This window comes from Pseudorasbora parva, chromosome 14 (assembly GCF_024679245.1).
Source record: "Pseudorasbora parva isolate DD20220531a chromosome 14, ASM2467924v1, whole genome shotgun sequence".
Lineage (NCBI taxonomy): Eukaryota > Metazoa > Chordata > Actinopteri > Cypriniformes > Gobionidae > Pseudorasbora > Pseudorasbora parva.
The window spans coordinates 33,450,657-33,522,745 of NC_090185.1; the positions used below are offsets into that span (position 1 = coordinate 33,450,657).

At 38.8% G+C, this 72,089-nt stretch overlaps 1 protein-coding gene across 3 annotated transcripts; it reads left to right on the forward strand.

Annotated features, from left to right (window-relative positions):
* The first annotated feature begins 11,709 nt into the window (after window positions 1-11,709).
* Window positions 11,710-54,018, forward strand: dag1 (dystroglycan 1). 3 transcript variants are annotated; one of them, XM_067416301.1, is made up of 4 exons: window positions 11,726-11,864; window positions 12,025-12,190; window positions 41,208-41,738; window positions 50,495-54,018. In XM_067416301.1, exons 3-4 carry the CDS (start codon window positions 41,409-41,411, stop codon window positions 52,775-52,777), a joined length of 2,613 nt encoding a protein of 870 aa, XP_067272402.1. In that variant the 5' UTR covers window positions 11,726-11,864; window positions 12,025-12,190; window positions 41,208-41,408; the 3' UTR covers window positions 52,778-54,018. The 3 variants fall into 3 exon arrangements, with proteins under 3 accessions (XP_067272400.1, XP_067272402.1, XP_067272401.1); XM_067416299.1 differs by having other exon boundaries at window positions 11,710-12,190; XM_067416300.1 differs by lacking the exons at window positions 11,726-11,864; window positions 12,025-12,190 and adding an exon at window positions 13,867-14,022.
* Window positions 54,019-72,089: the final 18,071 nt, after the last annotated feature.

The following is a 72,089-nucleotide window of genomic DNA, read 5'->3' on the forward strand; positions in this document are numbered from 1 at the left end:
ATGATCATGCATGCAAAGTTTTGACACTGTTTTTGCACTGTGGAATGTGCAATTGTGCATACAAAATTATTGCTACAATTATGATGTTTGTCATACTTTCATATTTAAAAGCAATTGTACAGAACAATAAAATACATACATCCATGCATACATACACACGTACATACATTTATACATACATAAATATTTTTCGATGTATTTTATGTTAGTTCCTTAACCATAAGGAAGCCCCCCCTCCCCTCCCCCAATAAAATTGAAGGATTAAGAAATCATTTGCTGACACTTTGTTTCATGTTGAAATAACGGATCTTATCAGGGTTGTCATTAATGCAGAGCGCTGCATTTTCGCAACTGCATGTCAGGACAGGCCACCCACAAAGATATGATCATTTCATTTATGAATCTGAATATGTTTTTGTTTTTTTCTGTACGATGCCGCTAAGAGGAAGGCCGCACCGCAGACTGACGCTATGGGCTTGCCACATCGCATATGTCAGCATTCATATTTTTGCAGCTGTTTTTCTTTTTCAGACACGGATGAACGGAGCCATGTCCTCGCGTGCTCCTCTGAACTCATTTAACCTAGTGATTGAGACATTTTGGCCACTTTACAAATAAATTGACCAACGAAGGCGCCTTTAAAAATAAAACAGATGCCACCCTGATGACCGTGAGGATGCACAAATGTCCCGATTGGAACAGTTGCTACAGAGCAACGATGCCAAGTTTTTGGGGCGTTCAGCTGTCTTCTTTGTCTGTCTACTAGCTCGCCTCATGCAGCATGGAGCCCATTTGTGAAGGCAATAAATTATTAATCAGAAAGACATCGTGTTCACCGAGATGTCCTAGTGTGACTGGGTTAATCGCCTCTGGAGCGGAAAACAAAGCCGGCCGTCCCAGGTAGGCATGCGCAAAACGATGGCAGACGACTTGCCCATCCGCATCTAGGTGTGTGCTCGACTGTGCAGCCCAAACTAAAGCAGACACGCGCATTACGAGTGAGCGTTCATGCGTCAAAGCGTGTAGATGTCATTTTCTAGCCAACGCACTTTAACACAACCTGAGCAGTAAACATATCCTCTGTATTAAATATTCATGGCACTCTGTATCCCAGGCAAGCAGATGCTTAATGCTGAGTGCTGGTGCGTTCTGATTTCAAGAACTGCTGTGAACAAACGAAATCCTTTGGCAGTGCAGAAACACTCAGAATCCCATACGGCCCAACAACTGAACATGTGAACAGCTGAGACCCGGTCTGATGGCTGGCTGTTATGATACGATATGATCCGCAGAACTAGTTCACAACGGGCACGTTTGTTTGTCGCAAATCTAATGTTTCGCAGAATTCGATTGTTTATGGATAGCATTATATATTTAAAGATAAATAAATATACTCCAAAAAAAAAAAAAAATGGTTCAGGCCCTTTATAGATATGAGACATTTAAATTATGTTCATTTTACTTAAACATATTTAATTTTGATACAATTTAATTTAATTGTGTTCAGTGACAGTCAACCTAATATATTTAAAACTTAATTAACTTTAATTTAATTAACTTTAATCAACTTAATTAATTAAATAAGTTTACTTAAATCATTTGAGTTAAAACTACATGAAATGTTTGTGTTGACATAACGAACTGGGCAGTGGATCTGTAGTTTCCAGCATGCTCTGCAAGGGACTAAATTATGAGAGTAAATTATAGTTTATAGAATTAAATAAGACCTAATTAATTCATTTTATTTTAAAATTACATTGTCCAAAATTGAGTTTGACCAACTCAATTACATTGTCCAAAACATTACACATCACATTTCATTGCATGAATTAGATTTTTATTAGCCTAGAAATCTAGACGCACCATAGCGGCAGCAAATCTAATCTGCCCGCGAGTGTCGTCTAGCAACTCTCAATACCCGTCTGAGTTGTAATCGCCTAACTCTTGCTGGGCCAATCACATCATGTATAGAGTCCGTGGGCGTGGCCATAATGACGACGGCCGAGTTGCGCTTGTGTGCTTCTAGTAAACACAGAAACTGGCGAACGTCTTTCCAATCAGCTTTGACTGCGACTCTGGAAGACTTGGAGTTAAGCTTTTCTCTGAGAAAAGAACAAAGAACGGCACTGAAGTCATTCTTAAGAAGGGAAGATGTGTTCGGAGTTTTGCCGACCAGATACGGCAAATGTTTAATCTATCAACAAGCTCTGTTTCACCTAACAAAAATGCTTTTAACAAAAAAAAACGCTAAAATAAATGATATATTGCTGTAACACTTTCCCCGACAGCGGGTTACACATGCAATAACGAAAAAAGATACATGGCAAACATGAGGGCTTAAACACACAAGGGCTAATGACAAGACAAGGGACACCTGTGAACAATGATCAACCCATAAACCAATGACAACAAGACACAGGAACACGAGGCAGGAACACATGAGGGCATAGAGTCACATGACAAGGGAACACATGAAAAAACCAGGAAGTGCATGACAACATGACAGTGAACATGAAAACCTAAAAACATGAAACTACACCAAAACGCCCTGTGACAATTGCCCAAAAGCATCTTTTTAGAACGATTTGTATCTTTTTGCATAGATTGAAAATAAAGCTGTCACATAATTATGTTCATAAACCATAATTATTTTGATAATTAAGCCCATTTTCTCCAACCGTTCTTATTACTGTAGTGTTTCCGGATGATTTGCTTTCGAGTTTGCTTGTAAATGTAATTATTTGCTTTGATGATTCTCATTGGATTCTCATTCCTGTAATACAGTTAATTAGTTTTTACTATTAAATTCAGCATAAATTAAAGGGAGTCAACACATACTTATATTAATACATAAATGTGATCATATTAGTACTTGTATGATCAGTACTTGTATGATCAGATACAAAAACAGACACATATCTCTGTGTGTGTGTGTGTGTGTGTGTGTGTGTGTGTGTGTGTGTGTGTGTGTGTGTGTGTGTGTATGTGTGTGTGTGTGTGTGTGTGTGTGTGTGTGTGTGTGTGTGTGTGTGTGTGCGTGTGTATGTGTGAGAGAGAGAGTGTATGTGCATGTGTGACTGTGAGAGCATGTGTGAGAGTGTGCGTCTTTTGGAGGTCTTATGTGTTATTGTGAATGTGTGAGTGTGTGAGTGTGTGTGTGAGAGAAAGTGGGTGTGTATGTGTTAGTGTAACTGTGTGAGTGTGTGTGTGTGTGAGTAATTTATTTGATTATATACAAAGATCCGGCATAACATTATGATCTAATATTCCTAATATTGTGTTGGTCCCCCTTTTGCCGCCAAAACAGCCCTGGCCTGTTGAGGCAGGACTCCACTAGACCCCTGAAGGTGTGCTGTGGTATCTGATACCAAGATGTTAGCAGCAGAACCTTTAAGTCCTGTAAGTTGCGAGGTGGGATGGATCGGACTTGTTTGTTTCCTTCAGCACATCCCACAGATGCTTGATTTGATTGAGATCTGGGGAATTGGCGGCCATTCCTGAACTATTTTTTCTTTGCATTAGAGCGCATTATCCTGCTGAAAGAGCCACAGCCGTTTCCATGAAAAGGTGTACATGGTCTGCAACAATGCTTAGGCAGGTAATATTTGTCAAAGTAACATCCACATCGATGGCAGGACCCAAAACATCACACTGCCTCCACCGACTTGCCTTCTTCCCATAGTGCATCCTGGTGCCATGTGTTCCCCAGGTAAGTGACGCACCCAGCCATCCACATGATGTAAAAGAAAATGTGATTCATCAGACCAGGCAACCTTCTTCCTTTGCTCCGTGGTCCAGTTCTTATGCTAACATGCCAAATGTTGGTGCTTTCGGCGGTGGAGAGGGGTCAGTGACTGGTCTGAGACTATATGCAGCCCCATATATGCAACAAACTGTAATGGACTGAGTATTCTGACACTTTTTTATCAGAACCAGCATTAAATTCTTGAGCAATATGAGCTACAGCCTACAGGCCAGCCTTCACTCCCCACGTGCATCAATGAGCCTTGGCCGCCCATGACCCTGTCGCCAGTTCACCGCTGTTCCATCCTTGGACCACTTTTGATAGATACTGACCACTGCAGACCGGGAACATCCCACAAGAGCTGCAGTTTTGGAGATGCTCGTCTAGCCATCACAATTTGACCCTTGTCAAACTCGCTCAAATCCTTACGCTTGCCCATTTTTCCTGCTGGTAACACATCAACTTTGAGGACCAAATGTTAACTTGCTGCCTAATATATCCCACGTACACTGCGCGAATTCAGACACTCGGGAGGTTGTGAGATATTGCAGACTCTACAAGTCATTTAATTTGATCATTGCATCAAATCAGCTGGTACATGGCACGGCTGTTTGCACCGCGAGCCGGCCACGATCACCTGAGCTTTTGTGTAACACAGACACCGGAGCTTTCAATGTTGCTGCAATAGCTTCAGATACAAAAAATAAAAATAAAAAATGTGCGCAAATGATTTGTTGAAAAGCAGAGAACAGTTGCCATTCCTTTCAACCGAAACAACCAAAGGGAGAGAGAAGGGTGCGCGTGAGAGAGAGAAAGAGAGTGTGTGTGTGTGAACACTGTATGTTTGCAGCCTCTGAGCTAATAATACTCATAGACTGAGCCTATTGGACGTGCTTGTGCATGATTTGGCAATAGCGGACAGCCATATGCTGGTAAAAATCAGGCAGACTCCCCGAACTTTTTAAACATGTTTAAAAATTATCGTAAGGTCGGGAGGTGCTCTTAACGCGCTCGGCTCGTCTCGTATTTCCTCTCACACGGTGCGAGCCGCGACCATACGAGCATCCGCGATGTCCACGCGATTTCTCCCGAGAAAAAAATCGTCTGTAAGTTCGTACAACAGCAAAAATCACACCGTGTGCGCCCGCCTTAACAGTTGCAGTGATAAAGAGATAACTGTGTTATTCACTTCACATTTCAGTGATTATAATGTTATGCCTTATTGGTGTGTGTGTGTGTGTGTGTGTGTGTGTGTGTGTGTGTGTGTGTGTGTGTGTGTGTGTGTGTGTGTGTGTGTGTGTGTGTGTGTGTGTGTGAGCCTGTTTATGTGGTTTAGGTGAGGACACAAATTTGTATAACTACATGGGTATTACACTGGTATTACACTATAAATGTGGTTTATAAGGACATATCAAATGTCCTCATAATTCAAATGGCCTTAAAAACATACTAAATTATGTTTTTTTTTGAGAAAGTAAAAATGCAGAATGTTTCCTGTGATGGGTAGGTTTAGGGGCAGGGGCAGTGGAAGGGGATAGACAAAACGGTTTGTACAGTATAAAATCAATTACGCCTATGGAGAGTCCCTGTAAACCACATAGACCAACATGTGTGTGTGTGTGTGTGTGTGCGGCATGGTAATCCCTACGTTATGGGGACAAAATGTCCCCACAAAGATGGCAATATCCGAAATCCTTGTCCTTGTGGGGACATTTTTAGGTCCCCATGAGGAAAACATCTTATAAATCACACAGAGGGAGTTTTTTTTGAGAAAGTAAAAATGCAGAACAGTTTCTTGTGATGGGTAGGTTTAGGAGCAGTGGCAGTGTAAGGGGATAGGATATTCTATATTCTGGATTTAGTACTTCTTCTAAACCCTAGTTGGCCCCACTTTATATTAGGCGGCCTTAAGTACTATGTACTTACATCAAAAAAGAAGTACAATGTACTTACTGTGTTCAAACTGTATGGCAAAGCACTTGCTGATATTGAGGTGGGATAGGGGTAGAGTTAGGGAAAGGTGTGATGGTGTGGGTCAGTTTAAGGGGAGGGTTAGGTATAAGGGAAGTGCCAGCTGTGTATTTACAAATGTAACTACAGAAATTAATTACAGATGTAATTACATGCAGGTATTTTTAAAATGTAAGTACAATGTAAAAACATGTATGTACAAATAAGTGCATTGTATCAAATTATTAATTAAAATGTTTTAGTTAAGGTCACCTGATATAAAGTGGGTCCCTCTAGTTTGTCATATTTATTGCCTGTGCTGTGACTATGTAAAATGTTCTAAATAGGTTGCTGAGACATGCATACAGTATCGCTGTAGAGTATTAGTTTTCACTACCTCAAAAAGAGCCAAGAACACTATTGTTTCTGGCTTGTCATTTCTTTTTAATACCTTAAGTGAAAAAGCAAATAGGATTTGAAGCCCTGCAACATGACTGCTCTCAGGGACATTGCTTTGTCACTTTACATTAGACACACTCAAATGGATTTCCTCTGACTAACCTATAACTGTGTCCCACTGTAGTTTGTGTACCACTATTTTGCATTTCTAATATATAATTTTTTTAATGAATCTATTAGCATTATAATAAGCATGAAGGAAACAGCTGACAGTGGTATTAAATGAGATTGCCACATTTATTTCCTGAATAGACTTGTCATATTCTTAAGAAGATTAACGTAAAACGGAGACCCTCAAACTGACGGTGTGCATCTGCAAGGTTCACCTTCATGTCATTCCAAACCTGTAATGGGCCATTCAGACATAACATGCTTTAGCATTTCAAAATTATGAGACTAAATGTTCATTTGTTTTTGTTTATGTGTCCTTAGTTACTAAGTCCCCCTTGTTTGTTACTGAATTATCCCAACTGTGTCTAGTTAAGTTCTGTAATTTACACAAAAAGGATGTGCTAAAAACACTAACGATTTTTTGTTGCGTTTTTAATGAAACTTACCCAATTCTGTTGATAAAAAAGAATGCCTAGAATAAAACATTGTTGTTGTTGTTTTTGTTATTTTTTATTATTAGTTATAACAACTTAAAAAAGTATGTGTTTGTTCGTCACTTAAAATTTTAAGTTTGGTAAACTTTTGGTAAACCAACAAATTTTAAGTTAAAACAACACGTTTTTTCTTATTCCACTGTGGAAATTTAAGTTGTGATAAATAATCACAGCAATATTTTTTTACAGTGCAGAGGCTCTGTTCTTTCTTTTGATGCGTGTTGAAACAATATTCATGCCACAAAATATTCTAGGGGCCATGGAAGTTTTGTGAAAATGATCAAAAATGCTGGCTGCCGATTTTTTTTAAAACACTGGCAGGGAAAGAGTTAACAAACGCCCGTTTGGGGAACCCAAAACTGTTGTCTTATTTTAAAAAATGAGATAAAAAACTTAAAAATAATCTAAAAGTAATCAAATAGGAGTAAGATTATATTACAAAAATGTCTAATCTTACATTAATGATGTTATATCATGCATTTTGTGTTTAGGGAACTACAATTTCTAAGTAATCTACTCAGCAATGGGAATATCCAAGCTGCCCTTGTACCACTAATGAGCAATTCTAGTCAATTTTAGTCAAATTCAGATTTTGTTGCAAACGAAAGCTTGAATTTAGATTAAGTAGGCCAACTATATGTTTTTATAGTTTTCAGGCACAGATATCCAGCTACTATGAACTTTGCAGTAAGGTTGCTCGCTGGCCAGCTTTATATTTCTAATCAACCTTTCAGGATGCTTCCAGGCGTTACCCCATCAATCAAACGTCTGGATGCTTTTGGACTATTTCCTTTAAATGTGATCTCAGATACTGCTGGGGACATTCGCCCTTATTAAAGATGGCCTTTATTGATCTGTGATAGCCACCCCAGGTTGTCTCTGAGATGGCCTCCTTTATATCCAGAAATTGCTGGATATTGATTGCAGAATAAGAAACTGTGGAGATGTTGATAATCGTATCCTCTGAGAAAAAAAAACAAAAAAAACAGAGAAACACCAGGGACCAAAGGTCTCCATGTTTCTCTTCAAATCTGGGTATTCACCATCCAATTCAAATGCTGGCTGATACACTAAAAATGTCTCTAGCGCCGAAGTGTGCTGCTGATGGTATCTTACCTGGTGTAGAGACAAACAGCTGTGCACGACTGTACATCTCTGTGTCTAAGGGGATTATGTGACCTGTTTGAGACGTACAGGGGCCCGTAGACCTCATGAGGCATGAGAAACCTTATCTTACTCCATCCTGCTAAGACAAAGTCAAGGGGAAAGTAGGTTCAGCCTTAACATGCATGGGGTAAGAAAGTGTGAAAACAATATAGAAACACAATATCAATATCTATTTACATCTGTTCATAATCATTTTATTTATATAATGTGTTAAAAGGTTTATTAATGTATATAAATATATGAAAAAATTAGTCACGACAACATCAAACTATAGTGAACATGAACGAAGAAGCTGACGAGACCGCTTTGCTTGGTCCCGTGGATGGGAAATTTTGTTTTAAAAAAATGAAAGGATGGAAGCGTTTTGCTACACTTAGTGGCAAACATTGCACTGGTCTGCTGGACTGAAATAAATAAACAATATTTTGTTGATTAAGCTTATGTATTCAGTCATTTCATAAGCTTCAGTGTATTCAGTCAATGGTATACTAAAAAACCATGTGAAAAATGACTATTCACTGTTCTCAGGTCAAATTAAAATGTGATTAATTCCAATTAATTAATTAAAAAGCCTCTAATTAATTAGATTAATTTTTTTTAATCGAGTCCCGGCCCTAGAAAAAATAACATTTGTATATACATGCTGAAAGCATTCTTTAGAAATGTTGGCCCATATTGATAGGATAGCATCTTGCAGTTGATGGAGATTTGTTGGGATGCACATCCAGGGCACGAAGGTCCCGTTCCACCACATCCCAAAGATGCTCTATTGGGTTGAGATCTGGTGACTGGGACTATTTTAGTTCAGTCAACTCATTGTCATGTTCAAGAAACCAATTTTAAATGATTCAAGCTTTGTGACATGGTGCATTATCCTGCTGGAAGTAGCCATCAGATGATGGGTACATGGTGGTCATAAAGAAATGGACATGGTCAGAAATAATGCTCAGGCTGTGGCATTTAAACGATGCCCAATTGGCACTAAGGGGCTTAAAGTGTGCGAAGAAAACATCCCCCACACCATTACACCACCACCACCAGCCTGCACAGTGGTAACAAGGCATGATGGATCCATGTTCTCATTCTGTTTATGCCAAATTCTGACTCTACCATCTGAATGTCTCAACAGAAATCGAGACTCATCAGACCAGGCTACATTTTTCCAGTCTTCAACTGTCCAAATTTGGTGAGCTTGTGCAAACTGTAGCCTCTTTTTCCTATTTGTAGTGAAGATGAGTGGTACCCGGTGGGGTCTTCTGCTGTTGTAGCCCATCCGCCTCAAGGTTGTGCGTGTTGTGGCTTCACAAATGCTTTGCTGTATACCTCGGTTGTAACGAGTGGTTATTTCGGTCAAAGTTGCTCTTCTATCGGCTTGAATTAGTCGGCCCATTTTCCTCTGACCTCTAGCATCAACAAGGCATTTTCGCCCACAGGACTGCCGCATACTGGATGTTTTTTTCCCTTTTCACACCATTCTTTGTAAACTCTAGAAATGGTTGTGTGTGAAAATCCCAGGAACTGAGCAGTTTGTGAAATACTCAATACGCCTGTCTTGCGCCAACAACCATGCCATGCTCAAAATCACTTAAATAACCTTTCTTTCCCATTCTGACATTCAGTTTGGAGTCCAGGAGATTATCTTGACGAGGACCACACCCCTAAATGCATTGAAGCAACTGCCATGTGATTGGCTGATAATTGGCTAGATAATTATTGCATTAATGAGAAATTGAACAGGTGTTCCTCCTTCTAAGCTTAAAAATAATTTTTATATTTGCTAAAATTAAATCAATACTATTACAATATTGTTTCATATATATATATATATATATATATATATATATATATATATATATATATATATATATATATCAATAATATCAGTAACATTTCCATGTAACGTGCTAATGTTATTAATCAAAGTTGTATACATGCAGATTTGTTATATAATATCAAAAAATTGCCATCATCATGTTTAAAGCCCCACTTGGCTACTTTTGCTCTCGGGGTCCCCCTACAGTTTGGAAAAAATAATGTCCTCAACTACTGTCGTAAGATCTGTAATCCTACAACAGGGGATGCCATCGCGCATGCATTTGTTGACATGACAACCCTGATAGCCCTGAACTAGTGATGCGTCGGTCGTCTCATAACCCGCGGACCCCGTATGTCTATTTAATGGTCGCGGGTGCGCGGCGGGTTGTAAAAATATATACAGTGGTGCGGTGCGGGCCAAATAACTTCATAAAAGTGGCGCCGCGGGTCAGTGCAGCGCTAACAGGTCGCCTGAACACTGCAAGAGGAGTTCAGAGTTCTTCTGGCGGCGCGTGTGAAATGTCTTCATCCCAGGTAACGTTACAGTCAGTGGCATGTTTCAGCATGTCATATATAATTTCATGGGTTTTATTTTTTTCAAACGCCAAATAATCACGATGCTTACGTTTACAAGCCAGCGTCATTATAGTAGTCTATTGGTTAGCGTTTTCCAGAATCTATATGATACTTCAGTTCAATGTTTGAGTGGTAGCTCACCGTAACAAGCATGACAGCATCGGTCGGGCACGCCTCCTCCAGCTCACGCCGACGAGCAAACGCTGGTCACATGCTGATCCTCGTCCTGCCTTTAATCCCATCACTTTTTTGTTTCCTCTTATTGCTTTCCTCCAACAAAACCTATTCTTTCTTATTTGTCTCTGCTGCTTCGGACATGACTATATTATCCGACGAACAAAGTTGGGCTCGCACGTCCGAATTTAAGGAAGTGTGGGTGTTGGTGGAAGTGACGTATATGCCGTAAAGCAGTCGAATTTTGTAGTTCTTTTTGTTCTCGGGTTACTACCCGAAACCCGAAGTTTAAAAGTACGATTAAAAACGATACAGACCCCATCAGGCTATGGCAGACGTGTCATTCAACCTATTGTAAGTCGATTTATCATCACAAGAGTCTTAAAAAATATATTTTGAAGGTTGAAAAGTTACCTAGTGCTGCTTTAATAAATACTAAAATGTTATACATTAGTATATATTTGCTGTTACATAAATATTGAATTAATACTAGTAATAATAAGCAATTTATAATAATAAATAAAGTTATAATAAAGTATTTGCTGTTTTTAAATATCCAAAAAAATTATGATGCAATCATCATCATCATCGTCATCATTATTATCATGATGAATACATATTAAAAGGTTATATTGTACATTTGCTGTTACACAAATATTGCAATAATAATAAGCATGATAAAAATGCTGATTCTTAATATCAATATAACTTCTTTATAGCCTAACATATAGTAATGGTATTTTTTTTTATAAACATAAATTATTAATGTAGGCTATGTATAACTAAACATAATTGTTTTTGTCATGTCTATCTATCTATCTATCTATCTATCTATCTATCTATCTATCTATCTATCTATCTATCTATCTATCTATCCATCCATCCATCCATCCATCCATCCATCCATCCATCCATCCATCCATCCATCTATCTATCTATCTATCTATCTATCTATCTATCTATCTATCTATCTATCTATCTATCTATCTATCTATCTATCTATCTATCTATCTATCTATCTATCTATCTATCTCTCTGTCTGTCTGTCTGTCTGTCTGTCTGTCTGTTGTGTGCTTTGTCATATGAAGTCTGTGGACAGTTAGAAGCGTCTATGAGTAGAAGTGAGGTGGAGTCGGGTAAGGGGTGGAGTGTGAAGGAGGTAGCCTACATGCCTCCTCCTCCTCCTGCTCCTGCTGCTGCATCTGAAGGGGCAGAGATTCTTCAAAGCCCAGACAGACACTGAGTTACACAGCAAGTGCAGAGCAGCTCACACGCCGATAAAACAAGCCGGGCAGACACCATTTCTTCAAAAACCCTCTTCATCGAGGCGCGAGCCAGCCGGAAACCTCGACATGTGACCGCTCCTGACTATCGTTATGTACTTTCATTTTTATCTTTCTTTTTTAATTTGATTTTCTTCGTCATAAAGACTCGAAACAGGACTTGTAATCAAGCGCCGCGCAGTCGTCCTGTGGATTTGCCAGGAATAATTCATCCTCATTTTCCAATTCTTTCTCGTAACGAATCTTATAGGCCAAGGGACGAGCGGGATAGGAGCGATTTAACAAGCAAATGAAAACATCTCACTGACCTCTGGCAATAACCGGACCTTTGGTTTAAACAGCAGCCTGTGTTTTCGCCATTGAAGAAGCGTTGACACGGATTTTACCACTTTTGGAATCGAGCTGAATTTGAAACGGTAATTATGGCTCGTTTTGTTGCTATTCATTTCCATTTTAGACGTTTCTAGGATCGAGTGGACAAATCTGCTGGTCGAGTCTTAAAGCTGAAAAGTAAAAGTTTGGAGCATCAATATTTTCAAGACATAGAGTTTTTATTTTTTTTATTCAGGCAACATAAAGTTGCATACGTTTTTTTCTGGGAAAGTTATATTATATAATATTATAATAATATTTGTTATTAAGTAGCCTTTCATACGTTAAGTGTGAAGCATTTTAATTAATAATGATAAAACTATTTCATTTGTTTTATTATTCCAGAAATAGGGAAAAAAACTGTTCTTAAAGAAGTTTAAAAGCAGATAACAAAACATTTAATAATAAGAAAAACTTTCATTAAACGTCTTTCTTTTTTTCAGGCAGGTTAAAGTTAAACTTAAAACTAAGAAAAAATATTATAAAAAATAATCCTCATAAAAATAAAAAAGGTTTAAAGGGTTTAAAGCCTATGTTTTTGGGGGTTTTTTGTTTTGGAGAAGTTGAAAAGCAGCATGAAAAAAAAAAAAAAAATAGGCTAAATAAATAAATATGTATCAAGTGTTATAGGCTTACATAAATAATTATTAAGTGTTCAGCATTTTAAGCAGTGATTATAGCAATATTTAATTTGTGTTTTATTATTCCAGCCTTAGAAAAAAAAAAAAAAACGGTTCTTAAGGAAATTTAAAAGCAGATAATAAATCATTTGATAATAAGAAAGACATCTAGAGACAGTTTTATTTTACTTTTATTCAGGCAGTTTAAAGTTAAACTTAAAGGGATAGTTCACTTTAAAATGAAAAATGATGTCCTTTACTCACCCTCAAGTTGTTTCAAACCTGTATGAATTTCTTTCTTCAGCTGAACACAAGGGAAGATATTTTGAAGAATGTCAGTAACCAAACAGTTAACTGGAGCCATTGACTTCCATAGTATTTTTATTCTATTTTTTCCTATTATGGAAGTCAATGGCTCCAGTTAACTGCTTGGTTACTGACATTCTTCAAAATATCTTCCCATATATATATATATATATATATATATATATATATATATATATATATATATATATATATATATATAGAGAGAGAGAGAGAGAGAGAGAGAGAGAGAGAGAGAGAGAGAGAGAGAGAGAGAGAGAGAGAGAGAGAGAGAGAGAAAATATATATATATATATATATATATATATATATATATATATATATATATATATATATATATATATATATATATATATTAAAAGCCTAAGAATTTGTTTTGGAGAAGTTGAAAAGCACCATAAATATAAATAAATCAATATGTATCAAGTATTGTACATAATTATTAAGTGTTAAGCATTTTAAACAATCATTATATAAATATTTAATTTGTGTTTTATTATTCCAGCTGTAGAAAATAAGAATCCAAAAAAACTAAAAACTAAAAATCTTAAAGAAATTGAAAGCAGTTAACTACATATAAAAGACACATGTTGTGTTAAATAAATAAATAAAACGCTAATGTATTTAAACCAGCAGCAAAAATGGGAGGATTGTGGACGGTAGAAAAGAAAAAAGAAACAAGTGTGTGCAAATGAACGTGCCCATGAATCTGAGCTCGGCTGGTCGCGTCTCCGAATCTGTGCTCGGCTGGTCGGGTCTTGACTGAGCCTGGACAGTGAAAGTGTGTGTGTGCAGATTGATTCGTGTAGATGGAGAGAGAAGAGGGGTAGGAGGGCGAGATTTCTTCTCCTCCTAGCGCACGGATGCGTCTATAAGCTTAACATCGAGATATTATAATAGCTGCGATGTGACGCCGACCTATTCCCACCGAGGTAAGACATCGTGTTAAAGTGCCTTTGAGGCTGTTGGACTGAATTATAGGTCATATTTTTAGGCTTGGCTGTGCTTGTGCTGCATAGAGACTGGCGCTCCTAATGCAAACCAAATGCAAACAGGTGTAAGACCCCCATGTACACAGCAAACGAGCGCCGACGCGACGCGATAAGGCAGAACGCTTTATATATAATCGAACGAGCTTCATCGGTCTTTCAGTTTTTCGCGTCGCGTCGAACGCGTCACGTCGTGAGATGGGCTTTAACGCTTTTACGTTAACGTTACAAAATACGCGTTGAAGCCCAATGGGTTTTTATCAGATTCGAATATTCAAATAAGATTCGAATCAACGTCGCTTTTGTTCCTGTTTTTGCCGCCTCTATTAAACCATATATCGGGCTCAGTTTTTGCTATAGTTGTGATATCCATCGTTAATGTTTATTTTTGGAGGTTTAGATGAAGGTCTCGGTCGATTGATTAATTAATCTATCAAGTTGGTTACCATTCGATATCAACAACCTGACTTTTGAATGTATTTGTGCTGAAAAGGCGATATAGGTGATTCGTTTCCGGTGTAACATCGTTCTTATCACTCGCTATTATCACCTTCTGGTTATTTATTCCGCTTATTGCCATTTTAAACGACATTATTGGGTTTGTTATTGATTTCCAACATATGATCAATAATGTCAGTATAAGCAAAACAATGTTTAAGCCTGTTATTGTAATGTAAAATATGGTGTAGCCAAATTTAATTTCCGCGTTGAATTCGGTGTGTGTGTGTGTGTGTGTGTGTAAGAATTCCCTGCGCTTTTTCAGACTTTTGAAGATTGTGTTTTAAAACGCGTCTCATTTTTATTGTTCACACATCAGCTTTGCCTTTGACCTCTTGTTGTACGATGTAAATAAATAGTATTGTTGTGTCTGACATTGTTGATGAAAGGGGTTTACATTTGAGTTTAAATCATATTTTGACTCCCTCCATGGTTTTGTGAATTTGTTTTTGTCTCTTTAACCTCATATAGACATAACAAAGTAACCTCAGTGTGTAGCACTAATGAACCAGGAGGATTTTTCCCCCTCACTTATTGGCTTGTTTGGCTTTTTAGCATGTTCATCACGTCTGCCTCTCCATGGAGACGTTTTTAAACCTTTCAGCTGTGTGAGGGGTTTTTTCCCTTCTTGTCAAGGGACACCAAGACCTCCAGACATTTGGTTTCTCAGCTATCCTTCGATATTTGACTTCTTCATCTTATGCTCCTCGGCGAACATGCAGAACACTTGACTCCCCAAACCAGTGTACAAATCCACCACTGCCTTGTTTTGAAGAAAAAGCCTCAAACATAATTTTATAATGTTGTGTCTGTGTTTACAATGATTTCAATCCAAAGAATCATGAATCTGTAATATCAAAACTCTTGAACTGCACACATTTAATTGTTTTGGATACAAACGGATATCTATGACAATCAAAGCAAGTCATGTCGGTAACACTTTATTTTAGGGTTCAATACCCTCTATTTGCTATTTGCTCTACTTGCTTGTTAGCGTGCATATTATTAGGGTATTGGCTGTTTATTAGTACTTATGACGCACGTATTAATGCCTTATTCTGCATGATCATATTCTACATCCCTTAATCCTACCCAATACCTAAACTTAAACGCTACAAAAATGTCCTTACTGACTAATAATAAGCAGTAAAATAGGAGTTTGAGGCAATAGTTAATAGTGAATATGTGACCCTGGACCACAAAACTAGTCATAAGTCGCACTGGGGTATTTGCAATACATTGTTTAGGGTTTATTTTAGTCAAAATTATACATTTTTCTTTTATGCCAAACATCATTAGGATATTAAGTAAAGATCATGTTCCATGAAGATATTTGTATTATTAGTAGTAATATGCATGGCTAAGGACTTCATTTGGACAACTTTAAAGATGATTTTCTCAATATTTAGATTTTTTTTTAACCCTCAGATGCCAGATTTTCAAATATGGTTATATATCTTGGCCAAATATTACATTGCATGGAAAGCTTATTTATTCAATTTCAATCAATTTCAAATGGACCCTATGACTGGTTTTATTATCCAGGGTCTTGAAAAAAAGTTTAAACTCAACGCTAACTGTTACCTTCATATGTCACACTATATTTTAAGGTGATTTAGCTGTACATAATTTACTGTTGTTAATATAATAACTACAATTGACTAGGCCTAATCCCTAACACTAATTGTAACTCTATAGTAAGTTTTCAAACTGGGGTCTGGAGACACCTCCAGGGGCCCACAAGGTCCATTGAAAAGTCTGGAGAAAAACTATACAAAATAAAATAAATAACATTAAGAATAATTTGATAAAAATAAATGAGTAAAGCAATCAATTTGAATTTGAATCTAAATAAACCAGTAAATATAAAAGCAATTTCTTAATCTATTGATTGTATTACATTAGATTAAAGTTGTGATTTAATATAAATTAAATATATTACTTCTACAGGGTGTAGAATATAATAATGTAACTGAAAATAATTTTAGCTAATTTTTCTGTGTACGAATTGCGTGTTCATAAAAGACTGATGTCTTATAAATTTTAGGATGGGGGTCCCCTCACACAGGGATGGTCATATTTGGTGGTCCATGGCATCTAAAAGATTGAAAACTCCCGACGTAGTTAGTTAATATTACTCAGAACGTATTGCTATGTAACTACTTCACCTTAAAATGAAGTGTAACCCATTATATTTTGCTAAATTGTTGTGGTTTGTTTCTTCTCAAGTTGCTTTGTGTATTGTTGCCTCATAGCATATAGTTCAAAATGTCATGCATTTGAGAACAAATGGATGATGCATAAAGAGTTACTTTACCACTGAAGGTGTAGTATCACATTTTAAAAAAAATGTATGTACTGTACATGTATCCAATTTTTAGTTGTTCAGTCTGTCAAAACCATATTTAAAACCAAAAAACTCCCACGTTACTTTCTCCGTGTTGAGTCGTTTAGTCACTGAATATCTCACTTGAAGGAGGTTTAAAGTGAGTTGTTCTGGAATAAGGCCATATCTCTGCTTTGGCATGTAGTTGAGTCTATTTTCTGCAACCCCCTCATTCCTTCCCAAGGGAAAATCCAGTGAGTAAAGGGGGATAAAATTAGAGGACAGGTATAAGGTTCCCTTCCTGCTTTTTTTCAGTTTTCTTGTGCAACGGCACAAGATCTACGTGTTGTGTTTCACGTTGCAAACGTCTTCTGTAAGTTTCAGTTTCATATTCTTACTACCCTATTGAAAGTCTGTGGTGGGAGGCTAATTTAGTCCATTTTTTTTTCCTCAGGTGCCCTTAATTTAATTGCGATTGCAGGTATTGCAATACCCTTTGGGCTGATCGTCTTGCAGAAGATGTTCTGGCCTGTTGTACTGTTGCACTTGTCAAGTGTTATTGATTCACTTGCCCCTGAGAAGAACTCTCTTGGCTCTGTAATTGCATGTTCATTTATGCCTTAATTTGTTTGAGCTAAGCAGTCCACGGAGATATTTATTCCTGGTGTACCTTGTAAAAACGTCCTTTTATGGTGCAATCCTTCTGGAGGAAAACGCTAGTAGAGGATGACGATATTGATTTATTTCCTGCACACGTGACTTCGTTGTTGTCGGGTTTTAAAAATAGACGAAGTATGAGGCTCTTCCTCCCCAATGGCAGGTGCCTGAAAGTTTATACTAGGCGATTGCAGGGTTGAGTCCGTGAAGTACCTATTTGGGCTTTGCACAAATCTCTCCGCACAAATAAAGCCTTAAACTTGGATTACGCCATGCCGGTGCTGACCGTGAGGCCACGCCGAGCAGAAAAGGTGCACCCATGAGAAAATTCCTTGTGTAGAGTCATGCTCCGGACCTCTCATAACTCCCTTGCTTTCGTAATCAGACACGTAATCTTGTAGGGTGATTGGATTTGAGATGACGCCGCAGCCCGAGCTGGTGGCTCGCTTCTCCTACCACAAACATGTCTTTTTTTTTCTCCGCACACGCATACACATGCAGATCTCTTGTTTATTTTCCAGTAAGCTGCTTCAGTCTTTGGAGGCACTGTCTGCTGCAGTGTGCTATAGTTCACACTTCAATTGCAGCCTAACCTAGATTTCTGTAGCACTGCTTGTAAATAACCCTGGGGCTCTGTTCTGAGGGAGGGGGCTTTAAAGGCAGCGGGAAACGACTCTAATGCAAGGCTGCGTACTATCGGTACTGTGATAAGACTTGCATCATCAGCAGAGGTGCGGAGCTGAGAAGAAGAAAGCAGAGAAATATCCGCGTTACCGCCTGGCACTGAGCAAATAGATTTTCCGTCTAATACTATGCACTTCTATAATATGCAATAACACGCAGTCCCGCCGAGGAGATGTGCGTTTGCTTAATGAGTTAATGTTCTGCCACATTGCTTTGCCCATGTGGCCCAAGCTTAGTTTGCAATCTCCTATAGTGTGCCGTAAACGTCAGAATTGACCCGTCCTTTCACTGAGGTTTAAAGCCGACAGGAAATCAAACTCGACTCTGTTTACATTCTTAATACTGGTTCTTGGTCATATTGTCAACGATTTAGCGGTGCATGATACTATCTTTCAACTGATGTCAGTAAACCCTCATGGTTTTTCCCATTTCAATCATTTGTCTGATCAACTATATTTTGTGTTAAAGCTACACTGTGTAACTTTTTTTAGTTTATTCTTGGCTAAAAAACACTTAAAAAACACACACAAAAATATATGTGCTCATTAATGTATATTTACTTCTTTCAAGTATTAAAGTATTCTCGTAAGTTTATAATATGCCATTGAAAATACATACGGGTGAGGAGTTACAATGCCGGTCGCCATGTTGCCCCTCCATTTTTAAAGTACATTAGCCAAAGAGGGACATACCCGTAAATTCAAGCTTCGCCTTTTGAGTGTTTTAACACTCGATGGCACTCATGGACGAGGTCGAACTGGAAGCCATGTTAATCTTGGAATAAATCGGCCACTGTAGGATTTAAACCGAAATCAGAATTGAGAGGAACAGAAACTAATATTCGCTGGATGGTCATAAACCTTTTCACCGCTAGATGGGGGAAAATATATCACACAGTGTAGCTTTAAAGACTTGGTTCACCCCAAAATGAAAATTCTCTTATTAATTTCTTAGCCTAATGTCGTTTGACACCTGTAAGACCTCATTTTTTGTTGAAATCCGATGGCTCAGAAAGGCCTCCATTGACACCAATGTCATTTCCTCTCTCAAGACCCATAAAAGGCACTAAAGACGACGTTATAAAGTCCATCTCACTAGAGTGATTCTACAATAATTTTATGAAGTGACGATAATTGTTTTTATGCGTAAAAAAAAATTACATAACGACTTGTATAGTGATGGGCCTTAAAAAAAAAAAAAAGTTTCGAATGTATATCGATTCATGTTTCGGAGGTCTTATGGGTGTCGAACGACATGAGGGTGAGTAATTAATGATACAATTTTCATTTTTGGGTGAACTCACCCTTTAAATATCTTGACCTCATCTAAAAATTAAAATTTTGTCAATTTACTCAGCATCATCATGTTAATCCAAACATTCATTTTTCTTCTGCTAAACGCAAAGATTGCACCCCATTGACTTTCATTATGTAAATTTAAAAAAAAAATGCAAAAATAACCACAGCGAGTGAACATATATCTATGCTAAATTTATTCTCAGCTTCTAACACACACACACATTGGCGTGTAAAATGTAAGCATTTTTTAGCCAATGACACTATTTAGTCGCCAAGAGTGAAGATTTACTTACATATGCGAGTTATTTCCTCACATTGCTGAGGGTTGTTATACATTACATTATTATCCACTATCAAACAGTTAATTATGATATGTCTGTGATTGGCTACAATGATCAACGCACAGGAGTGTTTAATAGCACATGGAAATGTTTAAGTGTATTGAAAGCACAAGCAGGCGTCGATCAGCATACTACTGACAGACGCCTGCATTCAATTGCACCCTTTTTCATCATTGATGTATATTTACAACATGTTTTTTAATGTGCGCACGAGCGCAATGGCCAATCAGAGGCATTTACGATTCTGTTCAACAGCACTCAAAGCGTCACACTTTTTTTTATTTCAATGCCGACTAGGTACCGATGTCGGTATTTTTGACAACACTATTTACCAGTATAGCCATATATTTTATATTAATATATTTATATTAAATATATTTAATATATTTTCTGTTAAACATGCTCTTTTGGATTTCATTGGGTGCATTTACATGCACGTTCTTATTTAGTCGATAGCCGATTATGCCTAATAAGCAGACAATGAACATGGTCATGTAAACGTGGTAACCCTTTTTCTTTTATCGGTAAGTTCATAAATGGTGTAAGCATAAACCGGTCGGGACTCTTACCCTGATTGTACCCCGGCATCTAAACGCATTAACCTGCTTTCTGTAGGCTTATTGAAGTGCGCATGTGTGATGGTGACAACACAAACTTTGAGCAGATTTAAAAGATTCCAGACAGAGCGAGCTAGCATTTTACATTAAATAAGGACGTATATCATAAACGCAGACTCTTTAAAGACCCAGACAATTGTAAAGATGTGTTCTCATCTCATGCAGCAGAAATAGAAGAGGTTCAGTCAAAATGCTGCATCTGGAACTGCATGAGGGATAATATGAGTCAAATCTCCCGCTGACACGCTTTATTTTAAATCACAACTGACGTAACATTTTAAAAAACTCTGGACATTATTATTTTTGACGTCATTACAAGGAATTAACCTGGTTTATTAATAAAGTCATGTAAACGCGGTTTACTTGCATTGTCAGTTTACTGGTTTGCATGTAAACCAAGCGGCAACCTCCCGCGATCTCTCTTGAAGCCAATACGGAAGTAATGTAAACTGTAATTCCTTAACTGGCCACTAGGGACAGGCTCCAGAAGGGAGCAGAATCTCATTGAGCCCCATGTTAAAATTCTCAACTTTACAGCAGAAAAAAACATGTTTACAGCCTGGTACAAATTGTGGTGTTGGCCTATAAGGCTAATTTTGATCTTCATGACAACTGTGAGGGGGGGAATTTTTTTTATAACTCATTCATTTACGTTACATAAAGCCTTAAAGTTCTGCATAATTAAGGCCGTGGTTACAAGTGGATAGCCATTTATCTGCCGTCTGTAGTCATTGCGTCACCTCAGCTCCGCGCACATCCCGCCTTTTTGCCCATTTTCTGTTATCCGGGAGTGACACGCGATGACTCGCTCACAAGATGGCAACGCCTAGCATGCCTCTACTTTACGCTTCAGAACGGCTTATCGGAATCTTATGGGTGACGTCACGGACACTACGTCCATATTTTTTTACAGTCTATGATGTAAACGGGGAAAACAGATCATTTCAATAAGCTGATTTGTTTGAGTTATCAGCTTACTGGTGTGCATGTAAGCACACCCATTGTTTCTTTATCAAGTTTTGGTCATATTATTATATGACCAAAACTTGAAAAAAAAACAATGAACGCTGAAATCCAAAAGGGCATGTTTGGGAGAATTTGTGAAAATTGAAAGCACCTGGTGCATTACACTTAGCATGGACTCAGAAACACAGCTCAGCTTCACCCGTCCTGGATGAAGGTACATGCAGAGGATCTCATCCGCCTTTAACTCCTCAGCAGCCAAAACAGGGAGGGAGGCGCAAACGACAGCCGAGGACAGAACTAAACATTCAAACATAGCCTGGTTACACTTTAGATCGGTGATAGTCTGATTTTATTTTAGAAATTGGGTTCCAAAGATTATAATAATAATATTTATGTCTAGCGCCACTTAATTCTTATTGCAGCAACGCTGTCATTTCTTCGTGAATCTCAGATGTAATGACAGAATCCGCACGATCAGTGATTGTTGTAAAATACAGTCTAGCTACTGTTGGTTGTTGGACGCGTTTAATAATAAAAAGAGCGATTAAAAGCACAAAAATGTGCACAAGAGATTGTTCCCAAGTCGGTGCGTGCGCTCCAAAACAGCCCTCAACGAGAAATGACATTCGTTTCACACTCGCGTCTAAAAGATCAAATGTACACAAACATCTGTCAAAATGACCGGCTTGGAGAGTCTCTTAAACACAACACAGTTTGTGTCTAAAATGGACTTAGTTATTATTGATATATTTGGGAGAAAATGTAGTGCATCTGCCGATTATCAGTTGCCTATAGATCTGCACATCTGTCTTAAAGAGGCAGCGGTGCAAATAAACATGCTGACGAATTACTGCGAATTAAACAACCAAATGCAAAGAGAAAATCACTCACAGCTCTTGCATGAATAACTTCAGCTTTAATAAGCATTAATTTAGGCTATTTATAATAAACTATGCAGTTGTTTTACATTTGATTACTAGAAAAAGTACAGATAAGAATACCGTTAAAGTACCGGACCGATAAGCAGTATCGATTAGAGTAGTAATACCATTAAAACCTTAACGATACCCATCCCCAATCATCACTCACTAAATTAATGCAGAATCATTCTTGCGATTTGGTGACTCCCCAGTTATTGAAGTTTTAATTAGGCTACTTGTCCGATCGGGCAAGTTAAATTCTCCTCATCTTGCCCATTCCAGGCAAGTAGACAAGCGTTTATGTCGAGCCCTGAATTTTAGCATAGATGTTGGGCAATATGAAAAAAGGGGTATGCAAAGGTATACTTAACAAAAAGTAAAAAAACAAAAAAACAAGCATGCAAATTAGCGTGAGAACATAATTCACAAAAAGTGCAGATGGGAAGAGTTTTGCAATTGATTTACTGATGCCGTGCAAATTAAATATCCCAGGCGGGTCATTTCCATAATGACCAATGCAATCTACCAAGAGTAGCGCAAATTAGCGACTACTTTAAGATGTTTTTTCTGGCAGGTAAATGGCACCCATATCAGTAAATTGGCAAACCTTAGTACATCACTTTGCATTATTCATTTAATGCTCTCATCCCATAAATTTTGTGTCTGAAAGGGAAACTCCTACAAATGCATATGCAATAAGGTCAGTTGCAAAAATAATCATCCATGCCTTTTCAACACTAGTTTTTCACTGCATGTCTTTTAGTAGTTTAACACCAACAGAGGGTTTGTAAATAAATAAATAACAATTTGGGTGGATGTAGTTCTTTTTGCTGGATATACATAGGCAACATTTTAGATGACTGACTGCGTCTTTCTTTCGTCCATTGCTCAGATGTTTTTTTGATCCACTAGCTCTACATATAATGGTATCCTGCAGAATTGCAATGGCAGGGATCAGCTGTAAAATTCGCAATTGGCAAAACAATATTAGCAACAACAGCTTTTTACACTTGGTTTTTAAGAGAGAGGTTGGAGAGAGCAAAAATAGTACAGTGTTGGGGAAAGAAAAAAAAACGTGTTTTCATGTAGCTGTAATGCTGTAGCACAACTCGGGTCAGGACTTTCTGTGGTGTCAGAGGCCTTTAGACTAAAGCTGCACTTTGACATTTTGGAGGAAAACAGCTTTGAGTACGTCGTGCGACCTTCTCCTCCGTGTACCTCGAACACAAAGCAGCGATTAAATAGCAGCCTTTCATCGGCGGTCGACATGCCGAGTTCTTGTGGTGGTGAGCGCTACAGTGTTTTTCAGGTAGATTTCTATGGGCTCAATGGAGATGTCCTGGCCTGTGGTCTCAGCTGAGGGAAAACAGGCAGGAAGATCTGTCCTACAGGGAAGACGGCGTGATTCACTAGCTCAGCATGCTGTAGAAACACAAGTTTAATGTAGCATAGGATGTTAACGCGATGGCCTGGAGACTGAGACATGTCAGCTCTGGATGGGAGAAACTGGGCAGATAAAGGCCACCTCACACAGACACACTTAAATTACCTGCTTACAAATGCAATAATATTGATTTTTAAAGATGTTGTTTACATATTACCATGTCTGATGTTGTGTCTGGCTGATCGATAAGCGTTGGGGGTTGCGTTTAAGGATTTGAGAGGAAAATGAAACGTTGGACCTATTTAATGTTTGCAAGCACCAATTTGTGGCCAGCAGCCTTTTGGATGAAGGGAGGCTCTCTGTTTACCCCTACTGAGCCGCTGCTTTGAGTTGATCTTTGACTCCCACACAAATTGCCTGCTGTTTACCGAAGTGCGACTGTGTCTGTCGTGATCTTTGCGAGAATGCTTCAGGAGGGTAATTGTGGAGTTGTCTTGAGTGAGCTTAGAACTGCTACTACCTTCAGAGCTACACCTAGACGGGAGGAAAACACTCACAGTTTGTTAACAGATTAGCGCTGTAAACCGTAAAGAGCGAGGTTGGTTCTGGACTAGAGTGCCAGTTGTACTCAGGCCAGCTGCACATTCACAAAAGCGGTTGTCACGTGAACGCCTTAGGGCTTGAAACATCTACTTGAAGTTAGTGATTTACAATGTGCTGTTTAAACAATGATATATTAACCATTTATTTTTTAGCCAGGGCGTTTTTTTTTTCCGTCTTCTGCAACTTAATGCATTTGAAAGCTAATTTTAGTTGAAACATAAATCTAGGCCTTACTTTAATGTATAATTGTCTTGGTTGTGTGTTCTATCTGCTTTGGTTCTCAACCAGGGGGCCTTAGCAGTCTTCCAATGGGGCCCTTAAAATTTAGTTAATCAAAACTACTTTAAATTCACCTCCTGAAGAACTATTTTATTCCGATGAAGAACAAGGATTCCAGTGTTCTTGGAAAATGTGGTATAAGGGGAAGGGATTTCTTGACTTAAATCGATTCTCATTTTTATTAGCCGATACCGATTCTTAAATCCCAAAATTCGATTAGTCTATCCAGTTTTCAGTTGATGAATGAACAAACTTTGTAGAGCCCCTCCCATAAAAAAAAAATCACAATAATATTTGTGCTTTTGTTACTTTTCATATGAAACAAAGTATAAGATTTCAAATGACAGCCATTTTTATTACGAAATGTAAAAAAAAAAAAAAGAAAATACAGTTTTGCTTCTGTTTAATGTCCCTCTCAGATACTGAAGCTTTCGCGCCTCGATCGCCCCCTGGTGACCGGCCCCAGTATAGCCGCCCCTCCATGTTTTCTAATGGATGCGAGGCAAACTGAACAATAAAATTACACTTCAAAGATTTTTTCCCCAAAGTGAGTTTGTCATTGAAGGCAGTTATCATCACGATCATTTCATTTCAAGTGTTCTTTTTTAAAATAAGTTTAGTTTTAGTTAGTTATTTGATGCTATAAAAACGGTGGGTGTGACGTCATGATTGACAGCTGAGATCGACGTCTTCTCTGCGCGAATTTGTCACTGAGGCACTAACAGACTTTTTTTCTGGATTTTTGGGAGCAGATTGGAGCTTTAGCTTTAATTTCTACATTTCCATAACTGTTTATTTCACACCAACATAATTAATTGTTCTGCATCTGTGAGAGTGTGGGCGGGCTTTTGATATCGCGACTGTACTTCCTGCTCTACTTCCAGCGCAACTCCGGTCCCGAAATCTCTACTGCGCAGACTCGATCCCAAGATGTCAGCGCCGTGCAGGCCGCCTGAAAGCTTCAAATCTGGCAAGCAGAAACGGACAATGTCGAGTCGTCCATATTTTTTTTACGGTCTATGGGTGTGACATATTGTAGTAGCACCTCAGTTTGGAGCTTAAATACCAGTTACAGCAGGAAATAAACATGAATGAAACTTTTGAAAGTATGTTAAAAGATGCATTACAACTTTCCAAAGTCTGTATCATGTCTCATGTAATCGCCCATCAGCGTTTCAACCGCGGAAAGACGTCAATAATACTGCTTGTAAACAGTTTCACATTTACCTCAGAAAAAACATATCCAGTGACCACAAACTTGTTAGTCGACTAAACTGAAACATGGAGATTAACATTTTGATAAATATATGCATCACACTACACATCATTTTTTAATGCTTGTTTGAACAAATCAGTCAAGTTTTTATGAATTCCACCGTTTAATTGTTTATATTTAAACAAAAAAAACGAATTGTAATAGAAATATGATCATGTAATTGTAAAGTTAATTTATTATTATTATTAAAAAAAACAATTCAGTGTAAATTGTTTAAATTCATTAATTTGAACCTTGAATTTTATAGTAGTGCAATACAAACTGGCACCCAGTATAGTTTACAGCATTAGTTGAAAGATTAGTTTAGGTGCTTTGTAGAGCCCCTCCCATCAAAAAATAAAATAAAATAAATAATCGTTGTGCTTTGTTACTTTTGATATGAAACAAATTGTCACTTTTATTACTATATTTAAAAAAAAATATATCCTACCGTTTTGCTGCTGTTTAATGTAGTGTGACAGATCGTAGTAACACCTCAGTTCAAGGGAAGTGGCAGATGCTAAAAGATACAGTACAGCTTTCCAAAATTTGCCATGTACTGTATCTGATATCCACAATAATCAATATTGTATCGAACTGAAAGCTTGTGAATAGAATGGTGAAATTTGTGTCAATACTTAGCCCTAGTCATCAGAGAATGAAGGCCATTCTAGAGGAGAACTACATTTGCAGATTTTGATCAAAGATTACATAGATTTTGTGTGTGCATGTAAATCACTTGAATTGTGTACCACAAGACATATTTCAATGGGTAAGAAATTGTGAGTAAAAGAATATTTTTTTACAGATCCTTAGCAAGTATTCCCCAAATGACATAAGACCTTCAAAGTGTTGTTCTGGACCGTGTGGGGCCCTGGAGTCAAAAACGCTCTGAACGACTGTAATGGAGCGGAAACTTAGCCCACCATTTTCACTGGGTTGCCTTCATGACGTGCAAAAATAGCACCCTTTACCGCCCTCGTGCAGTCCTAAAGCTCTTTTAGCTGGGCCTAATCTGGAATATTCCTCTATGGTCTTCCGCTTGTTATCGATCGCCGTTTTAACATTCATATGTCCTTAGTGTAGGTCATTTGCTCTTTCTTCTCACGTTTGTAGACTATCCTCTCATTTACCACCCTATTTATAATACATAAATAAATCCTCAGTAGTAAATGCAAAAACAGGCATTTATAAGAAAAAAAGCTTTTGTTCTCTTCCCCGAGTCTCTGTCTTGTGCTACCCCTCTTTCACCGCCAATTGAAATCAGTGTCGACTATAAGCAGGGGGGTCTGATTAGAGTTTAAAATTCAGGGCATGTGCCAGGCCATGCTCTGTCCACTCCTTGTGAATCTTAAATCCGTCAATTTAATTTTCCTTGAATGGCACTGGTGTGGAGGAGGGGGTGTCCTCGTGCTGCACGACTTGTCAATTTGAGGAGCAACGCTTTAAGAAATCGTACCAAGTGCCGAGTGGATTTTACTGTAAACCCACCTTCCCGTGAATTGTAGAAGCTAAGCTGTCTGTTCTTTTGAAAAAATCATGCAGCATGCACCAATAAAACTAATAATTTTAGAGATGTTTACTAAGCCAAGCATTGCTACTATTGCTAATTATTATACCTTACCCTAAGAAGTAAACTTTGTGGTTGGGTCTTGTGCAGAGGCTAGGCTGTGCCATCGCCAACCATTAGTTGGGCCTCATCTAACCCAGCAGTCCTTAAATCATTAAACAACTTGGACAGCAAACGTCACACTGGCTAGTGCGTGCTTTTCACACTAGCTTTGGTGTCAAGATCTTTGCCTCTGATAATGTATACTCTAAAAAGACTGAGAGGTGGGGGAAATAGGCCAGGCCAGGTGTGTTTGGCGCTGACAAACAATGTAACCTTCCAGCTGGTTCATAACTTCTTGTGCTGACCTAGTAAATATATCAGGACCGCTGTGGAACCTGAGGAACACATGAGTGTTATTTCTTACAAGTCAACACAACTGCGTGTCTTCACACTGCCTTGTGTCTGCGACGGACGTTGTCGGAATTATTTGAGACCACCAGGCTCTTGAGTTATTTCATGTTGGTGGATGTAAGTGCTCCTTCACCTTGTGTACACCAAAACAGATTTTGATCCCAGTAGCTTCCATTTTGTACGTGTATTGGGCCTGCAAAGGTTATTTGCATTGTTCAGATTTTCTGTGAATGTGTGTGTGGGAAGGTAGTTACCTTGACAAGGTAAGGCTGCTTCAGGAATGCTTGCACGTGAGGTGAAAGTCAGTATTGCTTTGAGAGTATTATCTCCTTTATGAATGAAATGCAGAAAGTGGGTGGTTGGAACAGAACAAGGATGGGACCGAAATAATGATGTTTTGTAGCTCCATATGACAAAGATATAGATTTTTCTCATGCGCTTTGAATTTTTTTTATTTAGTCAAGTATCTAGTTCAAGGTTTTTAGTTTTCCAAGCATCAGTCATTGTTGAATATTTCCACCAACATACCACTTATGTTAAGTCTAGTTATCAAAGTCTTTTTAATTTGTCCTTTTAGTTACACAGCTTTGTTTTTCTTCTCCTCCTGTCAGGCCATCACATCTCAGGTCATCAACATTTTCACCAGTTTTAATCCCCACTAGTTAATTTTAAATGGTTCTGCAGTGTGACAAATTAATTTTTACAAAGTACAAATAGGCCTTTCCATGTAGGCTCTCAATTAATATTCGGTTATTAAAGCAGCATGAATAATTCTAAAAGAATTACTGCAAAAAAGTGGCTTTAGATGGTGTGTAGCTTGCTAATGTAATAGTGCATAATATATTAGCTATAACACTACATGTTCACTTAATACTTTACTGATTTATTATTTTCAGTGAATTCTAACTGAGTCACAGGTCATTCACACAAATGACACATCCTGTGTTAGTCTGCTAACAAATGATTCAGCACAATTTAGCAATACATTGTTGACAAATGGCAGAACCAGCATCTATCATTTTAATATTTCAATACTTTAGTATTTTGTTTGTAGGGTTGTAACGGATCGTATAGTTGATCCGTGATCCGTACTGACCAGGCTCCACAGCAATTTGCAGATTTGTTTTGTCTTACCAATTTACACATTCAAGTGATATTTTTTTCCCATTCCATTCCAGTTGCCTGTCTATCACCAGATCAAGCTCAATCTTTTACTTCAGTCTGCTCTGTATTTTTACTGCACAGAAGGTGTGATCAACGGGCGTAGTTCAAATGACTCTACACAATTGGATAGTCCTTCAACCAATCAGACCATCAATCTATCGCTTCTTTATCCGTCATTGCGTTTAACCTGCCAATAGGTGGATAAGCCGGTTTTTGATTTGGTTTCTGCAAATATGTAACTGAAGCAGGATATAAATATGTACAGGTTTCCAGCCTAAGCTGCAGGGCGAAATCAAATAACCGGCAGATCGGGCTGGGCTTACCCAGTCTACCATTCCAGTGCAAGGAGAAGCAAAAGATAACTAATTTAATATAACTATGCTTGTAATTAGTGAATTTGTTCTTTTTTTGCCTGTTTTTTTTCTTTTCTCGAATGTTCACTTGAATAATGTTTGAACGTTTAGTCTAGTGGTTTTTGTTGTTTCAAAATAAGTTTAGACCCTCGCTCTGAGTTTGATGTTTCTTGTTTGTTAAATTACAGTGGCTGTAGAATCTTAAAAAAATATAACAATAATAGCTATTATAATTTTAAAACTGTTGCCATATTGCCAAATATTAAACATTCGAGCCAAATGTTGTGTTGGCGCCCCTGCAGGCTTTTGTTAATGTACAAGTTAATTGTTTCTATAAAGTATCTTACTTTATGTATTTTAACAGTACTGTTCAATAAAACCATATGATTACTTGCTTTTGATCAGCAATTTACCAGTTATTAATGCATTATTGTTATTATTATTATTATTATTATTATTATTATTATTATTATTATTGTCATTTTAAAGGCTATTGTTCACTTGGGTGTGATTTTTACTACCACAAAAAAAAGAGAAAAAAAGTGAGTCTGACTATTCAATTAATTGTCAAAATAACTAACCGATTATGTGATTTAAAAAAAAAAAAAAGTTAGTGACAGCCTCTTTGTGGAACAGAAAAGTATGAGGGATTTCAATATAATGCCATCAATGTAATGAAAATAACTTGCTACAGTGGATTAGTTATATTATGTAAATTTCTCATTTGAAACTACAGCTCTCTTTAAGCATACGACAATAAGAATAGGATCACTGGTGGTTGTCATCCAATGTGATTTATTATTCTTTTTTTGCTCACATTTGGCTTCTCTGTGTTTTTTTTTTGTAATATTTCAGTGTGTTTGATTTATGTGGCTTATATTTCAGAAAATCTGATATCTTTGACTGCTGTAGTCTTCTCAAGTATCACGGATATAGGATGATCTCTCGGCACAATGTTATCTGTGATTTTGCCCTGTTTTGTGTCCGTATCCGCAGGGTACAGTTCCAGCCTTCATGGTTTCAAAACAAACAGAAGATGTCTTCGAGAGTTATTGTCTAAACCAAACCCTCGTGTATCTCAGCATCTACGTTAAATACACAGTTGGGTTGCTGATGCCTGCTGTGAGGTGTTTATTGACACAGAACATTGATCTAAGACACTTTGTGTTAAGTCAGTGTCTCTCAGGCCATCTGTTGCCCCCGTTTTGGGGTAAGGGCACTACCTACGGCTTTTGCCACATTAAGTCGGTTTACTGTTTGGAAAAACGGTGGCTTTGATCAGTTTTTTCAAAGTTACAGCAAGTAAAAAAAAATGGTTCCTTTGCGTTTCGCCGTACTGTCGTTTGTTCTGAACAAACATTGATCTTCTTTGAAGAGCTCTCCTTTGGTTGCATCTTACACACGCATATGCTAGAAAAACATGCACGTTTCTGTTGTGGGTAAGCAGCCCCTTGTGGGGTAGGTAGACTCAAAGAACAGAAATGCTGATTGTTATAGGTGCCGAATGCTATTGTTGGCCCCTTGCGAGTTGTTGTTGTTGTTGTTGTTGTTGTTGTTGTTGTTGTTGTCCTTCATTTTCACACATTAGCAAAGTCCAGCACCCCCCCCCCTCCTCCTCATCCTCCTATTCCTCACGTCTGCCATCCCGCCATCCCTCCTGCCCTCCCCGGCCTTACATTCATCCGTGTGCTGAATGTGACAGTCCCAGCATCGCACTGCTTCAGCCCGGCACCTTCAGACCTTGCAGCTCATTTACAGATATTGCAGATTCACTCCCTCCCTTTGCTGCCAAGTGGTGTTAAGGCCGGTGTGTGTGAAGGAGGGCCATCTGGCCATCTTACGGTTTCAGACATGATATTCTGAATCCTGAATGATATTTTGAATGCTGATAAATTCATATGGCAGGATATGTCTAATGTAGCCTGACGTGGTCATACTCAATTTTAGTCAGAGTATGAGTCTGAAACTGCTCCATTGGGCTGTGATTATAGGGCGTGTTTCAACTGAACCAGAAAAGACCTCAATTGGATAGACCTACAACCAATCAGAGCAACGAAGCAACGTCAACAGAGCTCAACTGCACTGTGTTGCCAAGTCCGGGTTTTTTTACCCGCGGGTTGTTTTCTATGTCTGCGGGTTGAAGCGACTATTATGTGATCTATAGACCCATGAGTGCAAATTTGAGCAGGCAACCTTGCCAAAATAACACACATTTTACCCCCCAAACGCCATTTTTACCCCGGAGAACCCTCCTCTATGGAGCAAGGCCAGACCGAACTGCCCGACCTAAAAAAATTGTGGGCGGAGCTAAGTTCGGCTGGCATCCAGGCTATGTCTAATGGGTTTGCTTCTGCCTGAAATAAGGGCTGTATCATTCACAGTTTCTTATGTCCTTGAACGGGATTTTATTGCTATAATTTAACCCCTCTTCCGTCCCCTCTTTCCCCATTTTTTTGTTTTTTTTGTTGGTCCGTTTAGATTATCACCATTTTCTGATTCATTAGGGCAGGTGATTTGCTTCTCCTACCTTGTGGTTCAGCAGCTTTATCCATTTTATGTTTTAGTACTGATAAGGTTTTTCTGGTGTCTGGTGCTCTTTTGATTTGACCTTGTAGAAACTATTACTGTATGTGTGTCTGTTGTTTACAGCCTTCTCAATGATAAGATTTTAGCAACAATAACCTTTTGTCTGGGTGGCCAAAGACAGAATGCCAGATATTCAATATGCTGCTTCAGATATAACTTGGGTTGGCCATTTCCCAAAGTATTGTATTCGAAATTCGAATAATATTGTATTAAATATTTGTTTATTTGAATTTGTTATTTTGAGAAAAAAAATTGTCACAATTTGTGAACAAGCTTACGATTAAGCAGTGTAGTACACAACAAGCTTGTTATATCTTAAGGTTTTCTTTTAGTTCAAAACATTAAACAATATAGGCCTAAATAGCAAAAGCATTTTAAGCTAATAAAACCGAACACGCCAGTTATCGTGCACAACGTATATATATACACTCGAGTCGGTATATGGTTGTCATGTTTATATTGTTTCAGATTTTCATGTTGAGAAAAACAATAAGGTTGTCATGTGGATGATATTATTCTTAGGTGAGAACGCACCCCGCTGAGAGATGTTGCGGAGACCCAAAGATAAAGAAGTTTCTAACACCGCTTTGTTTTCTGTTCTGAAACCCTGATGAAACTTGAAAGCATGTCTCGAGATCATGATGTTGCTATTAGATACGATATCTCGCTCTCAGCTGCGCTTGCCTGCACTCATGAATGCAGTGATGGTCTTTCCTCAGGCCATCCTTAAAAATATTTTGGTTTGCAGTAACAGTAAAAAAAATTTAAAAAAGGGTCGGTAGGTAGGTCTATATTTTTTTTTTCACATTTTAATACAAAAAAAAAAGTACATTTTTGGTGATGGTGATTACGTAGGTATGAATTTAAACAAATTGGCATATCGTGACATCACTGACTGGGTCTTCAAGCCGTGCCTTCGGGCGTGTAGGCTAATTGCAGGCTATATAGACCACAAACAAATTGAAATATTTCTCAAAAACATGTTTATTGCATAAATTTCCGGTGCATTCTTAAAGAAAAGTGTCCAACCACCAGCTAGCTGTCATTGACTCAAAGCTGTCAACCCTCCCTTTTTTTCCAGGTTTCTCACGTATTTTAGCTCTTTTCCCGCTGTCTTCCCGTTTTAGTATTTTCCCGTGATATGTTTCTTATTTTTACGCTCGATTGTGTAAAAAGAGGTCGTTTTACGCTCGATTGTGAACACGCAACTATCTGTGTCTATCTCTGAAGTGGCTTCCACTTCTTGCCAGACCAACGCATCTGGTGATACAGACTAGTGCATTTGAATATTAAAAAGCAAAAAGTTGTTTTTATGAATTCAATTAATTAAGTCTATAACCAGCTATTTAATCAAGAGCAGTGAGTGAGTCCTTATCTTTTGTTTGACAGACAGCAGTAAAGGCTACTGCCCCTTTAAGACCTAATACAGAGATATGCATCGTCTTTCTCAACTGTATAAAGTTCACTTAAGGCATATACAGACTGTCTGATGGATACTCATCAAGATCGACATGTTGACATACTTTTTGTGTGAGTTTATCCGTTCAAACGCAAGACTTGAAAGAACTCAATATTTGCGCACTGTGAGACGTGCGCGCGCTGCGCAAAGAGACAGATCTTCTCTCACTGCAGAGAGTTCTCATTCGCGTCTTCTGGCGAATATACTGAGTGATGATGCCGAAAATGACTGGTCATACGGCAGCACTCGCATGCATTGAACACAGTTTACAAAGATAGACCGTTTTGCCCACGTTTTCTTTTATTATCGCTGTTGTAGTGTACGTGTATCCATCGACAGAACCATACATAAAGCATTATTTTTCAAGTTACAACCAGTGCCGCCGCTCCCACCACGCGCTGGGGTTGAGCAGAACACACGCTACCCATAGCAACGCGTTATGACAACGACATTTCAGACTGACAGAGACAAGATAAACGGCTTTTCCACCATTTGTTACTGTTTTGTACACGTTGTTATATTAATTATAATTCAAAATCTATTTTATTCGCCACAATATAGTAATGATAAATGTTGAGGGGGCACTTTTGATTCATTTTCAAAAAGGACAGGGGCTCAAAGCCCTCCCCTCTGCAGTGCACTTGCCTGGTGTGTGTAACGTGTCCATGGTCCTCCTGAATCCTGTCACACGGCGAAATCTCCGACAGGGCTTTAAAACGTTACAGTGAATGAGAGTATGAGCCGAGCCGAAACCATGGCCGAAACGAACGCACGTGCTGGCCATAGTGTGACATCCGTTAACCATAGTGTAAACATAGATGACGTCACGGGTTTTTCTATAAACGAAAGAACGTAGCCTTCGTTTGTATGGCCCAGGCAATTTATACATTTATAATACTTACTAAAATATAATTCATATTATTTTATTACTGTTGTATTAGTTGTTTGAAAAGTAAAAAAAGAAATTGGTCGGTCTTAAAGCCAATTTACAACCGGCAAGTCGGTCGGACTAAAAGGGAAAAAAAATAAAAAATTGAGTCGGCCCTAAATTGACAGGGTCGGTCGGGTTACGGCAAACAAGAATATTTTTAAGGATGGCCTCATTTGCCTGGTGTATGGATTTTTCTTATTGTGGTTGTTTCATTAATTGAGTAACTCCATTTTGTAAGATGATTGTTTAAAAAAAAAATCCTAATAATTCCAAACATCGTGAGGCATACAGCGGCAATTATGTGATCAAATACAATTAACGTATTAACCCACTCGACATCGCCGCTCAGTGGATTTAGTTATAACTGCAAACTTAAGATGGATTTATCATGGTTTCACTGCTTTTACAGCCAGCAAAGCAACGCAGTAAAATTCAAAGGGTATTTTTATTTTTCAAATATTAATTACAGATCGAATGTTCGACTATTTGTGCACACCCCTAGTTTTAACAAACATGTTCAGATTCCCGTTAATTTGAAGCTCTGCCACCCGGCAAATATGAAAATAATCTTAATCAGACTTTTTTATTTTTTTAATCTGACAATTTAATTGATTAAATGGATAATTACTTGCAGCCTTAAATCAAAGACCTTATCTAAAAATTGATTTACTCAAAGATGTCACATTACAGATTGAAGAACTGGAAAAGGGTTAGGCAGTCATGATTGTATATCTATCATTGTACATTTCCAAGAGAAGGAAATTAAATCAATCCTTGCAACCACGAATTATCCCAGGAATTAGGAGGGCTGCCCTTCTAGCAGTTGGGTGTATCTCTTGAGTGTTTTTGGGTCAGGATGGTGTCCTGGTACATGTTAAGAGCCTGGGGGTTCCCAGCTGTCACTGGTATCCTTTACCAACTGGCCCCAATTGTCTATCTGCTCCAAGATTGTGTTCTTTTTTTTTTTTTACTGGTGGTCTGTAACAAGAATCTGATCCATCCCAAAACAGCACCTGCCTGAGAACCAACCCCTTTTAGATCCCAGAGGACTCTCCATGATTTTCTCTGTGGGAGTTCTGTGGTTATTCTCTTAAGATGGTTGTTTCTGGGTGATCAAAGTTGAGCAAAGCTCATCAGACATTATTATAAAGGTCTCCCTAATGAGGATCATCTTCCCCTATGATTTTTCATTTAATCAACCAAAGACTTCAGGTTGCATTCTTGTCCCAGTGTCAAGATCTCCAAAATGACTGTCTAGATCACCCAAGGATAATCATTTCATCAATTGTATCAGACAACTCACTATTAAACTTCTAAATTGAATACACTTTGGCCTGGATTTGGCATCTTGAAGTACAGTACTTCAATAAAGTCTTTAGGAGTTAGTCATTGAAACAAGGTTCATAAGTACTGCTTTATACTGGGAAAAAAAACCTTAACAAGTACAAGTTCATAATCTCGTAATTTTCTTGCATTCACATAATTACAGGCAATGGAGGAAGCTTTAAAATGGAGAACAGTTAGACTTTTCACAAGCCGTACTGCCATCTGAGAGAAATAGCTGACGACTGACTTTACCGAGTTTTAATCAAAGTGAACATGCGTTCCTTCTCGTTTGGGAAAGCGGCGCAATTCCCTAAATTGTTTCTCACGATTCATTTTAGCTCGTCATCAAATTAAAAACGCATTAGAGAGGTGTGTAGCACCGCTACCCTGGCTTTTTTCACATCTTAAGCACAGAGGCATCAGACGCTGCTTTCCATGCAAGATACGAACAGAAGAATCAAGTTATGTCATTCCTGCATGCCGCTAATATATGATAGCTTTGTTTTCGTCCGCTTCATCGTTTATTAACGCTATAAGAGAATGTGGGGGTGTACATAATTGCGACATAATCCATTTAAGAGCCTGGTTTTTAAAAACATATTTTGCAGTGGCCTGCAGGTGGGCGTTGAAACTCGAGATAGTCGCTGTAATAAGCCGGAGGCACTAAGACTCCCATTGTTGTAGGCATGCATGTGGGGTCAATATGTCTTCCACACCCTTTTGTCAAGTATGGGGATGCTGACGGGTCGTCCGGTTCATGTTTGCTCTACAAGCATGTTTGGACCTGTGTTTTTGCGAGGGCACTTTCCTTTAAAAGGGACCCTGGGTGTGATGGTCCACCCCCAGCTGTAGTAAAGCCTGCTGATAGCTTTTAATATGTTTTGTTTCACTCTGTTATTTTAATATGGATTTACCCCATACTGCTTTTTCCTGTTGTGGACCACAAAGGCTCACCCAGACTCACTCATGCATCTCATGAATTGAATTGTTAAGGGGCATAACATGGCCGCTGTTCTTGGCGTGCCTTCACACTAGCGTTTACTCTGCTTTAGAGAACACTGCAAATTCATTGATTTTGATTTCAGGGGATGGTGAGTCACAAGGACATAGAAGAAAAATGAAATATGCCAGCATGCAACTAGTAGTTGCCCAGTGTTTCTTTCCTTCTAATAATTTTCCTACTGCCAAGGGATCAACCTTTCATGTAATTTTAAAATGGTGGGGTTTTTTTAGGTCAAGATATGAATAATGGAAATTGCATTGTTGAGGTGCATATAGCTTATTTTCTTTAGTTTTTTCTTGGTTGTAAAATATTAAATAGTATCAGCAAAATGACTATAATTGCAGATCTATATAAAATGTTTTATTATCCGCTAATGAGCAATTGTAGAAGTCATAAATTGCTGGTTTTAAAGGTGAGAACTGTCATTTTTAAATAGACAAACTTTAATTGGTTCAGGCAGAGTAAAATGAGGGGGTGAGTTCTTTCTATTTATATCATTCACTGTCTTTGCTCATGTAAACTGGCCAAAGTCTGGGCTGCATTGGTGACTTTTATCCTGTTGCCAGGGCCATCTTGGTTTCCCAGCCGTGAATGACTTCTTTAGCCAGCCTCTATCTTCTTTTCCTCATGCCCTGCAGTTGCCATTAATAGAAGGCTCAGCTATGTCAGAGCAGGGTGGGGAAGGAGAACAGTGCGAAGTGGAGAAGGTCAGCTTTGAGCTGACCAGGGCTTAGGCAAAAGAGAGCATTCTGATTGGCTCCTGGAGGTTTTCCAGGGGCTACGGACATCCAGGCTGACTGCTCGTGCGTACAGCATACTATTGATGGCACCGTATCGGAGTCATTAATCACCGCAGTCAGACTCTTCAGGGAGAGGCCAGCTCTCTGTTACTCAATCGCCAAATGAGGAGTGTGGTTATAGCCTCTGACCCTGCTGAGGGTGCATACCTCACTATAATGGGAAAGACTTCAGGGTTCTGCTGAGGGACTCTTCGAACTAATAATTTGACAGTGAGAGCATTGCAGGATTTTACTGTTTTGGCAGTACTTTCCGCTGGTAGCTATTTAAAGTCTTGGTGTCAAATGGCGTGCCAACACCAGTGAGGAAAATACAGACATGCAGTATGAATTGACCTAAGTGAGCCGTTACCGATGGCTTCTAATGTAATTTGTAATTCAAAAATCAAAAGGGCGGCTTGTTCACATCTTTCTCGAGTTCTGATCCTTTCTACAATTCTGTATAACAATTTGAGTTTTCGCACATACAAGAAACTGACAACATAAAGTCAAGGCAGTTCACTCCAAGGCAGTTTACTCTCACTGCTTGTTTTAAAAAAAAGTTTTAGCTTGTATAAAATTCCTGTTTGAGATCACCTTGCCGCTGGTCATATCCTCAGTTCTCAGCTTGCAGCATTTTAATTGTCGAATATTGCTTGAATTTAGTATTTTGCCAGGCTCTAGTTTTAAAATCCTGCAAAATAAACCTGACATTATCCCATAAGTCAGGTTACTGGGTTTTCAGTCGCTGATGTTTATTTATATCGTATTCTTCAGATCTCTTGCGGTGCATTTATATTTTAGTTGAGAGCTGTGAGCATTGGTAAATGTGTTTTTTATGGCATCAACAGTGAATTCTGTATTCTGAGGTTTGGAAAAATAAGGTGTTCGGGACTAGTCCATCCAGTTACAAATGAGTGCGCAATTGTTCTAAGGATCAATGAGCTTGTATTTAAGTAGTTTATTATTTTTGACCAAATTAAGGTGTTTGCATTTGATACTTTTATTAAAAGAAGACCATTAAAAGTGTGCTGTTGGCACTTTGGCTGCAAGTAAACATTGGTGCCTTGCTCGAACTGGAATGCATGACTCAAAGCCTTTTTATAAGCTTGCCCAATAGCATGGGCCCCTTGGGGGGAGGGAGGTATAGACAAGGGGTGTCACCATGGTGCCAGGGCAGAGGGCGCTCTTCCCCCTTCGCCAACTGAACTGTTGTCTGCAAACCTATTACTGCTTGCCCTCTCCCCCAATCTATATACATCCCTGTCAAATCCTAATCTCCCGGAGCGTCCAGTGGACTGTTTCAGGCCTCCAGCACAATGGCCTTCTGTATTTTTGCTGGCGTGTAGGGACTGGCCTTCAGGATTCCCACGCATGAAATGATTTCCATTTTGTCTTTAGAGCAGAATGGTCCATTTCAAAGACTTCTCAGGTCACTTTGACTGCTGAAAGGGTCTGAGTCTATTGCCGTTGAGTCTGGCGGCAGGGTTCCTGTGACCAGTACAGCTTCTTGATCAAGGGAGGAATGCTGTGATAGGCCCCTTTTTCCACCTTTTTGAGATCAGCCTGCCATTCCTGAGAGCTGAAAGGGCGTCTTTATCCGTAACCGGAGACGAGGTTTAAGTTCTTTCATGTACCTGCCAATTTCATCTGGCTCTTTGTGAATGCTCAATGGTGGGACTGTAGTGGAAAAGTGCGGAAAGCTGAAGAGGGTCATGCTACTGACTGTACCTCCAGCCATACCTGTCAGGATAAATGATGTGCGATAAGACTTCAGGCATTCTGCAGTTTTCTAATCTGAGCCTTAAAAAAAAAAAAAAAAAACGTGTCAAAAGATGACACGGTTTTCAGCAGGAGTTCTCATCCTTAGTCAACAGTTTGTGTGAAATGAGATTGAGTTGCATTTAAAACAGGACAATTGGTGGAATTTGAGGCACGTATTTGGCAGGTTTTACAAACAAGCATGATAATCTGCGATTTATGGAATGTTTAAAGAGGTTTTTTCTTTTTTGTGTGTTTGATAAAGCCTGGGGTCTGTGTAGTGAGGTACATCAGCGGTCATTATAGATTATCCACTGGCATAATGAAAGTTCCTTTTGGAAACTAACAAGTCAGGGACTTTTTCCAAATGACTCTCAACCTGAGAGCAAGCACAGATTAGAGTCGGACACTAAATCCCAATGATTAAATCTGTGGTGACTTGAAATGAATAGCTTATCGAGCTGAATGAATCTGATTTGAACTTATTTTTAATTGAAAATCTATGGAGAAAGCATCCCAGCAGTTTGTGGGGCATTGATCCTTGTCCTGCACACTGAGTAAATATGAAATGTTTTGTTGAACATTCAGAAATTCCTACTCATAACCCGAAAACACACCTTATGTTCCATCTCCACATCACAATGTTATTTCTCTCGGTAGTATCCATGTTTTTTCTGTCAGCCATGTGTCTTTGATTTTCTGCTGATGCCTTTTTAAACATTCAAAGACGGTGTTTTGTCGGCATCTGGCTGAGACCAAAAAAAACAAACCTGACTTTGAAACTGGTTGTTGATTTATTTGGACTTTGTTAACTTTCCTGCTGGCGTTCAGAATGATTGCAAGTTAGGCCTACAGTCTTGTTGTTGTTGTTTTGGAGTCTTCTGAAGAAGCTCCTCTCGAACCCCCACCAAACACAGGGAGCGTGAGAGACCGCCCCACCCCTCTCGTATCCGCTTCCCTCGTTCATAGGTTGGACACGAGGACTCGAGAGCAGTTCTCGGGGGAAATCAGCTGCATTGTATGGAGCTGCTCCCTCTTCAAATGCATAAAATCTCCAGCCCACCCTGCACTAAACCCATCCCTCTTTTCACCGCAGGCTTTTTCTTCTTCCTCTCTGAATGAAAGACCTGCATGAATAACAAACCTCTAGAGTGTAGAGCACCCCCCCCCCCCCCCCCCCCCCCCATGAGACAATTCAGATGGTGTGCATTCCTCTGAAGCGTTTGAACCGGTCGGTCGCTATGGACTGACCCCCTGTCTCCGACCATTTCTTTCGACACTCATGGAGCAGGTTACTCTTCCAGTGCAGGGTGTTTTTTCAGGGACATGTTCGGTGATGAATGAGGCAGAACGGGAATGAAAAGCACAGTGTGAGCGGAGAAAAGGGAGAGAAAGCTGTGAATGGTAATCAGATTAGTCTTGATCCACCTGTGTATGTGTGGGTAAGCAAGCAGTGCGAAACATCAGCACTGGCAGAGAGCGAAGATCTGGCTTATACCATTAACCTAAAGTGATTTACGGCACCGCCGTGATACGTCACTTATTAGATACCTTGCTCAGTATTTGAAATGGGTCGTGATCTAATTGACTAATCGACTTGTCATTTAACAATCAACTAGAGGAGTAGTACGGTCAACAAGTTTATATTTTGCGTTTTTATAATGTGTCGCAAGTCCTCTGACTTTTTTTTTTTTTTTTAGCCTGCTGCATCTAGCTATTTTCAAATGCAAGAATGTCTTATGTAAATAGCCACTGAGAAACTGAGGGTCATGTACTCCTGAAATGTAGGTGGTCAGGTAAACCCTACTAAATGTGTAGTTTTGCACATCTCTAGCTTATACCAGTAACCCATTTTAGGCTGTTTGCAACGCCAACATTATATTTAACTCTTAAGATGGATTGGTCAGACATGTCAGTGTTGTCTTTTGCTATTGAAGTGCTTGTTAATGTATTCCTCTCTTTCTATTTCTCAACGCAGGTCTTAAAGGCAGCCCCTTAACTATGGGATTTCAAAACTACTGAGGGCACTTTCACAAAAGGAGGGAAAAGAGGCGTAATCGAGAACAAAAGGAGAGGATTGAGCTTTTGAAAAGAGGATCAGTTCTTTCGGACTCTGTGGGGTGCATGCTGCCCCCTCAACTGGACGTCCTCTTTTGTGCGAGAGAAAATAAAAGCAGGCATGCGCAATAAACTGAAAGAGTTCCGGGATGGGGGACACCCCATGCTGGGGCAGAGGGACAGGACTCTTCTGGTGCTGCTGATTGCAATGGTGCTGACAGTAACGGAAGTGCGGGCTTCCTGGGATCAGAACCCCTTGGAAGTTCTAGGCGATGTAAGGCAGCTGGAGGCGTCGATGCACTCGGTGGTGCTGTCCGACCTACACGAGGCAGAAGCGGCGGTCGTGTCCATGTCCCAGCCTGGCGGCTTCCCAGACTCCTCGGCGGTGGTGGGCAGGGTTTTCCACATGCGGGTGCCCATCAAAGCGAAAGACTCCAGGGCCGTAGTAAAGGTGAGAAGTGCGTCCTTCATCGTGCATAGCATCCTTCGAAATGTGTTGCAAATGTATGCAAACAAATTTGTCCTCTGGTGCTCAACGGATCGTCCCTGGTATATCAGATAGCACCACATCAACACTCCCCAGCCAATGTACTCAGTCAGTGCAAAAGACGTGACTTTGCCCCAAGCACTGCTCAAATCTTATTCTACGCTTTCCTTATGACTGATGGACCATAAAATGTGTTGGTCCCTGTAATAACGCAATACTACTTGCAAACACGTGGTCTGCATGCTTGATGGCATAGTGCTCTCTGGGAACTGCAAGCATAGGGTGCACTTTACATTTAGATCAACAGCGAACAGATCTGTTTGTTTGCCTAAATTTTGTGAGGGCATGTTATATATTTTCTGCTTTTTTGTAACAGTTGGTGCTTCAATTGGTTATATGTATAAACCCCAAGAATGTGTGTGTGTGTCTCTCTTCTGTCAGCTAGCACTTCTTGCTTTCTGAAAACCAATCAATGCGCTAATGGTCCAAACACAATGCAGCCCTGACCAGGCATCTTTTGTTGACCACCCAACAGTTGATGAGACATTTTTAACCAACCAGTCCATGTCAACTGTTGTTAAAAGCGTGACCTCTGTCTGAATCTGTTCATTGTGTTTCTCTGTCCCTTCTAAATGTTGGGCGGCTCTCCCAGGCCTTCTGTGTAATCCTACATTCACTAGATCATTTCTGCCCTGTCAAGCGCATTTTTTTAAGTTGAAACCACAAACCCCTTTGTGCACTTTGGAAAATCTGTCTTGACAGCTGTGCCAAAGAATCTAACGCCCAACAGTTAAAGCTGCCTACAGCTGTTCCGTTCCATAGCCATTCAGACCTGTCCAAACTAATAGCCTACGATGAACTTCCCCTTTCCTTTCTTAACAGCATTTAGAATCAGCTTTGCGAACTATAAATAATTTTGAATTCTCCGAAAAAGAAGAGCCGGAACAAAAATGAATTACAAATTTAGAGCAGTGGTGCAAATATTGTTGCCATTGCAACAAAAACTTGCCATTGCAATAGTAACGTGTTCAAGATTATCAGAGACTAGCTATGAGTTTGCTATGTAGTTGCTTAAATAGCTCAAAATTAGATAGGAATGCACCGTTCCATTACTCAGTAACGGAAATGGCTCTGCTGCCTTTTTTCCATTTTATAAGGAAATTTACTATTATCTGTCATAACCATCATATCTTGTGGGCCCATTAAAAGTTTTGATGCTTTTAAAATAAATGTCTCCATTTTATAGTACTTTACTTTCTTCCAATTGTATATAGTGTTTTTTTGTGATAATTTGTATAATTGGCTTCAATATAAATAACAGATTTTTCATCTACCAAAGAAAAATAATCAAATTGCTTTTATAACATATTGGTTTTATGACTTTCTACAATTGAGCATCTACAGTAAAAAAGGTTAATAAAATTGGTTACTAAAATTATATAATAGAAAATATTGTCACTGTACACTGTATGAATTTTTCCAAAATTAAAAAAAAAAAGAAAATATATCACATTAAACATTAATTAAATGTCTTAAGTGAACATGTCAACTAATGACAGCCCTAAAATACATTTTCTTTGTCATTTTTAGTACACCCTTATGGCCCCCTGGGGAACCCCGGACCCTGGTTTAAAACTCTCAACTGAACATCATAGGAGATTTGAGTAGGCTTTACAGGGAAATATGTATTGGGGAGTAGTATTAGTTTGCTTGCCTTATCTCAAACAGTGCATTTACAGGTCTCTTGTTTTAACATTTCACTTGATGTGATGTGTATGTATATATATATATATATATATATATATATATATATATATATATATATATATATATATATATATATATATATATATATATATATATATATATATATATATATATATATATATATAGTGCTGGGCAATGATTAAAATGTTTAATTGTGATTAATCGCATGATTTTCTGTGATTAATCGCAGTATGCGCAAAATTCAATAATGAATACAAAAGTGCTGCTAAATTAACAAAAGGGCATTAACATATGGTTGGCAAACACTTTAAACAAATAAGGTGCTTTTTACAGCAGTTAAAAGTTAGCAACCCTTACAATATTTCTTGTAAATATCAACTTCAACATTAATTTAATCAAATTAAATTAAATTGGTGGTATACATATATTGGTTGTGTAGTAATATTCTCATCAGTGTTCTGTCAGCTTTTACATAGGCCCACTTAAATCAAAATATTTGTGATATTCAGCCCAGGGTAGGGATGGGGATTAAGATTTTAATTGTATTACTATTACCGATACTGCTTATCGGTCCGGTACTTTAACGGTTTTCTTATCGGTACTTTTTGAAATTTTATATATCTGTCAATGGTGAGTTTCCAGACCAAACATCTTGATGTGGGTCTGGCTTGTCAGGCTACTTGTTCATGTCTCTTAAGCCGAATCTTAAAAATTCAGAATAAGCAGTGATTTCTCTCATTTAAAGAATATAAATAAAGGGAGTTTTTTCACTGGCAATTTAGTTCAGAGCAGGGCACAGTTCGTATGAAAAATTATCAATGTGAAATCCGTCATGCGGACCTTAGAGCTCACCAGTACCACACCATACCTGGAAGAGGTCCATATTCTACTAGTAGGAATATATTTGAAAAGGCGGTATTTTGTGTGCGCGCCAACCTGTGCCACAATTCACGCTATGGCTGCACAAAAATGGTAAAAATGATAATCACGATTATTTTGCTCAAAATCACGATTATTGATCACGATTATTCTGTCAAAAAGGGTAATTTTGTAAAGCTACACGTCACCCAAAAGGCATGTAGGTGGCACACTGTCTTCATTTAACCAACTATGATAACTTTGTTAGATGGGAAATCAATACAAAACACATGGTTTTGGTGAACGCTTTGTAATCTGTATTCACGCAAGATTTTTAAAGCAACACAATTCGATTGCAAATAAGACAAACCACAGATTCAGATTGCCCTGCAAATTCTTAAAGCAATGAACAATGATATAAAAAATGTCTGTGGCTAGGGACATTCTAAAATGCTTAATGCACTGACAGTGATATTAAAGACCAAACTCTGTAAAAATCATAAACCATAGGCTACTGTACAGCAAAACAGTTGAGCCCAGAACACAACGCATTTAATTACACATTGTTTTTTCCTTCCAGGAAAACCTTTATAAAGAAAAAGCTTAACGTCACTTAACGTAGCCTACTAGTGATATTAAAAGATCAAATTCTGCACAAACCCGATTTTTATGTAGTATGCTTTATTAGTATTTAATGTTTACTTAGTTTGGTCTTTTTAATGTCACTAACCTACATTAAGCCACGTTTTCTTAATGGGAGGAAAATGCCAATTACATGTGTTGGGTTCCTATTCAGGGCTCATCTGCTTTTCTGTACATGCTTTATTATGGTGTCCACTACGTGTGGTTTGTTAATAACACTGTCTTCGTTAATTAAGACACGTTAAGCTTTTTCTCACATTTTCATGTTGCGTTTTAGAAGTTACCAGTGGCGATATAATTTTCAACTGATTCACATTAGGAAAACTGCTAAAACCTTTAGGAACTTCAAAAGATAAAACGGCGAAACTCTTGGAAATATTATTTCCAATAATTCTAAATAATATACATTTTCCCGATTGAATTGTCACATCGGCTGCAAAGGTGCGTTTATTCTGCAAACAGTAAAGTGGAGATCCGTACACATTTGTTGACATTTTTTGCCGAAGGTTTTATCATGGCAGATTTGGTCACACACATAGCACAAGTGTCTTGTGAAGAAACAAAGACTGGCTGATTGACACTTACACTGAAGCAGGATTTCGTTGTGGAGATGCTAAACCCCACCGCATATGTTTGTTTACAGCCATCAACGCTCCTTCCGCATTTAGAGGTGTGCGCAGGGTTGCCAGATTGCACTTAAGTAAAACACCGGGAAGAAAGTATATCCTTTTAAGGAGAAAAGCTCTATTTGGAGGATTTAAGCTCTTTGCATCTGGCTACCACAACCATGACTGCTAGTGGAGGCTCGTTATCAGCAAACCCCAAAGAAAAAACACGTTTTAAGGATAAATAACAAGTGGGCCAATATCGTGATGATTATTTGAAATCAATCGACAGAAGCAAAAATCGTTATCACGGTTAAAATATGATTAATCGCGCATCCCTAATTCACGCAATCTGGAAGTGCTCTTGTTAGGGGAAAAAAAAAAACCTGTGCATTCGTTTTAGCCGATTCTAATGTATTTAGTTCAATAAAACATGTACTATAAGTGGTGATTTACCTCTGATGTGAGCAAGAGTGAGCTTGCAGTGTATCACGCTCAGACTGCAGAGAATATGCTCAGTGTAAAAACGCACTTTTCTTTCAACCTGGAGTCTAATAAAAGTTAAACAGAAAATATGGTAGTTATGTAGGCTAGTTCTGCACTTGTTTCAGAATAGTAATGTTAACCCTGTTCTTTCCCTATTTATATTTGCTGCTGCATCCTTTATATCTATGGCTTATCTCGAATTTCTACGCCGCGGATCAAACAGATAATGCGCGCTGCGTTAATAGTGCATTGATAAAATGAGTACCGTTAAAATCAATTTGCGCTAATGCGTTCATTTTGACAGTCCTAATTTTAAAAAATATTTTTACAGCATAATTGGTGTATATTATTGCAGTTGGTCTTTGCGGTTATTTCTATAATATCTGAAGTCAGTCATGTCCAAAGCCCTCTGCACCAGACCCATCAGCATGATTTCCACGAAATACTTGAACCCTCAGATATTCATAAATAACCTACTGTGCAAAAAGATCCTTTTGAAGTTTCTGACCTACTTCATGCTTTTAAATTTCTAGCCTCCATTTTATCAAAAGGAACCAAGGGGATAAGCTTAAAAGAGAGAAAAGCCAAGCTCATCTTAAAAACATTCCTTTGTACTGTTTTGAACACGCATAAAAAAAGCACGACTCTAGTCTTAAATGCCAACACCAATTGACCAATGCTCAATCATCTCAATAAATAAGAGGCAGCTGTTTTAGTTGCTGCTAATGTCGTTTCTGCTTGAATGAAAGAAACCACGAGCTTCTCTCTCCCTTGTCCTTTCATTTCTCTGAATTCCTCTCCTCCTGCTCCTTCACTCTCGTCCGTGATGGCAGGATTCTTCGTATTCTCCCCAGCCCCTCCCTTTTTCAGCACAAAGACTGGCACTGAAACCTAATTAGCCTCAGCAGTGAGGCAGTGGAAAAGTTGTATTCCTGCAGCTGATAATAAAATGGCTTTGGAAATATGAGTCACTTTATGTTGACTGGGAGATGCATGTAACTCAAGATTGCTCCGTTTACGTCTTGTGGATGCATATTCACATTTATTTGTTATACCGTCTGCATAGCAACCAGCTTTTGCAGTGCCAGCGTCATTGCAGGCTTGAATTACTCTGCCGCGCCACTGCCCTTTCCCAGTCTTTATGCAGTCTCGACAAGCCTTTCGGTTTAAGGAAAAAAAGCCGCTATAATTCCTCATTTTAGGTGGGTTTGGAAACAAAGGGAGCAAAACGCAGCGCTCGGCTTGTGTGAATGAACCTGCCATGCGGTTCCTGTTATGTCCACTAGAGGGCAGTTACGGGTTAACTAGTCAAGTGTCCTTGACTGTTCTCCTTGTGATTGTTTCAGGAAATGGAGCTCTTTGGATTCATACCATAAATAAGCCCCTCTTTTAGTATTTATCCCTCTTTATTCAGGGTCCTTATTTTGCAGAAGTCCCGGTAGGTCCTGTCAAATAGGTCCAATGTCGAATTCAAATGTCAAGAGTTACTGCATGTAGCCATCTCCACCTGTCCGCCACAAATGACACAGCCCAAGGAGCTGTAATTTTCCCTCTTTCATAACGTGACCGTGTTTCTATACCGATCCACGTCAAAGAATACTGCTTGCCATTCATGAGTTTTATCTTCACGACCCTTTTTTTATTTTCTCTGCACATTTACTGTTTTCTCCTTTGTTCATGCTTGTTCCCCTGCATGGATCAAAAGCTGACATTCCCTCCTCACCGAATAGCAATTTAAAGTTTTGTTATAAACAAACAGCAGCTCTCCTGTTGAGCCTTTATTCTGTTACATTTCCTTTCCCTGTCTGAAAAATGTCAGCATACAAAAGATTCGGCATTCATTTGATAACTTTTCATTTACCTAGATAAAGGTAGAAAAAAATGGGCCGCCATTTTCAAACTTGAAGCCTGTTTTTATTTCTGTTACACAGGCAGCTCCGTTGCACATTTTGCAAATCCCTCTCTCAAGTGACCTGAACACACCCCACATTTCATTTGTAATTTTCGGCAGAAAAATGGGTCATGTTCCACAGTCCGCTGAAAAAGGCCTGCCGTTTCCCCTAGGTAAGAGTGGGTTATTTTCAAAGATCAGTCTGTCGTCATTCTGTCTCAAAATTAAGAGTGCAAATGCCTGGCTCTTGAAAACTTAATGGGTCTTTTATTTAAAGAAGCATGTGTAAATGTATTCAGAGACCAGGATGAGAAGAGTTGAGTAGAGAAATTTTAACCAAAGAAAATGGGTTAGTCATTTCTTGTAAACATATTGGTCAAACTAAAGGGCTCTTCAAATGTTCAGGCCGGTTCCTCCACCGCCTCCTTTGTCTCCGTTTCTCTCTCTGATATCACAAAGACATGCCTGAGCCTACTCCTTCAGAACTATGAATCTTATCTTTTCAGCTGTCTTCATATCCCAACAATGGGATCTATTCTTGCTGCACACTCCCCCACAAGTATGCTCTAACAATGAGCGGCTTTATTCAAACCACAACGAAGGCAAGTTTCGATTCATCCATGTAATTCCTTCATTTCAGGGGGGGAAAGTTTAATCTTCTCATCAGGTCTTTTAAGATTTTAATATAACAACCCTATCACTGAGGGTTCATCTAAAAGGAAAAATCTGTCATCAATTGCTCACTGTCCTGTTGCTCCACACCTTCTTGACTTTTTTTCTCTCTTTTGAAACAACAGGTTTAGGTCATTCATATTTCTTGTATATACAGTTTTTCTTTTTAGGTACCTTGCTTTTGTGGCCCTGGGATCTTTAAAAGAAATATTTTCTTTCCCAATCTACATGTGCCATTCAGAAGCATTCCGACAGGCTTGCCGCAGCAATTGAAATATGAAAGAAAAAACAACTCCCTAATATTCTTGTTGTTGACATTCTCTCTGCACTCTTTTCTGCTTTTCCTTGCTTTCTTCACTTAAGTCAAGAGAAACATGCCTTTGGCAGAAGTTATACTGTCTTTACTAGTGTGGGTTGCATGAATCATCACTATGGAAACTATGTGGTTCCCTAAATGTCAGTGTGTGTAGCAGTGGCTGTGTGTGTGTTTCCACTGCTCTAGTTCCAGAAAAAAAAGACTTGCCTTAACCTTCTATTTTATTCTAAACCAAGGTCTGAAAAGGCACCAAAAGTAGACACATGCCATCTGTACGTTTCATTGCATTGGGATGGTATCAATTTGACTATAAACAGAATATGTAAGGTATGTTTTGTTTATTTTATTTTGCTGTTTTTTTTTTGTTTTTTTTTTCTACAGGTATTGGGGGGGGGGGTGTGAATATAGATTCAGTGGTATTGCTGAATCAGTTCTCTAATGGTAGGATGGGGTGGACATCAAGACTAGAAAAAAAGAACTTGAAAGTAGTCCATCATGCAAGTTATATGATAACTTAGTATGATGCAAACTAAATTGTCATTTTACGTTAGGGTTTATGGCCCCTCTTAAGGTGCCATTTTCTTAAACACGAGGAAGCAAATAGGATTTGAAGGCTACGACTGTGTAAATGGTGAGAGAATTGTAATTTTTGCATGCGCCAACCCTTTAAACCCCCAAAGTATCACTGTTCTGTGCAAGCCAAATACCATTTGAAGTGCAGCAGTGTTGATGTTTCAAGCACACTATCAATCAACACGACTATAGATCAGCCTATAATTAGACTCCCACCTGAATTATTAATGTGTCTAAGCGATCAAATAGGTTCACAGTCAAACTCGCACACATGCTCTGACTGGTAGATGGGAATATTCAAAAGCAGGATTGTGAAAGGCAGAGAGGGGTGTGGTGATGGTGGATTTTGTGTCTAAAACTTTGAAGCCTGTCAATTGAAATAAAAAGCCCAGCTGCTGATGCCACTGCTCCCTTAGTGACTGTTATGTATTGGTTTGAGTTTTAATGGCCTAACTCATGGGCACTGGCTCTACATTATGTATGAACCAGGATTTATTAACAATCAAATTAAGGGGCTGAAAGGAAAGGATGTATTTTTGAATTTGCAAAGAGACTTGTTAATGGATCATTGCAATGCCATTGATTCATTATTGGTTATTTTTGACTGAGCGCTCGTTGAATGGTTCTCCAGCTGGTGGAGAATCTCATGCCGCAGGGAGCTCTATGCCACCCTGAGAGCACTCTTTCATTATAGTCTTCAATCCGCCTGTCGTGCTGAATTTGAAGATACTGAGTTCATGTTCACAACCAGAAAAGATTGAATACAAAAACTAAAAATAATGTATCATTTGAGAGTGACAACTTCAATTCATATGATTAGTCACATGTTAGTTTACATGTTTTATGTGGCTGTGCATATCTGGCACCACTGTAAGCTCATTTGTCTTGTTAAATTTCAGATGAGAGTCATTCAGTTGCAGTAATCGTTATTTCTCCTCTCTTTCTACAGATCACAGAAGCAAGCAAGGATGTGCTCCCAGCATGGTTGCATTGGGATGCAGAGAGTGGTACACTTCAAGGCCTTCCTCTAGAGACAGACAAGGGCGTTCACTACATATCAGTTTCTGTTTCCAATGAGAGCCAAGTCTCCCAAAGCCCAGATGTGTTCTCCATTGAGGTGCACCCAGAGGAGCATGCTGATACAGACCCTTTTCACCTTGCAATCCAGCAATCAGCCAGCAATGATGTCCAACCTTTCATCTGTGGCAATGAGGAGCCTGTTACTGTGCTTACCGTCATTCTGGATGCTGACCTCACAAAGATGAGCTCAAAGCAGAGGGTGGAACTACTTGCCAACATGAAAAAGTTCTCTGGCATGGGGCTTCAGCACATGAAGATTTTGCCTGTGGTCAACAACCGTTTGTTTGACATGTCTGCTTTCATGGCGGGACCAGGAAATGCCAAGAAGGTGGTTGAAAACGGAGCCCTCTTGTCCTGGAAACTTGGCTGCAGTCTGGATCAAAGCAGCATTCCTGATATTAGTAGTGTTCAGGTTCCAGCAAAAGAGGGGACCATGTCTGCACAGTTAGGGTATCCTGTCGTTGGATGGCACATCGCTAACAAAAAGCCCCATGTACCCAAAAGGGTGCGACGGCAGCTCAACAACACCCCCACTCCCATTCCCTCATTGCTCCCACCAACAGCTTACCCTGAGCCCCCCATCCGTATCGTACCCACACCAACCTCTCCTTCTATTGCTCCTACTTCAGACAGTTCTGCCCCACCAGTTCGTGGTCCTGTGCCACTTCCTGTGAAACCTACCATTCGAAACAAAGATCCTATTGCCTACACTCCAACCTTAGGACCCCCTCAGCCAACACATGTAATGGATACCACCAGCACAATCGGCATCCAGCCCACTATGACCAGACCTGTATATGTTGGAACCTCTGTGACCCCAGCAACTCCCACCACCAGGAGGCCGACGAAAAGACCTGGAAAGAAACCCAAGACAACACCAATACCGAAAGAACCCAAGTCCACCACAGCCAAGCCACCAAGACGTACCACTCCCTCAGTTGTTGTACTTGATGGCAATGTAAAACCCGACCTGCGTAACCCAATTGATCAGGTGAATGCCTACGTTGGCACCTACTTTGAGGTGAAGGTTCCATCTGATACATTTTTTGACAAAGAGGATGGAACTACAGATAAGTTAAGGCTCACCTTGCGCAAGGGCAATGATGTGGTCGGGGATGATTCCTGGATACAGTTCAATAGCACAAGCCAGTTGCTGTATGGATTACCAGACCAGGAGAACGAAGGGAAACATGAGTATTTCATGCAAGCGACTGACAAAGGAGGTCTCTATGCAATAGATGCCTTTGAGGTCCGTGTAAATCGTTGGGGAACCAGTGTTAAGTCCCCAGTGTTGTTTACTGCCGTGTTTGATGGGGATGCACGTACAGTCACCAATGACATTCACAAGAAGATCCTTCTTGTCAAGAAACTGGCCCAGTCTTTTGGTGATCGTAACAGCAGCACTGTCACACTGAAGAACATCATCAAGGGCTCCATCATAGTGGAATGGACCAACAACAGCCTTCAGCAAAACCCCTGCCCAAAAGATCAAATACATCATTTGAGCAGAAAAATCTCTGATCCTGAGGGTAGACCCTCTTCACAATTCAATCATGTCATGTTACCAGACTTCAAAGCATCAAATATCACTGTCAGAGGCACAGGAAGCTGTCGTAACTACATGTTTGTACCATTAGGTGAGATCCCAGATCCGACCCCATCTCCTGTTACTCCTGCCGTGGGAGCGGGAAGACAGAGCACCGATGATGTTTATCTCCACACCGTCATACCAGCAGTGGTGGTTGCAGCTATTTTGCTGATTGCCGGAATCATTGCCATGATTTGCTATCGCAAGAAACGCAAGGGCAAGCTGACTATAGAAGACCAAGCTACTTTCATTAAGAAAGGAGTGCCAATTATTTTTGCGGATGAGCTCGATGACTCTAAGCCACCCCCATCTTCCAGCATGCCCCTTATCCTTCAAGAGGAAAAGCCTCCCCTTCCTCCACCGGAGTATCCCAACATGGCCAGTCCAGAGACAACACCTCTGAACCAGGACCTTTTGGGAGAGTACACTCCTCTACACGATGAGGATCCTAATGCCCCTCCCTACCAGCCGCCACCACCCTTCTCTGTCCCAATGGAGGGGAAAGGATCCCGCCCTAAGAACATGACCCCGTACAGATCTCCACCCCCTTACGTGCCACCCTAATGTTTGCTGAAACCTCCGGAGCAGGAGGATGGGGAACTTTTTTAGTTCCGCACCAGTGTGTTGTCTCTTTGCATTATGGGATTTTTAGAAGGGGGGGCACTGCAAATCGGGGTTTTGGGTTTGAATGTGATGGGATGGTTTTTGTTAAACAGGACTCTTAAGGAGATGTGGGAGGGTGGGGTGAGTGAATAGTCTGCAAAGGACAGCAAGAACAACCTCAGCCTCTGACTACTCTGGTTATTGCTAAACTGTGGGGAATGTACCCTCCAGTCCTGGCGCTTTTGTGTCTAGATGGGCTTTTTGACTAATTATTGTTTTTGTTTTATTTTATTTCTTTTCTTTTTCTTTTGTTTTATTTTTTCCTTTTTCGACTCAGAATCAGAACTCCTTGCCTAACAGCACTCTTTCTATCTTCTGAATTCGTTAATCTTGAATAATATAAGCGGACAATAAAGCTGACTGCAGGTGCACATGTTTCATAGAGAAATTCAATAACAGAAGGGGAATAAAAGAATGGCCTTGAGAGACTTGGACAGCCATGCAGACAGTATTGTGGGATGTCGATTCATTATGGTTTTGCCTTTTAACACAAAATTAAACCGTTTTTATTGTTCTTTACATGTCTAGTTAAATCACTACAAGAAGAGGTAGCCAAAACGAAAGGTTTGTTTAATCCACTGTATATTTGAAACTTATGCTAGAACATCTTTAATTTTTATTATATATATTTTTATTACTTTTTTTTTTTTTTTAAGTATCACACTGAGAACACTATTTTCCACCCCTCAAAATAATGCTAAATGTATATTAAATCACTGAGTGAGCATATCGCAGTGTGTGTTCTGACTTGAGATATGTGCTTTATATTTTCTTGCCGGCCATGTGAAACTTTTGCAGGAGGTAATCTCACGAGTGAGTCGTCTATGCAGATTCTGCCTTTGACCTGACAGGCTGAAGCCCAGTATTGATCTCACTTAATCATATTTCCCATAGGTCATGAAGAAATCTTGTGATTTTTAATTGGATCTACAGGTTGACGGGGTAATTCCTTCATAAAAAAGCAGGAACAATGTTCAGCACCCTCAAGTCAAAACCACCAATATACTGTTTCACCAGTTAAACTCAAGCTACTGACAGTCATTGAGACAGATTGCTCAATTTCAAAGACTTGATTTAATCAGAACAAGCTCTGGTTTCAGATGATTTGTAGTTTCTTTATTTCTTTTTCTTTTATTATGTTGTTATTTTATATATATATATATATATATATATATATATATATATATATATATATATATATATATATATATATATATATATATATATATATATATATATATATATATATATATATATATATATATAATATTATATATCAGTGATGATTATGGAGTATATGCCTTGGATCCACTCAAAATAATTCTAAATAAAGACTGAAGATTTTGATAATTGTGACCCATCCTCTACACAACGGCATTGTTTATTAAATGTCATGTCATAATTATATATATTTGCAGTTGAATGCCATATTTTGCCTTGGTGGTATCGCAGCAAGTGTCTTCTGTACATAATATTCTGCCTGTGGATATAACTGTATTTATAGTCCAAACGTGTGTAAATCAGATATGGTTAAAAAAAGAAATAGAGAAAAAAATATTACCGTTTGTTTTAGATGAGGGGTGATTTATTTTTTATATATATATATATAAATAGTGATGGTTATAAAAAAAAAAATATTTGCGCAAGACCTGGAATGGGAGGAGTGAAAAGAACTGGTTTCATTTACAAAATCATCAAAAAGAGAAAAGGGGGAAAAAAAGATTGATAAAATCACAATCTAATTTTTTATACCGTTTTTGATACAGCCTCAAATTGTTTATTAAGAACAATAAATATATAGTGTACTGCAATTTGTAAATCTTTAGTCTTGGTAATTGATTAATTATATAGCTTATCCTCATCAGTCTTTTTTTTAAAAGATGGTTTACTCTGTTTACTTTAAATTTATTTAACAAAATAGAAAAGGAGGACTTTGTTGTCGGGAAATATGTTGCCCTTTGTAATCGTTTTTTTTCCTGATTCGTGTTTTACACTCCTTTGTTTTGAGGTTTGATTTTCAAAAGTGACATTTGCAATAATAAAGGTGTGGCGTAGTCACGGCTGGTCGGTATGAGTAGTGTGCAAGATATGTGTGATACCTCCTCAAGTCTGACAACCCAAGATGACTGAATCGTTTTGCCATGTAGGGCGTTATGTATGGATGTACTTCCGGGGTGTAATCGTAACTCGTTTTTTTAATGCTTCCATTTAGCCTTTATAGATTTATCAGTAAACCAAAATCCATGGAGGTTTGAGTTCATGTTTCTTTAGTACATACCAGCAGACTGACTGAAGATGGGAATGTTGGTCTTGCAAAGATACAGTAGGATTACGAAACCATTGCAACATGCCTTTTATCTTGGTACGGCACTGGCAAACTGCAAAATTATAATCAATTTTTTTTTCTCTTTTCTTTCTGTTTTGTTAGATTTGTATTCAAAACAAAAATTTGAGCAATTTTCCACTAAGGCAAAAAAGGCTATTTATTATCATACCCAGTTATGCTTTTCAAGCAAGTTTATCTCATCACTTACAGGAATACAAATTCAGCAAGGAAACGGATTGTTATAATGCATTATTTATACATCATTTATGTAGCAATGGGTATGTTGCAGTAAAGCTACTGCTTTCTCATTAGCACAACTCTGAATAAATATTTTAGTCAGAAAAACCAAAGATGCGGATTACAAATTTGCTAATGTTTAGTCTGCTGCTTTAGTTCATGTTGTCTTTTCATTGATTTATTTCCTTAAGAGTTTCAGATCAAATGAACAATGAATAAGTAAAAATACAATAGTTTCCAGTTAAGTTAACAATGTTTGATTTTCCTATAAAGTACAAGATCGGTGTGGTAAGTCAAAGGAGAATATTATTACATGTATTCAATCTATGATTATTTTTGCAAACCCTGAGCTAAGAATGAATTTCATCTGCCCCACAATATTTTTCATTCTTGTTTTTTTGTTTTGTTTTTTTTTTTTCAAAAAAGAGAGGAAACCCATTGCCTTACAATTAGGTAAATATGCTTAATGTGTAATTGTAAAAAATGTTGTGTCGAATTGTAATTTTTTTCCAATTACGAGTGGTTTATTTCCTTAATTTTAAGGCAAGGGGTTTTCTCACTTTTTCCAAGTCAACCGATCACTTTAATGTTAAATCAAGTCAGCCTTGCATATTGTTTTACAGTATTTCAGCCTGCAGTTTGTTTGATTAGTTTATATTTGCTGTATGAATATAACTTAAATCCTTAACTGGAATATCATGCATTTATGTTTGATATGGATAATACAAGAGGGGGAATCGGTCAGTATGTTTTGTGTATATGAGTTTTCTTTTCATTTTTAACATTTGTGTCCAAGTTTCATCAATGTCTCAAAGTGTGCAAGCTGTATTGCAAAGACAAGCCGAGTTGACACAAGATTGACGTTGAACATTAAAGCAATGCTTTTCTAAAGGTGCTGAGGTTGACCTGTGGGGCCAGGTGTTACAAATGACCGTGATGTGTTAACTGAGACGCCTTTGAGCTCCGACAATACGCAGATGCTGCGGAGAAGTGCAACCTAGTAAAGAATTCTACACCAACGGAATGACGAAAAACACTTTATTCATTCTCTTTCATGTTAAACAGCGTTGGTTAATTTATACCACCAAACACTGTATGTTTGAATCTTGTATTAAAAAGTGTTCTCACCGGGAATGTGTGTGGGTTCTTTGATAATTCATTATTGAGAGATGTGCGCAAGTTCATGCATTTCATATGCGAAGGCTTGTAACAATTTCATTCATAATTTGGGATTAAAGGAATGTTCTGGGTTCAAACACCTAAGATATATTGACAGGTTCTTTGATCTTTTGATTGAATGCTAAATATAATTTGACTTTTGGCTAAGTTTGTTGAAATGAGCTAAAATCGTGGTTGCACTAATGCACAGGGCTTTCATTGGAAGATTTTGAGTGCAACAGTCAGGCTCTGGAAGTAAAACCTTTTATTCTTTCTTTATTTTACATTCTTTTAAACCTTTATACCATGGTCTGTATAAATGCTCGATGCTGATTGTCTGGAAGGTGACTTATGCAATAAAACAGTTTAATGCACATTCAGGTGGATGCTGCACACTGGTGGTGGTTAAGGAGCCCCCCCCCCCCCCCCCATATGTAAAGTGCTTTGAGTGCCTAGAAATCGCTTAATGAATGTAATTCATTATTATTATTATACACTCACCTAAAGGAATATTAGGAGCACCTGTTCAATTTCTCATTAATGCAAGTATCTAATCAACCAATCACATGCATTTAGGGGTGTGGTCCTGGTCAAGACAATCTCCTGAACTCCAAACTGAATGTCAGAAAGGTGAAATTTGGACAGTTGAAGACTGGAAAAATGTTGCCTGGTCTGATGAGTCTTGATTTCTGTTAAGACATTCAGATGGTAGAGTCAGAATGTGGCGTAAACAGAATGAGAGCATGGGGCCATCAGGCCTTGTTACCACTGTGCAGGCTGCTGGTGGTGGTGTAATGGTGTGGGGGGATGTTTTCTTTGCACACTTTAGGCCCTTAGTGCCAGTTGGGTATCGTTTAAATGCCACAGCCTACCTGAGCATTGTTTTTGATCATGTCCATCCCTTTATGTCCACCATGTACCCATCCTCTGATGGCTTCTTCCAGCAGGATAATGCACCATGTCACAAAGCTCAAATCATTTCAAATTGGTTTCTTGAACATAACAATGAGTTCACTGTACTACAATGGCCCCACAGTCACCAGATCTCAACCCAATAGAGCATCTTTGGGATGTGGTGGAGCGGGAGCTTCGTGCCCTGGATGTGCATCCCACAAATCTCCATCAACTGCAAAATGCTATTCTATCAACATGGGCCAACATTTCTAAAGAATGCTTTCAGCACCTTGTTGAATCAGTGCCACGTAGAATTAAGGCAGTTCTGAAGGCGAACACAGTATTAGTATGGTGTTCCTAATAATCCTTTAGGTGAGTGTATTAATGCACTGGTTTTCTACCACATGGTACGGCTCACTTTTTGGCACTTTTCCACTGCATGGTACAGTTCAGTTCTCTAGATCCCTGATTGGTCAGAGAGATTTGTCACTACCATTATATCAGGCGTGGGCACTTCCAGTCCTGGAGGGCCACTGTCCAGCAGAGTTTAGCTCCAACCCTGCTAAAACTCTCCTGCCTGTAGTCTTCTAGTAATCCTGAAGACATTGATTAACTGGTTCAGGTGTGTTTGATTAGTTGGATCAGAGTTGGAGCTAAACTCTGCAGGACTGTGGCCCTCCAAAACTGGAATTGCCCATCCCAGCATTACATGCTTTGTGCAGTGATATAGTGATTGAGACCCTAAACATGTTGCTAAATACAAGAATAGCTTACCCACTTGCGGCGTCGAGCAAACCAAGTGATGTTGTCTGCACTTTGTTGTACGATTTTTAGACTCTTGTTTTTTTTTTTTCAGCAGTATTGTTTTCTTCCATCAGCCTTCTTTGAAACATACTTCTTCATTCTGCATTTAAAAACATCCACATGCTGAGAAGCGACTCCGCTATAATGATCATTCTATAAATCCCACCCACTTTGAAGCGGGACTAACCGCAGCAGAGAAGCAAAGTAACCAGTCGAAACTTATCAACACTGCCTGCGACTTTTAGTAATAAAATAGCTTTGCTGAATCGCTACATTATATTTCTCAGCAATGAGTGGGTTACATAACTATTGTGAAAAACTCAGCAGAACAGATCCAGGTACAAATCTATCTTGATAATTAAATACTTTCATTCATTCATTCAATAATCTTACGCACTACTCTCGGATTCAAAGCGGGCAGAATGCTAGATCTCAAGCCGTAACTGATGAAAATAACTGCCAATTTTACCCTTCCGGTCAAATATTGTGCTGCAGACATCAATAACAGCTTTAAAGTTGCTGTATGTTTTTGACTGTACTAAGACATAAAAATACCATAATATGTTTGCAGATATTTAGGGAACATGCTGAGTTTACATATTCGTTTCTCTGAAAATGAAATGCTACAGCCAGTTATTCTGCTTTGAAATGTGCTTCTGTGTCGGAATGTCTCTTTTTGTTTTGCTCTGTGTGATAATGCACATTGCCAGTTTACCCAATAGTATTTCGACACCACAGGTTGTCAGTTGACGGAAAAAAACTGCGTATTGCAGCCATGAAAGTCAGCAAACAAACTAGGTCAGATATCGCAGATTCTACCCGAACTAAAAAGCCACGGCATCTAAAAATCTCTGAACGGAAGCACATTAAAAAGTGGATAAATCAACTTGAGTCACCTCACCTCACATTGTCAGTTGTGCCTGTCAAACTGGCAACTCACGTGATCATCGAGTCTGAGAAGGGAGCATAGATAGTAAAAGAAATGGACCGAGCGATCCCATTGACGTCAACGGCTAAATAATGAAGTCAACCTAGGGGCACTCACTTCCTGATGGCTGAGCGAACTGCGCAGCTTGAGGACGTAGATGTGACGTTAGCCTCCTGTCTGACAGCTGTAGGTCTTCTAGTAGATGTGGAAAGTGAAAGCTGAATCACGTTGTTTAAATATTTTCTCCCGTTGCTTTTGGCTCACTATGGGCTTCTCCCCATTCTTCCCCCTTGACTTTATCAGACTTTATGTCTCCACGTCCCCCCGACTGTCTCATAGACAGTAAAAGATTGCCTGCGAGCGTCTCTTCAGGTCTATACGGTAATTTCTCAACTGTGCGACAGAGTCGCGTTGGTTATGACGCAATCGTTAGCCTATTTTTACAAAAACAGCTTCTGCGGGGCGATAGTGTAAGATACAAGGTAACGGAGCCTTTTATGCATTGTCGTGTTTCTTTAGAAATAAACAATGGACAAATGGAGTCTTTAAACGTCTCAGATGTAAAGTTATTCACTGTCAAAGTGACTCAAAAATGAATGGGAGTCAATGGGATGCTAACAGCAGGTGATGGCTTGGTTAGCAATGGCAGCCCCTAGGGGTGGAACGCTTTCCGAGCGCTAGATTACCCCCTTGGAAGGGAGCGGGGGAAACAATATTTTGAATTTGGACTGCAGTTCCCATTTCAACCACTAGCTGTCATTCTTACATACAGCACCTTTAAGTTGTCAATTCTGCCATATGACCATGGTATAAGCGGAATAATCCAACATTTTAATGCACTTTGTGTTGTGCATTGAAATCCTTTAATGCACAGCTAGTCATGGATTATTTCTTACTTAAAGATAGTTAGCTACGTAAGCTGTCGACCCACATTTTTTCAACTTGGTCTTAAAATAATTATGTAACATTGGAAAGTTGATGGAAAAACTACATTACCCATGATGCATTGTTTTGGTAGTTTTATATTTCTCCACTATAATTTTTAATTATACTATTTTTGCAATGCTTCATGGGATTGCATTTTTGTCCCATTTTCAATAATGTTTTTGCTTCGAATCAAAGTTTGTAGAGTTATGATTAACCTCATAGCTGGTTGGCTTGGTTCATAGCTTATAACGCTGGAAACTTTTTGAAATCCCTATGGGAGATATTAATGGAGAAAGAAAAAAAATCTCCCAGAACCAACGTGGGAAAAGTGGGCGGACATTGTTGCACTCTATCAGTCTGTCAATGAGACTGTGGATAGTTAAGTCCATTTTTATAGCAAAAATTACCAAGTTTACAAAAAAAATATTTTCTATAGTATCTGGCCTCATTTCACAACTCAAGTTGTGTCAAACAAGGAACATTTATTTAATTATTAGTTTCCATTTTTATTTTTGGAATTCCCCCCAATCTCATAAGTTTTTTTTTTTGTAATTTTTTATTTATTTACAGCCTTTTCTTTTTTCAAAGGATCATCCTCAGTAAGACCCCTCATTACCATCAAAGAACGTGAACCCTCCAGCAAAGTGACCTTTTGGGTAGAGCACCCTTCATAAAACTCTTTCGTTTTTGAGGATCTGAAGCGCCCTCGGCGGCATCACAGCCTTTCAAACCCCCTGACAGTTGGAGATCAAGAAGAGAGCCCACATGTTTCTTTCCACTTACTGCTCATCTATCACAAACAAGATCTGTTCTTCAAGATAAATTATACACGCCATACCAGTTACGTTCCCTTTGTCTTAATTTAGAATAAGGAACAAAGCAGACAAGGTGTCTCTCATGTAAGACAAATTGAGATGGCAAAGATGAAAGACGGTAGATGTGTTTCAAAAGTCTTAAGTTAGCTGTTTTCCCCTCTCGGAGAAACTTTGTCAGTTACTTCTACATTATTTTCAGTAGATTTCAAGATGAACAGGAGAATTGCATTGCATTGCATTGACGAAGCATTATTTTTTTCTTCATCGTTGAGAGCTTTAAAAACATGAACGAGTTCACATAGTCGCGTTGTGTTTTTCTCAATGGTTCAGAGCTGAAAAATGTCCAGATGCTGTGTGTTCAATAACTGTGGGCATTCAATTATTTTAATAATGTTCTCCCAATTCTCTGAGCTGTTCAGATCACATTAGGAACAATGTTTTCTCGTCTCCACATGGAATGCGACGCTAAGCCCTTGAAGTTTCTAATGGGATGCGGTGTAGCAGTTTACAGATTGTAGTTTTAGTGCCGAGTACATATGAAGATTAAAGGCGTTTTGCCTCTGAGGACGCCTCTTGTTAAAACGTACAGATGGTTCTGTCTCCAAACTCTTGTGTTTACTTAGCCATGGGCATTAGGATGGATGAGCCTTTTCCTCTCTCCAGATACTGCAATGATATCCTGCAAAACACAAACTAGAGATGGTCGGGTGAAGTTCTTGGTGTGTTTGTTGCTTTGCGCTATTGAATTTTAAAATGAACATATGTCAAACTCGCTACATCCAGGGAGTGTTACACCATTCTGGGATTATTTGTATTTACAAGAAAAAAAACAGATGTATTTTGTTGTTGTAGTTTAGTTTCTCCTCCTCAAAACTCTTCAAGTGTATCTAGAATATAGCTGGGTTATATTTCACCCCACAATCTGAAGAAATGAGAATATTTGCATGACAATTAAACACTTTTGCCCCCACTTCTCATTACCATAATGCAAACACATAAACATGATTAATTAAACATCATGGCAGTTGTTGTACTGCTGCTTTTTGCAGATTAATGTACACATAAAAAGTTGGTGCAAAAATTGTTACATTGAAAATAATTGCGGGGGAAATGTCTGGACACATTATGGTAATAACAATTTTGGGGCTAAATGTGCTTAATTGCCATGAAAATAATGCAAAGTAGTGGTCATAAAATAGGTTTTCTTTTTTTAATGGAAAATATTATTTAATTATTTTATTTATTTTAGGATAAAATTGCCTGTATTTTTGTTGCACTTTATTTGGGTGCACTTTATTTTACAGTGTCATTGTTACATACAAATTGAGCTAAATGTTGTGGGTCACCTGTCTTCACATGTAAGTGAGCTTTAATGACATTCCATTCTTAATCTATAGGGATTCATTAATATGGAGATGGTCCACCCTTTGCAGCTATAACAGCTTTAACTCTTCTGGGAAGGCTTTCCACAAGGTTTAGCAGTGTGTTTATGGGAATTTTTTACTTTTCTTCTAAAAGCCTGTTTGTGAGGTCAGGTACTGGTGTTGGATGAGAAGGCCTGGCTCACAGTCTCCGCTCTAATTCATCCCAAAGGGGTTCTATCGAGTTGAGGTCAGGACTATGCACCGGCCAGTCTAGTTCCTCCAGACCAAACTCGCTCATCCATGTCTTTATGGACCTTGCTTTGTGCACTGGTGTGCAGTCATGTTGGGACAGGAAGGGGCCATCCCCAAACTGTTCCCAGAAAGTTGGGAGCATGAAATTTTCCAAAATGTATTGGTATGCTGAAACATTAAACGGTTATTTCACTGGAACTAAGGGGGCAAGCCAAATCCCTAAAAAAACAACCCCACACCATAACCCCCCATCCCCCCAACAAACTTTACAATTGGCACAATGTAGTCAGGTAAATACCGTTCTCCTGGCAACCGCCAAACCCAGACTTGTCCATCGCATTACCAGACAGAGAAGCGTGATTGGTCACTCCAGAGAACACGTCTCCACTGCTCTAGAGTCCAGTGGCGGCGGGCTTTACTCCACTGCATCCGATGCTTTGCATTTCACTTGGTGATGTAAGGCTTGGATGCAATTGCTCAGCCTTGGAAACCTCTAAACACTGTTCTTGAACTAATCTGAAAGCCACACAATGCGTCTGTAGCTATTGACTCTGCAGAACGTTGCCGACTTCTGCAGACTGTGCACCTCAGCATGCGCTGACCCCGCTCTGTGATTTTATGAGGCCTACTTCGTCATGACTGAGTTGCTGTTGTTCCCAATTACTTCCACTTTGTTATAATACCAATAACATTCACTAATTCACTAATTGACTGTGGAATATTTAGTAGTGAGGAAATTTCACGAATAGATTTATTGCACAGATGGCAACCTATCAAAGTACTACGCTTGAATTGAGCTCCTGAGAGTGAATCAGTCTTTCATAATGTTTTAAATATATAGTTACAGTGTAACAAAGACAACTTAAAATAAAGTTACACTATTAAAAGTGTCATTACTACAGTGTAATTATGTATTAAATACCGTGTGATATTAAAGGGGGGGGGGGGGTGAAATGCTGTTTCATGCATACTGAGCTTTTTACACTGTTAAAGACTTGGATTCCCATCCTAAACATAGACAAAGTTTCAAAAACTAATGTTGGACGTTTGATGGAGTATTTCTGTGTCAAAAATACTCCTTCCGGTTTCTCACAAGTTTCGGAGAGTTTTTTACGAGTATGGGTCGGCTTGACGTCGATAGAGCGGAAGGTCCTTGTATGGGCCGTACGGGCTCTTCTCCCGGTAGGGTGCGCGCGTGCGTGACTAGAGCGAGAGAGGAAATGCAAGCTGTCGTGGCAAAATGCTAATCTTGGTATAGCCATATATACAAGAAACTTTTTTTTATTAAATAAACCTTTATAATTATAATTGGCTAATGTTTGTCTCTTATTCAGTGAAGCGATGGAGTTAATTATTTTGCCATTACACAAGCCCATAAACACTCTCTCAGTTGCAGATCCAGTTGTCATAGTCCGCGTCGCGCTCCACTTTATTCCTATGGGTGACATAAAGCGACTTCAATGCTTCAGCACAGCATTCTGGGAAGGCAGCGCTGCATTTGAACCGATTTGAACGCAGAAATGACAGGAAGCTTCACAACATCGTTTCAGTCGCGTCGCAAAGTGGATCTCCACCGTTCACTGCTTTTAGGACTTTACTTAATCATACCAAAGAAGTGTGTTTTTGACGGAGCGGTCCCAGCGATAAAGGTTCGGTCCTGCTTTGGAAGCAGCCGTTGAGTAAAACTGCTTCAAATGTCTGTGCTGTTGGCTATCGTCACGTGAGTAAACATCAGTAAACGACACGATCGTGTGCTTCGTCATTCAAATGCGCTAACGGTAACTCCATTGTTGTTCTCTGTATAACGTTACACTAGTCTGACGTGCAAAACCGTTCTGCTTGCTACTGCTAAGGTTTAGTCGCATACAATAGTCCATAAACCGAATCATGTCCTCATAAACTGCGAGTAAAGACACAAATGTTGACAGGCTACTAAATACAGTACATACCACAGAGACGGACGTCCTGCTGTTGCTGTTTCTCCTGTTCAATTTATTTCAGCTTCCGAATGATTCTGGATCATATCTGTATTAGCGGAGATCGATAGCCATGAGTTTCTCCACGCTTGAGGATGTCACCGCTTTGTTTGCTCGTCATTCTTTAGCTCCGCCCAGACGATACGCCTCCAGGTGCTCGTTTTTTTCCAGAAAGACTCGGTACAGCCCATATTTCTTTTATAAATATAATAAAACTAAAGACTTTTCTGGAGATATGAAGGATGCAATACTACTCTATAGGTACTCAAGATTGACATGAGATTGACTGAAACTGAGTGTTTCACACCCCCTTTTAATTAATTATTCAATGTACTCAATATAGCGTTTGGTTAGGATTGTGGGTTGTTTTGGTTGAGTTACATGTAATTATGCTTATTTTACTGTATGTGTGTATTTATATACAAGAACACTGTAAAATAGTGTTACCTTACTGGGTAATATTAATTAACTAGAATAAGGGTTTGGTTTAGGGTCAGTTATTTGTAATGATGCATCATTTACTGTTTGTACTATAGTGTAAGAAAGTACATGTAGCGAAAACTACCATTGCAATCAATAATTTTTGTGTAGCATGATACTATGAGTACTCTTGTTGTGACATTGCATTGGTCATCATGGGTGATAAAAGTTTGCGGAAAATGGAAAGTGAGACTGTTCCCATTTTTAAAACCAGAACACAAATGTAGAACTTATTAACAAATGCAGAAACAATGTTTGTTTTTCTCCCATTGTTCCCTCTTTTTCATTTGAGAATATTCAGGCGCCACGCAGTAGACAGCACCAATTCATCATCTCATGCGTTTGATGCAGCATCGAAATACATGTGGTTGAGAACATCAAGCGGAGCATCTAGGACTCCACGTTGCAACACATCCAGGGTTTATTCCCAAGATCTGCTCGCAACGTGCTGAAAATCTGGACTGAAGTACCATTGGGTCTTAATACGACATCTGCACTGAGTGTATTATACATTATACTGCATGTATAATGTAGGAGGAGAGGAAGAGTTTGGCTTTACTATGTTAAGCTGTGTTGGGTACAGCTGAATAAATGTTATTCCAATAAGTTTGATTGTCAAAATGTTGGATGTGCAAGGTTTTAATAAATTACTAGGTAGTTTTGCAGATGTACCACAAGATAATCGGTAACACTTTATAATAACGTTCAGTTGTAAGTCATTTATAAGTGGTTAGTTAATCATTTAATCATCTAATCATTTACAAAAATTTAAAAATGATTATCAAGTGATATGCTAACATTTTATGAATGTTTTGTTAATTCCATTACAAGTCATTTACAAGTGATTAGTAAATGCTTAACTAATCATTTATGAAACATGACTATGCATTCATAAATGATTAATGAGTGATTTGTTAATTATTTTACATATTTAGTAGATTCAGTTATAAGTCATTTACAATTGATTAGTTAATGATGAACTAATAATTTATAAAACATGACTATGCATTTCATAAATGTTTTTAAATTGTTACTTTTTTGTATATTTTGTAGATTCAGTTATAAATTATTTAAAAGTTATTAGATAATGATAAACTAATAATTTACAAATCATGAATATACATTAATAAATAATTAAGTAATATGCTAACGATTTACACATCTGTGGTAAGTTATCTTTAAAAAATAGCAAATCATAAAATATTCAAACAGATCCGTAAATTGTTATTAAGTTACTTATTAATGATTAATAAGTAATTATTAATCACTGAAATGTCAGTGTACCATTATCTCAATAAACAATTGTTAATCATGAACAAATGATGATCAAACCATTAGTAAATAATAAATATATAATTTATTGATGCATCGTTAAAGCTGTAAGATGTTCTGTTAAAACCCACAAAATGCATTTATGCTAAAGCTCTTTTTTCAAAGATTGATAAATTACTAGTTGTCAAATTAATAAACATTTTCTAATGACTTAAAGTCAGGGGATTGCAGTGTGTTAAGTTGAAACCTTTCACTCAACGGTGCAAAGTTGTTTTCTGTGTGGGGTCGTGTGATAATGTGAACTGGTTTTACCCTCCACAGAAGCTCACATCAGGTGTAGACTCCATGTGTGTCAGAAAAGACAGCTGTCTATACCCTCACCAGTCAGCATTTACATTAAAGTAATACAAAGTGCTCTACACCTGTTTTAGGTGTTGTAAATGCATGAATAAATCATTTGCAAAACTTTATTACCCATTACAAATGATTTGTACATGTATACAATCTAAAGTGTAGACTATTCATCACTCATAAATGTTTTACACATCATTCGTAGAGCTTTCTCACCCGTTACAAATACGTCCAAGGTGATTTAAGCAATTTTAAGCGTCGCATGGTTGTTGGTGCCAGACGGGCCGGTCTGAGTATTTCACAATCTGCCCAGTTACTGGGATTTTCACACACAACCATTTCTAGGTGTGGCAAGGGGGGCGTGGTTTAGCGAGGTCTGCAGGGGGAGAGAGAGCCGCGGGACGAGCGGTAAGTGAGTGGGTTGGACACAGATTAATAACACCTGTATCTTGTTCCAGTAATGGGTGTGGAGAGAGGATAAAACGCCAGTGGAACCGGAAGCCTGGGAGAGAGAAAGGGACTGCTGACGCTCCACCCTGACGCTGAGTTTGTTGACCCGGAAGCGGAAGTAAAGACCGGAACCCGGAAGTGACTGAGAAAGAATACACACGCTGAGAGTGTGCTGAGATATTTGAGTTTTTAGAATAAAAGCGTCAGCAGTCAAGCCGACCCCTTGTCCTCTTCCTTCCCACACACATGAACCTTATCACACTAGGGTTTACAAAGAATGGTGTGAAAAGGGAAAAACATCCAGTATGCGGCAGTCCTGTGGGCGAAAATGCCTTGTTGATGCTAGAGGTCAGAGGAGAATGGGCCGACTGATTCAAGCTGATAGAAGAGCCACTTTGACTGAAATAACCACTCATTACAACCGTGGTATGCAGCAAAACATTTGTAAAGCCACAACACGCACAACCTTGAGGCGGATGGGCTACAACAGCAGAAGACCCCACCGGGTACCACTCATCTCCACTACAAATAGGAAAAAGAGGCTACGATTTGCACGAGCTCACCAAATTTGGACAGTTGAAGATGGAAAAATGTTGCTTTGTCTGATGAGTCTAAATTTCTGTTGAGACATTCAGATGGTAGAGTCAGAATTTGGCGTAAACAGAATGAGAACATGGATCCATCATGCCTTGTTACCACTGTGCAGACTGGTGGTGGTGGTGTGGGGAGGTTTTCTTGGCACACTTTAGGCTCCTTAGTGCCAATTGGGGATTGTTTAAATGCCACAGCCTGAGCATTGTTTCTGACCATGTCCATCCCTTTATGACCACCATGTACTCATCCTCTGATGGCTTCTTCCAGCAGGATAATGCACCATGTCACAAAGCTCGAATCATTTCAAATTGGTTTCTTGAACATGACAATGAGTTCACTGTACTAAAATGGCCCCCACAGTCACCAGATCTCAACCCAATAGAGCATCTTTGGGATGATGGGAGCTTCGTGCCCTGGATGTGCATCCCACAAATCTCCATCAACTGCAAAATGCTATCCTATCAATATGGGCCAACATTTCTAAAGAAAGCTTTCAGCACCTTGTTGAATCAATGCCACGTAGAATTAAGGCAGAAAGGGGGTCAAACAATGTATTAGTATGATGTTCCTAATAATCCTTCAGGTGAGTGTGTGTATATTATATATATATATATATATATATATATATATATATATATATATATATATATATATATATATATATATATATATATATATATATATATATATATATAAGCAGGCAGATAAAATATAACAGGCAGAAACGACGGCAGGAACAATTTATTAAAAAAGTACAAATATTCCAAGTGTCCCGAAGCCAAACTATTGGTTTGTGTGAAGTAAATCCCCAAAAGCGATCAGCAGCGTTGAGTCCATCCGACGGCCTAAGATTAACACATTTTTAAACATTTCCGTCGGAAGAAACATCACGTCAGCTTTGATTGTAAAATGCCATTGGCTCTCGTGTGTCTCATGACCAATTGCGTCATGCGAGAGAGTCGGTTGCATTATTTGAATGCGAAATATGCGTTCATAAATGGATCATCATTTCAATGATTAAAACATTAAAGGTGGGATAAGTGTTATTTCAAAACCGTTTTAGAAAAAGGACTTGGGCTGAGTGGAATAACAAACTTGTAGCCAATCAGCAGGTGAGGGGCGTGTCTATGGTGAGAAGAGAGGCTCAGAATGATTCAAAACACACGAGTCAGACAGGAAGGACTATAGCCAAGAAAGAACTAATATAAGCTGGCTTTTGCTTGAATATGCTCCTGTGTCATGTTCGCTTGTTTGTTTATTTGCGATTGTACTGTGTCTCACTTCAGCGATGATAAAGACCCATTCATTTCCACACAATTAACACAATAAACAAAATTGCGAGACATCACGTCTGAATTGGAATATAAGCACAATTATGAGAAATAGTCAAAATTGCGATATAAACTCGCAATTGCGAGAAATATTCAGAATTACGCAAATAAAACATCTGATAAGTTGCGATATAACACTTGTGATAAATAGTCAGAATTACATGATATAAAGTCAGAACTGAGACATATAGTCAGATTCACAAGTTACGAAGTCAGAACTGCGAGATAAAAATTCACAATTATCCTTTAAATTGATTTATTCTGTGGCGGAAACAAGTGTTCATACAAATTTGTCTGCACTCACACTTTATAAATTAATCCACTGGTATATGGTATTAAATATTGTATCATGTTTTTGAACAAACTGTAGTATAACCATGTTTTGTATGGTAATGGTAATAATGCGGTTTGTTTTCATGTGGCTGACCATGTAAAATAATTAAATACCATAATATATGCCAAAAGTAGTGGGCATTATCATGCTTTTTTGGATATACAGTACCATAATGTCAGATCGGGACACGGACTCAGTCTGTAGGCACCAAAATACAGTTTATTGAAATCAAAAGGAGCAACCCAAACGGGCTTACAATAGTCCAGATAGAAACAGAAGAACAAAGGAGTCACTAAAGTCTTATCAATAATCTGGATAGGACCAAGAGTCAATAGCAGAGCCTTCTGCCAATGAATACTAGGACCATCAAGCCTAAACCAGGCAGAGAAGCACAGCACGAGGCACTGAGTAGGCAGGGCTGGCGGCGCTCAGATGGCATGTGAAGCAGGGCAGCAAAGGAGATCCGTGGTCAGCATTAGAGACTGAGACCAGGGCCAGTTGCAGAGGGAATCCACCTAAAGAAAACAGAAGCGTAGCAAAGAAAACAAAGCTAAAAGATGAAGACCCAATGGCAATCAGTCCTTAAAGCTTGGCCTAACAAAGATAGGGCAGAAATCCACAATCAGAGAATACTACACAACAAGGCTAAAGGAGTGCTTGCACAGCCACACCAAACAACGAACTGGCGCAAGACAACACACAAGAGGGACTTAAATAGGAGATCTAAATAGGTACAGCGCAGGTGGAAAGAGTGAAACGAGGTACTGAGTGGGATAACAAGGGGGTGGGACAAGACGCCACAGTGACAGCAAAGCACAAGGTGACTTATCAAAGCAAGCCCAAGTGCTCCAAAACACAAACACATGACAGAGACAGGAAGAGAACGGACAGATCAGCCCAGGGTCATGACACATAGTGTATGTGACTTACCATTTACAAACCATTGAATTTAAATATTAAGTAGTCAATTAAATAATGTATGTAATACCATGGAGTTATGAAAAGTATACATGCCATGGTTAGTTAATTAATGCTGAATACGAAAATATGGTATTAGCATTACTATAACATTTTATAGTCATTTAATTTAACACATAAAGGTAAAAAAAAAGTCATAAAATCAACATATGGTAGAGCTCTAAAATGTAATTAGTATAAATTGAACTTTTTATTTTAATTTTTGCTGATGCATTTTTTTTTTTTAGATTCACTGGTAATATATCACTGGTAATATTTCCGACTCATAATGATTTGTCCCTTTAGGTCTAACAATCCAGTATATATATACTGGATTGTTAGACCTAAAGGGACAAATCATTATGAGTCGGAAATATTCATGAAGTAAATCTATGCAAATTCTAATCAGACATGCACTGTGATGGGAGAGCTTATCTCAAGGACCACGTAGACAGAAATTACCCAAGTCTGTTGTCAATTTAGAGCAGACGTGTGAATCAAACCCACATGCGCCGCTTTAAATCAAGGCTGTTTGCTTGCCAAACACGGTCTCTGTTCAGGACCTCACTATATGAGCGGGGAACGCCAATGGAAACAGGTCAGGAGTAATATTCTCTAACATTTATCCCTTTGAAATGTGCATTCTGAAAGACGCCTGCCTTCTTAAACTTTCCTTTTCCTTACTTAAGGTTTCCCAGAGAACATTAAAAAATGACAAGCAGTTTCTCAGCATCTGAGGAAAAAACTCCAATTACTGTGTTTCATCTCTCAGATTACAAATCCTAAAACGACTGGCTTCAAGGTCAGATGACACCTGGAGGGACTCATTTCTTTTCTTACAAGGAAAATGTTACAAAGCTTTATAAAAGATGCTCATATCATTTGAACACTATATTCCAGGTCTTCTGAAGGCATAAAGTAGCTTTGTGTGAGGAGAAATACAAAATCTGTATTAGTATTCTCTGAAAATGATCCCAAATTGTTTGTGTTGAAAAAAAGTGTCCCTTTTGGATACTTTCAACCTACTTTTAAGGCAATTTTACCTTTTGGCATATTGGCAAAGATACAATATGTTTATGCCCCAGAGAGGGTTGGTTATGTTTAGGGGTGGACCTTCTTGCTTAGTTTTTTCCCCAAAATGTTATTTTCGTACATTAAAAAACCAATTGTACGAATTCATAAGAAACTGTCAGCTTATACGTTTTCTTGTGAGATCAGGTTGGACGCAGCATGTCAGGTTCATGCTGGTTATTCGGCGTCTGGCATGCCGGTTCAAAATTTTGTCCAATTTAAAATGCCACATCACTGTGACGTACACCAATCAGGCATAACATTATGACAGGTGAATAACACTGATTATCTCTTCATCACGGCACCTGTTAGTGGGTGGATATTAGTCAGCAAGTGAACATTTTGTCCTTAAAGCTGATGTGTTAGAAGCATAAGAATTTGAGCTTGACAAGGGCCAAATTGAGATAGCAAGACGACTTGTCAGAGCATCTTCAAAACTGCAGCTCTTGTGTGGTGTTCCCGGTCTGCCGTGTTAAGTATCTATCAAAAGGAACAGCGGTGAACCAGCGACAGGATCATGGGCGGCCAAGCCTCATTGATGCACGTCGCTGTGTTCCAATCAAACAGACGAGCTACTGTAACTCAAATTAGAAGTTAATGCTGGTTCTTAAAGAAAGGTGTCAGAATACACAGTGCATTGCAGTTTGTTGTGTATGGGGCTGCATAGCCGAAAATATTTCAGGATGCCCATG

Excerpts from the sequence above, each read along its gene's own strand:
- dag1 (XM_067416299.1), top strand. The coding sequence starts at position 41,409 with ATGCGCAATAAACTGAAAGAGTTCCGGGATGGGGGACACCCCATGCTG. Across the intron at positions 41,739-50,494 it reads ACTCCAGGGCCGTAGTAAAG|ATCACAGAAGCAAGCAAGGA; the intron begins GTGAGAAGTGCG and ends CTCTTTCTACAG.